General features: G+C 42.2%; 2 protein-coding genes across 6 annotated transcripts in view; one reads left to right on the top strand and one right to left on the bottom strand.

The window, feature by feature from the left end:
- URB1 (URB1 ribosome biogenesis homolog) overlaps window positions 1-13769 on the bottom strand; it is a 44216-nt gene extending 30447 nt beyond the window's left edge. The window contains exons 1-12 of one of the 4 annotated variants that reach the window (XM_042809577.1): window positions 13640-13769; window positions 13325-13464; window positions 11590-11741; window positions 10215-10347; window positions 8752-8848; window positions 7284-7369; window positions 6770-6895; window positions 5155-5285; window positions 4048-4243; window positions 2766-2903; window positions 2208-2381; window positions 1406-1553 (exon numbers count right to left, since the gene is read on the bottom strand). In XM_042809577.1, coding sequence (XP_042665511.1) covers window positions 1406-1553; window positions 2208-2381; window positions 2766-2903; window positions 4048-4243; window positions 5155-5285; window positions 6770-6895; window positions 7284-7369; window positions 8752-8848; window positions 10215-10347; window positions 11590-11741; window positions 13325-13464; window positions 13640-13769 — 1651 coding nt within the window. Of the gene's footprint in view, window positions 1-1405; window positions 1554-2207; window positions 2382-2765; window positions 2904-4047; window positions 4244-5154; window positions 5286-6769; window positions 6896-7283; window positions 7370-8751; window positions 8849-10214; window positions 10348-11128; window positions 11207-11291; window positions 11462-11589; window positions 11742-13324; window positions 13465-13639 lie in introns of those variants that run through there. The other 3 variants (XM_042809579.1, XM_042809578.1, XM_042809580.1) reach the window with 3 other exon arrangements.
- Window positions 13770-22282: 8513 nt separating this feature from the next.
- On the top strand, window positions 22283-58327 carry EVA1C (eva-1 homolog C). 2 transcript variants are annotated; one of them, XM_042810011.1, is made up of 8 exons: window positions 22283-22385; window positions 36483-36697; window positions 39828-39951; window positions 42709-42861; window positions 51888-52031; window positions 55544-55624; window positions 56290-56379; window positions 57782-58327. In XM_042810011.1, the coding sequence occupies exons 2-8, from the start codon at window positions 36608-36610 to the stop codon at window positions 58171-58173; spliced, it is 1074 nt and encodes a 357-aa protein (XP_042665945.1). In that variant the 5' UTR covers window positions 22283-22385; window positions 36483-36607; the 3' UTR covers window positions 58174-58327. The 2 variants fall into 2 exon arrangements, with proteins under 2 accessions (XP_042665945.1, XP_042665946.1); XM_042810012.1 differs by having other exon boundaries at window positions 36483-36679.
- Window positions 58328-60948: the final 2621 nt, after the last annotated feature.

Genomic DNA, 60948 nt, shown 5'->3' on the forward strand with positions numbered 1-60948 from the left:
TCTGCTACAGAAAGTCTCAGTGTGGAATATGCCCTGTCATGAGCACAAAGCCGTCTGTAGATTTATTTTCAGTCTTAGTAAACCACTGTAGGCTGCTAGCCAAGCTACAGAAGAGCACTAGAAATTTCAGTTTCCTGGAACGGGATTATGAAGTCATTTAGTAAGTAATTTAGTCAGGACAATGCTTTGTGAGAATAAAACCAAAGCCTCCAACTCCAGCACTCTGTCCCTCTTCTGGCACTTAGGTATTTCCACTCCTTTGCTACACCAACACAAGCACTTGTATAGCCATAGTAACCAACTGCTTCACAAAGACATCTTCATGGCTAGATAACATGGCTAAACTGAAATCACTCAAAGTTATTTCTCCAAGCAGAACAGTTTCCCTGCCTGTTTTACTGTGTCACAGAAAAGCACAGGAGGTTTAAGGAAAGGAAGATTCTGTTCAGTATGGCAAGCTGCAAAGTTCTGCATCTGGAGAAGAACAACCCCAAGTCCCAGGACAACACTGATAGTCACCCAGCTGGAAAGAAGCTTTCCAAAAAAGGACCTGTGGGTACTGCTGGTAGGAAATGGCTCAAAATGGGTCAGTATTATGTCTTTGCCACAAAGAAGGCATACGTTAGACAAAGTGATGCCAGCAGGTTGAGGAACTCCTTGTCTGTTCAAAACTGGTGAGGCCACACCTGAAGTGCTTTGTCTACTTCTGAGCTCCCCAAGGCAAAACAGACATGGAGCTACTCAAAACAGGACAAGAAAGAGCCACAAAGTCAACACCTCTCTCATAAGGAAAGGCTGAAAGAGCTGGGACTGTTTTGGCTAGTGAAGTATTCTTTCAGGGTACTCTGATCAGTGTACATAAATACCTGAAGAGAGAATGCAAAACAGATGAAGCCAGGCTCTTTTCTGTGGTGCTAAGTGGCAGGGCAAGACACAAAGGATGCAAACTGAAACAGAGCAGGCTGTCTGAACCTCAGGAAACAATCGTTCCATGAGGGTGACAGAGCACCAGCATGGGATGCCTAGTGGTTGTCAAGTCTCTTTGCAGATCTTCAAAAGCTGCCTGCACATGAGCCTGGTCACCCTGCTCTGTGTGCTCCTGCTCGAGCAGGGGGTTAGACCAGATAATCTCCAGAGGTCCCTCTAAATCTCAGCCATTCTGTGATGCTGCAGCAGCAGGGAGACACACTGCTTAACTTCATAGTAAGAATGCCAGCCTTAACATCAGACTGTGTTCTGGGCAACTCTGATAACAGTCAGAATTAAACTGCCTGAAGAACCGGCCAAAGTAAAGCTGCGTAGTAAATGCATGGGACTCTGATGAAGTTAACTTCCTTAAATTAGAGGAGGATTTCACAATATCCACACATGCGTAAGGTGTGATGACTTCACCTGCTTTGCCTACCATGTTGTTCAGCTTCTGCCATCTCAGTCGTTTCCTCTACAGCAGACACAGCATTTTCATTCTTTTCCTCTTGTCCATCTTGGTTTTCCTTCCCTTGCTTCAGAAGAGACTGCCAAACAGCTACTATGTTGTTCATGTCTGGTAAAAGCTAGAAGCAAAAGGATTAAATTGCATTAGCTCGCCTGTATGAGTCAAAGCCACTCCAATGCAAATATTCAAAACCAACCAACGTGACAATTTGCTGCTCTTCATAAGTCACAAACTTACTGATGTACCATGCAATCCAAAAAAAAAAAAAAAAGATCTGAAACCAAATAGTCCACTTTCTCTCATATATTTATGTTCTGTAGATTTGAAAATTTTATTGAAGAAGATTCCTGTTTAAAAAAAAAAAATTAGGTTTGTTCTTTCTTCCTGATGGTCTATTATCAACCCAAATGCTACCTTGTCTAGTAACTTCTAATTCTGAATTAGCTACACTGGCTTCAGTTTACTCAAACCAGGGGAATTTGATTCCTGAGTCCAATTGCTCTTGGAACATGTTTGTTGCACAATAACTGCCAGTGTTGCATATGTCTGACAATAAAAGGTTATTCACATTTCCATCAGCCAGCTTTATTAGAAAATGTAGTCCACTATGGCATTAAGTTATTAAGACCTTTTAAAGCACAGCTTCCTCCCCTGCTGAAAGACATTATCTCCTCATTCCCAAGCCATAACCACTAAGGAAGAAAGCACACAGGAGTAGTTACATGCCACGTAATGACTCTTATTAGACTTCAATTGTCTTCCCACTTTGTACCTTGCTGACTGCTTCTCTGTACAGCTGCACAAATTCCTGCATCACTGACAGCGAGTAGATTTCTGACTTTTGCCAAGTCTCTTCATTCAAGCAGTACTCAATATTCTTCAGGGCTCTTTTCAGGACGCTTGACACAAGCGATAGTATGCTGTGCTTCACTACTTTGCTGGGTAACTGCAAGCGCAAAACCGCATTAATGACATTTCAGTGCTTTCTCTTACTGCTTTGAATATGCTCTGTACTCTGAATATATGTAAACAGTTGCTAACAAATGAATTACTTTTTAAATTTTACATTGCAGAAGAGAAGCCACAGGTTTTCAGATTCCCAGCTCAAACTGTTAATAAGCATTGGAAAAACTGGTGCTTGCAAATACCTACCAGAAGCACTACCAACAAGTTTTAACTGACGCTCCCATGCTTCCCCATACCAGCTTTATGCTGGAATGGACAATATAAAACACATAACCGACTTAAGAACCTTCTTGGGTGATCACAAACTTTAACAAAATAGCACTAACTAGGACAGAAAAATGCACTAAAAATAAACTGCTCTTACATTTAGCCCTTGGGTGAACATCATTTTATTGCACACTGCAGGGACTGTTGTTACCATCACCATAGAAAGCAACCTTGGGAGAGGAATAAACTCTGAAGTCTTAAAAGAATTGGAAATCTCTGGCTGAGCCTCATAGATCTGAAATAAAAATAACAATTCAATCAAAATTGACAGTCAGGGAGTTAGCAGAGTCTTCTGAGGAACAATTTACAGAGGAGTTTTAACTTTTCAAAAGCAATGACAGCACTAAATGTCCAATTTTACACAGGAACGCTACGGAACATCCCCCAGACTCGTATTCAACTAAAAGAAACATCTGTATATAATTGCAGCCCTGCTAAAAGCCACTTTATATCTTAAAGACTGTATTATCAACATGATGTTTCCTACAACATCTTACACCAATTCCTTCTTTCCTGGTTTAGCTAAATGTTTACACAGCTTCCTGCTCTGAGAGAATGGCTTTTTAGCAAGTGACCTTCCAACTCTGTCCACACTTGTTAAAACAACTGAGGCTCTGAGTCATTTCATTTTCCTCAGCACTCACAGAAAATAGAATGCTATCTCCCCCTCTCCTTTCACTAACTTCAAAATTTAACAGCACCCTGTTGCTTCTTCCCTAACATACCTACAGGAATTGATAGTTATTTCAGAGCAATTAAGTCCTTCCTGCTTAAGTCACTTAAACCTTCATCATCTAACTTCCTCACTGCTGGTTTAAAACCACTACTTATGAAATTCTGTGTTTGTCTGCCTTTTTAGTGAGTTTAATAAACCCTACAATAATATAAATAATAAACCCTATAATAATATAATAAAATGCTGTCATTTACAGCTGTGAACAAAATTAGTCTTCAGATATGCGAGTTCCTTCCAATACAAAACATCTGCCTGTGTAACAAAGAACTCCGCTCCCTGATCTACAATTTATTTCCTCACTCATTTCAATGAAATCTTATTACTCCTCACTGGGAAGATTTTGTCCAAGTTCAAAAATTCAGTTTACATCTAACATGACCATACTACAAGCTGACTGGATCCTGTACTGCAGCAGCACCCGAACTGTAATAAAGTTTACACAACAATGGCAGAACATGTAAGGTCTTATAATCTCCTTCTGTAACAGCAGCAAAGGCAAGTTTCCCAATCAAAGATCCTTTGCTTTTCTCTAGTTTAGGAATATACCAGAACTACTTCAATTTTTGGTGAGGGAAAAGAAAAAAAAAAGAATATTGGACTTGCATTTCTGTGTAGAAGCAGCGTGCATGATTCATACTTTTACCTTTTTGAGTAACTTCATATTGTCCGCCCAAGCTGACTTCACTCTGGGAACAAAGGAATACTGGGTTTCCTTGAAGTATCTATTCAATAGATCTGGACATACTTTAAGAATATTCACCACGAGATCAGCAACCATTTCATCCTCTGTTGCAGTTTTTAAACCAAGCAGAAAGCGCAGAAGGACTATATTTCCTCCCCTATTGAAGAAAAAAAAAAAAGCTTTAAGAAAAAAGAAATCCCTATTTCAATACTTCACATGTAATTTTAACTCTGCTCCTCATGAATGCTGCAATGCAAAAAGTTACACTTCCTCCGACACTGGGGAAAATCCAAGGCAAGACACCTGAAGCTGTTAATATAATTTCTCAATTTCTACTGAGAAAATTAAGAACTGAATTTACCTCCAATTTACTTCTTTTGTCTCATCAATAGTTACTACTTCTAATTAAAACCACAATGTTTCAGGATACTCTAACCAAATTTCACAAAGCTGAGGATACAGAATTACAGCTTAATATTAAACCTGGAAGCATCACACAGTCTTTCAGTCCTGCCTGCCCACGCCCCAGCAACCTTTCTTTTTTTTTCCTTCTTTACAGGTAAAGAAGTGTTTCCAGATGTGTTGGTGTTGCAGACCAAATTCTGGCATTACTGAAATCAACAGTGACATTTTGCCAAAATTTGAGATAAACAACAGCTGATTCTACCAGTAGTAAATGATTTTTACCATTATCTGGTATACACCGCAGCTTTGGTGTTTTATTCCCACATCCAAAATGACATCTTACAGTAACAGACTAAGTACGTAGTTATTAATGGAAATGGCTCAGAATAACAGCAGCACTACCTCCACTCCCTAGGAATACAGCAGAGCACTCTCCAGTAGGCAGAGGTATAAGGGAATCCAACAGCTTGATTTTGGGAAGTTAAAAACAAAACAAAAAAAGCAGCAATGAATTTCTCTCTTCTGACACAAGTTACTGAGACAGAAGCAGAATTCAGCAATGTTAACTTGCAAAGGCCTGGAAAGGCAGACAAGGTAACTAGCGAGATCTGTCTTGCTATAGCATGAAGTACACACAGGGCATTCAACTCACTGGCCACCTACCTGCCAGAAGTTCCAAGACTTGGATCATAGAAAGTAATGCCATGTTTCAGAGAGCAGCAGAGGTCCATTAAGAAATTATGAACAAGTTCTCGTACCATTGCCTTTCCCACCTCTTCAGAACCTTGAGTTACCTATAAGAATCAAGAGGGAGTTAAAAATGACATGATTTTTAGTAAAGAAGAAAATATTACAGCAATTTCTCTCTTTTCTAAGTTTCACAGAGCTCCTTTCATATAGAAATATCAAAAGAAAGTTTGGTTTGGGTTTATATTAAGAAGTTTCAGTTTCTGTATTAAACATGTTAAATATTAAGCTATATTATTTTCAAGGAAAGAAAACACCCTAAACTTATATGTACATGTACTATGTGCAGGGCATTGCTGATCTAAGACTTTTTGTTCAGAAGCCAGACAAAATAGACAAAAAAGCGAAGCTAAAGAAAAGTAGCAATACATGATTTACGTAAACTGGGGCGAGGCTATCCTGGGACTCTGGAGAATAAGAACTAAAACTTAATCTGAAAGAAAAAACTTTCAGTCTGATGGTGCAGCTTCTGTCTGAAGAAGTTCCAAAAGGCTAAAACAAAAGACATCTAAGCCTTCAGCATAAAGCATATGAAAAAAGCAAGCATATGTTCTTTGGGCAAATTTGGCACAAGATGGAACAACTTTAACATAGGACAAGAAAGATGGGTAGCTAACACTACACTGAACTTGTCAATATTACAGGGAAAGGAAGTGGGGTATGAATGTACAATCATCATACAAAAAAAATGGAAGAATTAATTGAATATCTGTATCAATCAAAGAGATGGGGGGGAAAAAAAAAAAAAAAAAAGTGAACCCCTATTCCATTCATCTTTTACATTGAAGACAATGCAATATTCCCATAAATGAGTCTTTGACAATTGCAGTTGGGAATTTGTATAATCAATGAATATATAGATGTTATAATTATGAAATAAACAAGAAAGTTTGGCTAAGCAGGTTATTATATCAAAAAGGGAATAAATAAAAGCGTTTATCCTTGCCTCAAGCTTACTATAGAACTCCAGAGGAGGGACCTCCAGAAGAGATCCTTCCCCACTGCTAGCCAGCTCTTAAATAGGTCTAGGAGAGGTGGAACCAGGCTGCACCCCTTCCAGCAGCACAGCTGAATTGCCTTCACCTGTGCTCCCATGCCTGACTCGTTGCTCACTTCAGGTGGTCAATCAGAGGTTCAGGCTGTGACTCAGCAGTTCCCATACCAGAATTGTTGTTGATAATTGTAACTGATAATTATAATTACTCCAAAATATTATAATTATTCCAAAAAGTTGTTAACAACATATCAACAGTGGAATGGCATAAGTATAAGCATCCAGTAGAGGACGTACTAGAAAGTAGTAGTTCAGTGTTGTAAGATTTGATGAAGAAAGGTTTCTAAAGATCAAGTGATAATGAATACAGATGAAAAGACTGCAATCAAAACTCGGTGGAAGCATAGAAAGTCTTCCTACTGCTCTCCATCAGGCTTATAGCTATGCCTTAGACAGTCCCACAACAAAAAGGTAAAAAAACCCCAAAAACTACAACATTAAGAAAAATAAAAAGGTAACCCATTCAAGTTACCAGACCTTGAAATCCTTAGAGCTGACATCAGTAATGCCATTCCATCGGTAAAGCGAAGCCACGTGATTCAACAGTTCTGCAGTGAAAAAGCGCACCTTCTGGGTTTTGGTAATATTTTTATTTTGAACCACCTGAAAACAGCAAGGGAAAAAAAATGAAAAAACAAAATACCATTTCTTCTATTTATTTTAACAAAAACAATAGCAACTTAGCAACACACTTCAAAAAACCTCTCCTGCAAATAAGATTGGACGTTGTAACCTAGCTCATAGCCAACAAATCTAGCACTTCCTCGTTTCAGCACGAGATGCACCCAGTGAAAGACGAATCCATTGTCACCGGAAAAATTAAGACCACAAGGTTTTCAACCGTCAGGCTCGGCACTGCTGCAATTGCAACCCAAAACGGTAGGAATCTGGTGGATAACACACACTACAGATGAGCTGAAATTAGCATCTAAGTAGTAGTTATGCAAAAAGACAGAAAACGAGGCAAAACAGTTTCAAGGGTACACCATACCTTAGTTTTCAGTGTAGAGAGAAGAAGATTGACAGTAGAAACTTTGTCTTCCTTTATTCCAGAACGAAAAATATCTGGGATGAAATCTAAGAAGACATTGCAAATGTTTAGTGAAGACAGCGAAAGCTATTTTTATACTAAAATGCTTCAAGGAATTCGTATCCATTTCTCTTCCATATCATACTATTGACTTTTCTATTAAGAATGACCCAAAAAACTGCATTGAGTTCAAAAGAATGATATGTCAGTGATAAGCAAGTAATGCTGCCAAACCCATCTCAGCCTAACTAGCTAAACTGCCAACTCAGTTATTAACTATTCCTGCAACAGCATCTGTCAACTTCAAATATATTTCAGATCCCAATTTGATATGCATTGCTTCAATTTGAGTGAAAAATGGGGCACACAGGGTAGTGTAAACAATAGAAGTCAATAATTACAGCTTAGTTTCATGCCCTCACTGTGGGAACTGCCACCAACTAATGAATATTTCTCGATCCTTTCTGAATTCTTTCATAATTGCACCAAAGGTCATAACTGGAATTATCACAAGCCACTGAAGTCAACACAAGTTTTAGATTCAACTTCAGCACTTAAGGGACCAAGTTTTCATTGAGTGCCAATAGGATCTGTCTTTTAAGATCCTACTCTTTGTCAGGTGAGCTTGACTGTCTTCTCTGAGAGACATGGGCTGAACTTCCACATAATGCCTTCATAAAGGATGCAAAGGGCATTACAGTGCTCTCCTGAATCACTGACAAAAAGCAGCCTAAGGGAGCACAAATGAGTTGTCCCGCACAACAACAGAAAGAAACTTGAAGTACAAGCAGTCCTTTCCATTAGTGTTTTTTCAGAAAACCTACTACTGTGTTAGGAGCAAGCCCAGAGGACACACAGCTTTTTTTTTTTTTGCTTACCAATTCTATTCTTTTTTTACATCTGTTCCATCAAATGCTTTCTATTTTTCTAAAGCTTTTGCAGATAAAAAAACACTACTCTCAAATAGAAGAGGCATTCTCTACAACACTGAAGAAGTTCACAGTTTTTCAGGAAAAAAAAATTAAAAATATGTTTTGTATCTTAATAGTGTTTATCTTGTTCATACTTTGAATGAGCTCTTACTTATTACCATCTTTGAAAGACTCTGTCTTAAAGAATATTCACAAGGGTGGATAGTGATAGGACAAGGGGGAATGGTTTTAAATTGAGATAGGGGAGGTTTAGGTTAGATATGAGGAGGAAGTTTTTCACACAGAGGGTGGTGAGGCACTGGAACAGGTTGCCCAAGGAGGCTGTGGATGCCCCATCCCTGCAGGCATTCAAGGCCAGGCTGGATGTGGCTCTGGGCAGCCTGGTCTGCTGGTTGGCGACCCTGCACACAGCAGGGGGGTGTGATGGATGATCATTGTGGTCTTTGTCAACCCAGGCCATTCTATGATATATACACACACAAGCAATTATGAAGTACCTTTTAATTCCAGCACTTGCATCAAAACTGCAGTGTCACCAGCTATTAAAAAGGAGAGAGCAAACTGAATATAGGCCATACGGACATCAGGTCTCCCCTGTGAGAAAGATAAAATGCAGCATTGACAGATTGTACACAACTGCAACAATTGATTATCATTGTAAGTACTATAAATGGATAAATTAAGCAGCTTCCACAGGCAGATTACATACAGCCACACACATGCATTTATATGCAATACATCCACAGTACATGTAAATTTTAAAAACTTTGTGGATTAAGCAGGTTCATTCAAGTTCAAATCAAATATGAAAGCATCCGTTTCACTTCTGAATAGATGAGACAGGCCATAAATTAAAAAGAAGAAACAATATTTCCAAGCCAAACCTTATATTCACATCACTGAACATCCACTTCTGTGCTGCTTGGTACACAGGCAAATAGTCATGAACACCAGTGACAGCAGTGCTGCTGCTTCCAGAGCTGGGCTAATCTTGGGGGCTTCTGCCATTCACTGACACCTCTGGATGCATTATACACACTCCTCTGCTATAACAGCTGCTAACAGCTGCTAGCGGGGTCACACAGCTGAGACAGGCATTTCAATTTAAGGGGTGATGGCACACTCAAAGGCAACTTCTACAAAAACCATGAAATCTGCCATTCTCAAATATGTTTATATAAAAAGAAATCAAGTAATAGACAATCAACCAAACAAATCCTGAAAGAAAAATAAAATAAAATAAAAAATCCACTTTTTCCCAGAAACTACCTTCTGCAGACTCATTTATCACCAAATTACAAACACTCAACAAAAACGTATTTATTCTGCACTGGTGTTGAAAATTATACTGAAATAGACTTATGTTTAGGATGAAATATAAATATTCTTGTTCTAAAACACTGGTTGATTATTTTTAGCAAATAGAAGAAACGAAAAAGAGTTCCTTTTGGAAAAGAGGACTGATTACTACTTATTCACATGTCCTCCACTGGGATTTGCAAGAGACTGTCTTAAGTTCTGGCTGTATTTCAAGCTTTATTACTCTGGTTACTGGGCAAAATCCCCTCTCCATTAAGACAACTGCAAAACCTCCATTTATTTTACTGGGATCAAACAGCAATCCACACACACTGAAAAAATGCTCTTCACCTAAATCTGTCATAGAATACCTCAGGGTGCAAGCCATCGCCTCCTCAATTGCAGACACTCAACACATGCCCTGGGGGTTTCCCACCTAAGCAGATTGGAAACTCATGCCCATGAGTTTCCAATGGACCAGCTCTGCTGCAAATTGAAACAGCCAAGCAGCACTTTGTCCTGACGCAGCACAAGAAGGAAGGGGTAAGTTTTTGCAGATGAAAATATGGCAAGAGACTTGTTTAAATACTTGGCAGAAGAAAACTGATAAAGTCAATATATAGCATTTCATGGTGCACACATAGACAGCTGCTCATTTTACCTTCTTGTCTCTTTTTTTCACTAATCCAGACAGAAATTTATTATTGAAGTCAAAATGGCTAAACACGTCCCTTGCAGTATCTGGCCCCTGAGCCACCATTGCTGACAACAGGGTAAGGCACACTCGGCTCATCCTAAAAGGAAAGAGGAAAACATGCAGGTTATTTCCAGGATGACAAATGAAGAGATTAAATATAATGAAAGATGATTTTTAAATAAAAGAAATTATCCCATTCCACCTCCAAGAACCATCCAAGCCTTCAGAATTTTCAGGCATGAAGTAATCATGTTGAGTAAGCCTCAACATGAGCAGTCAAGATAGCCATTAGCAAAGTATTTCCACTCATGCAAAGCTCTTGCTGCAGTCAACGACTGCAACGAATGCTGTGATTCTTGCTTCCTGAGCAGTGGGAAAAATTGCCTAGAAAACTAGAAGAGAATTAAAAAACAACTAAAAGCATTGCTCAGGCAGTGATAATGACAACAGGGTAGAGCAGGAGACAAGGGAAAAGGGAATGTCTATTTATATCCTCAGATAAACTTTTCAGCATGGACAGTTTTGTTACTGAATAAAATATCACCACAAATTTGCAGTCTGCCCAATGCAGGTTCTAGAAGGATTTCTCCAAAAGCTGTAGTCTTTAAATTATTAAGAAGAAATGCAGATCTTGCACAGTTTCAAAAATTATTTTACTATATAAATACCCTCGCATATTTGGGATTTTATGGACAGTTAAAATACTTGTTGCAGCAAGATCATCTCAGTGGTCTGGGAACCATGGTCATGACCATGAACTGGAAGACAGAAAACACTTTTCTAATGCTGGCCTATACAAAGACCAAAAGGGTGGCCTTGGACAAGGCAACCTCTCGCTGCCTACTGTTCAGGGGTATGGAGCAAAATCTACTACTTACATTCATCTGCCCCACATGCAAAGAACAGATGGAATGGTTGTTTAGATTGGGCCAGATAACAGGAGCGCTCAAATCAGCCTTAGATATAAAGGACAAAAAAGATTACAGAGGAAAAAAACAGTGTGAAAGGCCAAAAATACATCTGTTATAAAGATTCACAAACCTGGCAGCATTAAAATGGTTAGGCTGAAGATACCATCCATCTAACATCTCATCAAGACAGGCACAAACAAAGAAAACCACAGCTTCATACAAGTACCATACGGCATTAGATTGTGTATCATACTGGAGCTTCCACTTCACAAAGGCTTCTACATGCAGCTGTTTTACAAACTGTAGAACAGTATCATTCAATAAAGGTAGATTGTTAGCAATAAGTTCAGTTGAATTTTGGACAGCCCCTTCGGATCAATTCAGAGCAAGTGACAGAGATTCTCTGCAACAGAATAGAGAAGACTTACCTGTGATTTTCAGAATACAGTGCAGCATAGACCAATCTCATGTAGCTGTGAATCAACCTTTTGACTATGTTCGTTCCCACAACAGAAAAATGGGAGAGGTCACTGGCTGTCCTCAGTAAAATAGTTTCCAGGGCTTGAAAGATTAATATCGTCTGTAAAAATGAAAAATGTGTTAGTATTTGCCAATGTCAGGTAGGGCTTGAAACTATTAACTGGGCAAACAGTAAAAAATGCAATTAAAGAAAAAAAAACCCAAAAACCTATCACAAGAGAAAATCTTGCAAATATGAAAGCAAAATTAACTTCTGAATTCTCTCCCAAATCAATGCTTCCTTTTTAAAAGACTAGTTCTGAGGGCATTAATCTTCAAGGAAGTCCCTATAGAGGTACTACATGAAAGACTAACATGCCATAGAAGGGCAGCACACTGTTTGTTGATTTTTTGTTGTTGTTGTTGTTTGTTTTTTTTGTTTGTTTGTTTGTTTGTTTTTTACAGTTGTTAGACTGATGAAATTCAGCTGGAAAGCTGTGTCAGTGTGCTGACTGAAACAAAGGGCCCCTCCTCAGATGTGAATAGAGACCTACACACATGTACACACACTGTGCACACATGATTTATCAGTGTATGCACAACAGCCACTTCTGGGAACTCAGAAACTGACTGCTGTGTAAATCTTAGCACAGGCTGATGAATCTCAAAAGTCCTTTTTAAGCTGGAGGACAAGGCTGAGGTCCTTATGAACCAATACTGTAAAAGAGAACTGTTACTAAATGCACTGTGAAACCTGCTTAAGAAAATCAATTGAGCTGCTCCAGTCTTTCAATGAACTCCTTCCGGATGAAGCCAGAATCCTTGTTGCATGGGGACTGCATTCATTATTATTTTTATTCAATATTAGCCTCTGTAAGTAAAAGAGTCTTGAAAATAGAATTTAACTGACCATGACTGCCATAACAGAGGTTGTCATTTCTGTCATTTTTTGTAAAGACAACCTAATGCAAAGGCAGGTGCATGGCTATTAAAATGAACGCTATCAGATTTTATGTTAAGAGCAGACTTAAGTCAAAAACAGCACCTGCTGTGAAAAGAACTTTCCAATTTGTTAGTTTCTTCAACATTTTTGTGGAAGAAAAATTGTTTCAGATAAGAAAAATGATGTCAACTTTAGCAGCAGCTTCTTGGAAATATTCATGTATCAGGGAGATGTCTAATTATATAAAAACCACTATTTCCATCAGACAAATTTTTTGTTTGTGTAATTGCCGTTGGTCCCCTAATTAAATGGTAACATTTAAAGAGCTGTAACAGCCTGATTTTGGCTGGACTACTGGTTGTGCATTTTACCACCTCAGAGGGCGGTGAGGCACTGGCACAGCTGCCCAGAGAAGCTGCGGTGCCTCATCCCTGAAGGCATTCAAGGGCAGGTTGGATGGGGCCCTGGGCAGCCCGAGCTGGTGGGGGGCAGCCCTGCCTATGGCAGGGGTTGGGACCAGGTGGGCTTTGAACTTCCTTTCAGCACAAACCATTCTGCGATTCATTCCATGATCATTAAATATAGGAACATCTTTGCACTGGAAAGGGCTTCTCCTACTCGATGAATGCTTCTGCCACTGTTCTTTCCAATAACATAGTTATTATCAGTTATTTATGCTGAGAAGCATTTCTTTGGCAGCTCTGCTCCCAGCCAGCTCAGACTGTAACCACACCAAAATATAAAACCCACGGAAGACTTACTTCACTTTCAGGCTTCTTCTCCCCATCCAGCAGCTTGAAAATTTCAGCACACTCCACCGAAATCTTTATGTACCCCTCCACGACATCATATATTTCGGCAGACGGCAGCGTTTTCGCCGTGGAGACGAAGGTCTCCAGACCTGCAAGAAGAGATTTCCACCTGGATGGAGCTACGCGGGGCGGGGGACGCGTGGTCCAAAGCGTGGGCAGCAACACGTGCCCCAAGCGGCGATCACCCTCAGCCCCTCCGCACAGCAGCCGGGCCGGCAGCGCACGCCTTTATCCCACGGAGCCCACCGCCCGGCCCCTCCTCACCCTTTCTGGCAGTGGCAGGGTCCCGCAACAGCGCCTTGAATCGGGCGCCGTTGAACTCCTCCTCCTTGCAGCGGGCTCGCTTGGCCGCCGGCGGGCCGGTCGTAGGCACACCGCGCCGCTTGGCCGCCATGCTGCTGTCACCGCCCCGGAAGCTGCGATGGCGGCCGCGCAGCGCCGCATCCCGGCAGGAAGCGGCGAGATCCTCCGCTGCACTGAAGAGAGCAGGGTGCGTGTTAATGCGTGAGGTACGGTGGCACTGAGGGGTACTGGAAATAAATAACTGAGAGAAGGTGGAGTTAGAAGGCAAGCCTGATTTCTATAATAATACCATATTTCTAGGAACATCCAGGAAAGAAATACTACCGCAAAATACATGCAAAAAATATTTTCAATTTTCATGGAATCATAGAATCACAGAATGACCTGGGTTGACAAGGACCACAATGATCACCCAGTTTCAACCCCCTGCTGTGTGCAGGGTCGCCAACCAGCAGACCAGGCTGCCCAGAGCCACATCCAGCCTGGCCTTGAATGCCTGCAGGGATGGGGCATCCACAGCCTCCTTGGGCAACCTGTTCCAGTGCCTCACCACCCTCCGTGTGAAAAACTTCCTCCTAATATCTAACCTAAACCTCCCCTGTCTCAGTTTAAAACCATTCCCCTTGTCCTATCCACCCTTGTAAACAGCCGTTCCCCCTGCTGTTTATATGCTCCCTTCAAGTACTGGAAGGCCTCAATGTAAATTACATCATTCTCTCCCCTCACAGCCTGAGTAGCTGTTGCAGGATTTAATGAAGATGGTAAGGAAGACTGTTAATTTCACTTCAAACCAGACTACTTCCAATATGCTGCCCTAGTGTACTTTGATCACTTACCCCTTCCTTTCTCTGCCATAATTATTACAATTTTCTACCCCAGAGCCTGCTTTTTGGCAAGCATCAATCGTGGAGGCCTGATCAGTGAATGAGACATCAGGCTCAGACAACGTTCATCTGCCCTGTTATGACTGCATTTTTAGAAGATGGAAGCAGCAAATGACTCAAGTATTAATTTCTGAGCTGCTCAGTTTTCAGTAAATTGAAATATATTCCTTTGATTCTTGCCAAGTGAACATGTAATCATATCCAAGATACACATTGCCCCTTTGGCATTTGCTAATCTGAAAAATAATTCCCAATCCCTCATGAGAACCTTAGCTCTTGCTCAAGATCAATGAACTCCAGATACAGAATTAATCAAGCCAAGTGACCCTCTCTTGCCTCAGCCATAATTCAACTTAAGAAGCGTTTGCGGGCTTGAACAGTGCCTTGTGTAACAAGAACCTGCTCTACAGTCCTGCTCAGCTTGCCTCTTCTTCTCAAATTCGAGCATTATTCCTAGCTTAAGATCCCTTTTCATGCAATCTTGAAGAGAAAATTTATTTTGCTAGATTCTCACTACTGGCTTCACTAAGGTCTATCTTTAGGTTTCAGCCATAAATTCTCCTGTCCTGCTCAACCACCCAACCACCTTCAGCCTTTAGCCATAGCTCAGCAATATGTGCTATGCCAGACCTCAAGGTTAAGTTTGTTATTTTTATCATATTTCTTAACCATGTCCTGGTGAACCTTTGCTAAGCTTATCCTGATCTCTTGGCCTGCAACTGTACACTGCAAATGAGTGACTGTCCTTATGGATAGAGCAGGACTGCTGATAGAACCCAGGTCTAAACAGAGCCATATTTACTAACTTTACCTTTAAGAACACCGGTGTTTGGTTTGGCAGAGCCAAGAACAGCCCCTGTCAGGTACAGTACCTCTGCAGTGCTACTGCTCTCAGTGGAGGACTTAACGACCATACACAAGCTGTCATGCCCTACTTCACACTAACACTGGCCTAGAGAATGCAGGAAATGCAATAGTTTCTTATTAAAAAAATATATGTATATCAATAAATGGAATTCATTTGATGCATAATTTCAGAAACCATTATGAGGAACTGAGTTTCAGCAGATGTTATGTATATAAAATTGCTGCTCTGAATGCTCTGTCATGATTTAGAGAACTATTTCATTAAAAATAGTCTTTTTTTTCCTCTAAAATTTCAAGTTCTTGCGAACCTGAAGTGAAAGACACAACTGTTTAACAGATCTCTCTGCTTTCCAGCCTGTTAAATCTGTGGCTTAAGATCACAGAGGGAGAGACAATTAATGCTGCTAAGAGGTTGGTTAAGCACCATGCCCCCTTCTTCAACAGTTCTGTATGAAGGGAATATTCCCAACACAGCCCAATGACACCACTTCTTCTCTACCACCCTTCCACTGATCAGCTCAGGACAATTTCACATATATGGAGTCAGAGAGATTACAGAGCTTGAATTACAAAAGTTTAGAAACAAGTGTTCTGGATGGCTCACCAGAATCAGGTTGATTCAGGAGCTGCATGGATAGGCCGATCTGAGGTAAGAACCCTCATGAAACTGCCTCACAGGGCCAATGCCTCTTTGGCATAAGCAGTTACAGCAATTTAGTAAAACGCCTTTTGATCCTGAAGCTGAAAAACAAAATGTTCTCTCCTCCTCCAGTCTCTTAGTTATTTCAACCACAGCAGCACTTTTCTGAGTAGTTAAAGAAGTGCTTTTTAAAACCTGACTAATGACAGCTTATCTTCCCTTACCATTACACTGGAGCCCTATCGATATCAAAGGACCCAACTTGCCTGCAGCGTCAGCAGCATGAACATGCATTAGCACCAGGCTTTTGAGCCAGGGCACAGGATGAGTCAGGAATCAAGCTGTTTTCCCAGATGCTGAAGATGGATGGAAAGATTGAACAAGAAGGAGGAGGATAGAAGAGGGGGAAGGACTGTGAGCAGGCTGATGTGAGCTACCATAACTGAAAGCAGCTATGGGTGTCTACTCAAACATACTGAAGAAATCCTTTATTTAGTTCAAGATATAGAACGGGTCCTTTGGCACTGCAGGCTAGCTACAACCAGAGGCATAAAATGGATAGCTTCCATGAATACTGACATCTTTACCACCTTCCACTCATGGAACAATATTCAGCTATCATTACCCTGAGTCACTGTAACCATAAGCATGGAGAATCTCTTTAGAATTTACCATTGGACCCTTATAGTACTGAGAGGAAAAGCAAACAATTCTAAACTCTGCAATGTTATTTTCAAATTTTTGTATTTGTTTCTAATTCTGGGGTGCTCAGGTTGCGCTCAAGTTGAATTACTGCGAGGTCTTGATCTCAAAACTGTTAATTCTCACTGATTAGACACTGATAAGGGCTCATATTTTCTGAGATGTTCCCAGTTTGGCATGCCTTTGCATGCCTAACTTCAGTGACCTTGAGGACAGATTTTCAAAAGCTTTTGGAAAAGCCACCAATTTTTCATTGCTTTGACATTGATTCTGTGGCTGTAAAAAGCCGCTGTCTTGAATTTCAAGGACACAAAATCATTAGTCATTTTGGAAAATCTTAGCCTAAATACTTACTAAAGAAGAAACAGTGACACCAGCCAAAAGGCAGTCTCATAAACCCACAATAAGTCACTTTCACAAGTAAACAGGCTGTTTTCCAAGAATGGGGTCCACCCAGTTACTCTGTCCTGATGTCCTTCCCAAACTGAGAGGGAAAGCATATGACATCCTTTAGCTCATCCTTTAAGATCCTTTTTGGAAACCTACCAAGAATGACTCGTGCTTTTAGGGGGCATGATCAACAAAGCCCAGACCTTTTCCTTGGTGCATATATTCCTCCTCTTGCTTAGATCTTTTTTTGTTGTTTTCAGCAGTAAACTCAGTGGGAAGGGGCATGCCTCTGGATTCATGTCTGTACAAGTACACTGGGTGAACTGCTAGAAAAATTAATCTGTGTACAGGAGAGATGCCAGTAAGACTGGCAGCATGGAGGAGGATGAGGGGCCGTGATCTTTCTGCTGCTGCATGTGGTGAGAAGGTTGAGATGGACTTCAGATGAAATGAGACACGAGTTTATTGGTTTTATAAGGTTCATGTGCTTCATCTTATTGCTTTTTTTGTGAAGTGGTCAGGATCTCTATGGTGCTGTGATTAGTTAGGTCGAGTGCTGACTTTGCAGGAAGTCTTATGACACAAAACTCATAACTTGTTATCTCTATCTGAGATAACTCAAAAAAAAGGCAAAACATATCAAATAATTCCTCTATTTCTAAGCCTGCTGGGTGAAGTACTGTACTCTGTGTTCCTTCAAATTTCTACTGATATCTGTGGGAATGTTTCCTAACTATAGCACACAGTATTGATCTTCTCAAGATCAAATTACTACACACTTGAACTTAAAAATTGTGGCACCCTTTGAGAACTCACAACATCCAAAACACACTTGCAGTTGAAATATGCAAGAGAAGCTTCCCTATCACTATTTTCATTCTTGTATCCATAGAAATAGAGGTTGAATAAGGAAAAATGTGATATGTTATTCTAAATTATCACCATATAGTGATTATTGTAAAGCATGTGCTTTGTTTTAACTGGTTGGACACTCATTTCCATAGAAACAAAGGGAGGGTAACAGCCCACTCGTTTGAACTGTGTTGTAGATTTCATCTGTGTCAAAATGCAAGCATATAAAGCATTTTAAAATGTGTGAAAATCCTGGGGTTTTGTTCTTAGCTTTTTTCTTTTGTAATCTTTTCCCCCAAAATGCTGAAGAGACCATTAGTGAATTTCTTGGACACTTTATTCTGGGAGAAGAAAATAAAAATGAAATATTTTAGCTCCTAAATCGACTGAAGAGTGGAGAGGAAGAAAAAGAGGTAAGGAGTTATGGTAGGAAAATAGTTATGTATATGAGAAAGTGTTTCATAGAAATTGAAAGTAGTTCCAATCCAGCAAGAGCTACAGTTTTGCTACTGTGCTGTATATTTAGTTGTAATATTTTTTTCCTGATGGGAAATTTTAGGCCATCTAACTCAGCTTTAGTCTATGATTCCACATTGCAAGTTTATTTCTTGACAGCATGAATGTGATTTGAATTTCTGTACACTAGGCCATAACATGATTTTCAAATTGGCAGTTTGGCTGAAGTTCAGATAGAAATGATTAATATAGAGGAAAAAAGAACTCAAATTTTTGCTTTGCCCATACAAAACTTCAATGCAACAACACATTTCCTGCATTTTTGACACTATAAAATGATTTCTTTCGTCCTCGAGTTCAAAAGAGAGAAACTTTTTGAAGAAGACATGCTGTCTGGTCTAGATTCTCACTTACAAGCTTTCATTTTGTCTTTGGTGAAAAATGGATCTCACTCCAGTTGCTCATAAGGAAAGGCCAAGGCTGATAAATTCTGTAATTCTGCATGCTGAACATGTCTGGATTAGTTATATTGTCTTTATATTGTATTCCAACTGCTGAGCTTTGCCAGCTTGTAGAAACTGTTTTAATGGCTATGGCATAGAAACAATTTTGCACATCAAGATAAATAATAATTTCTGCCTCTGTATCTCGGTGTTTCTCGGTGTTGTCTCTAAATTTACTATGTAAGCCTTACCCCTAGAAAGGAATGGCAGGGATTGCAACAACAACAAAAATAAAAATTATGGATTAGAGGTGACCACTGAATAACAAAGTATTCCCAGAGAGAGAGGGAAAGAGAAAGAGAAGAATTGCCAATGCCATTTTACTTAAGACACATCTTCAATTCCGGTTGGCTGCAATATCCATCACTCTCCTCCATAAGAAGACTTCCCCAAAAGAGGCAGCTACATACAGGAGCACCTGACTGCCTCTTTTGTTGTTGTTCAGCCCTCACTGCCTCACCTCCTGGGAGGTTACCTACAACGTTTTGAACCTCTCCCAGTTCAGACATTCCACTTGAAAACTGACTTTGCCTTTGGGTCATATCTGAGCAGTGCCAAAAACATACCAGGCTCATTCCTGCATCATGGATGGTCTCTTACTTACAGCACTACAGGGCTAGAAAAGGCAGTGTTGTCTCATTAGGAGGAGAAAGTCTATAGTTCTCAATCAAACAATAGTTCTCAAGCAAACAATTCCACAGGATCTTCTGACTCAAAGCCTTGCAAGTATGAGTACAGGATGGTATTTCTCAATTGTTTTTGATGTTTTATATATTCTTGTGCACTGGTTCTGCTTGTCACAAACCCTCTCCAACTCATCACAGCAAATTGAATTACTATCACGGACAGTTATGTCTCATAGATTAGTGAGCAGTTCAGAGAGGAGGAGGTAACTTTTGTTAGAGCTATAGCAGGTAGGGCTATAGCCAGAATATGAGGTGTCTGTATTTCTCTAATTGACTGTGAGAGTCTAAAGCCAAAGGTCATCTGACTTCACACACTTGAAGATACAGTAGGTATGTTGTTATGGTTGATGTGGCAGAGCCAAAGTTAGGGTAGACCAGTCCACCTCAGTCACCTAGACATTTTTGTAGAAAATCTAAGCACAGTTCCCAAGTACTTCCTCTTACTAAGGGATACAAATACACACTACTTTTAATGTTTCCTTGGTATTCATTTCTACCTTCAGTGGAACTGACTTCTGACAGCAGGTGCATGAAGCATCTGATTAAATGACTTGGCGTAACAAGATCAAGAGGAATAAAAAAAAGAGGGAAGTATACAGGAGTGTCCCATAGCTTTGTACCTAATATAATGGTTACAAGAGATGGGGAAGGTGTTTCAGGTCAGAGGGAAATACAGTCCTCACCTGAAGCAGCTGAAAGGAAGAACTTCATACTTCCTACAGAGCTAGTCCTGTCTTCCCATCTGTTTGCAGTTGCAGCTTCTCTAAAATTATCCCATTTTCTCCTGTTTTTCAGCATCTTTTATCCCATTTTTTTCTGAGTTTAGTAAAACTTGACGGGATGTTCCTGATCTCAGCCAGGTTTATAATTTGCTATTATCTGGCCATCCAAAGGAAGAATGAGCATCCTACTCAAGCTATCCAGTTGTTATTCTGCGTGTGAAGAGGGAGAGGCTGAGGAAAGAAAGTGAATTCAGATGTAAACATGGTCAAAGTTCAGCATGACTTCCAGAAAGAGATGCCAAAGTTAGGAAATTGAAATCTGGACGTGATCCAGCTTCAGTTGGACCAGGAGGAGAGGAATGGTTTTAACAGAATCTATTTGGTGTAATCATTTCTTACTTACTCACTTACTTGTGTCATTTCTGGAGGAAGCAGATGAGTAAACAGGTTGCCCAGAGAGGTGATGGATGCTCTGTCCCTGGAGATAATCAAGGTCAGGCTGGGCAATGCTCTGATCTAGCTGTAGGTGTCTCTGATCATTGTGGGGGAGTTGGACTAGATGGCTTTTAAAGATCCTTTATAACTCAGAAGATTACACGGTGATTCTATGAAGAGCATAAACACACATACCTAACATAACATAGGCTCTCAGTATGTAGATATCCTTGCCTACCTGCTTTACACCCAAGCACAGCCCCGTGCCACAGGGGTAGGGGATGCTTCCATGCCCATTTCCAGCGCTGCCCCTAGGTTCTCTTGCCCCTTTTGCCCCTCATGTGTTAAAAGGAGCTGCAAATCACATCCAAAGGTGGCTTAGCCGGTAATTTGTAAAGGGAATTTGTTTTAACTTCCCATTGGTTTACTTTCCAGTCTTACAAAATAGATCTCAAGGAACAACTTGAACCCTCTCAAAAGAACTTCAAAATGTTTTCTCACCTTGCAGTGAAAGCCTTATGCAATGCTACACACTTCAAACTCAGCTGTGCTGGACTACATGGCTCTTTAAGCTAAGGGCTGGGGTAAGGGACTGTCAGACAGAGGGGAAGAACTGGAGAAGGAGATGTGGTGGTCTTGAGAGATAATGATTTAGCGGAGGGTTGTTAGAGTTAGGGTAGTATGGTTAGGTTGTGGTTAGACTTAATGATCTTTAAGGTCTTTTCCAACCAGAGCAATTCTATGATTCAATGATTCTTTTGCTTATTAACGCAGCCCTTTGCTCACTGAAATCCCTCATCCTGGGAGCTTTGTCCTGCTAGCTGGGTTTCCCCCACACCTGCCAGCAGCCCTGGGGGGCTGAAGCTGGTCAATGCAGGCCAAGACAGTGTGAGGAGGGGAAGTAGGAAGGAAGGGAATTTAGGAAGTTTGTGCCGTGGGAAGAGGGAGCGAGGGGGAGCACCTTGCGTCTGTCCTGTGGGGGAAAAATAAAGGGATGGGGGGGGAAGTATAGGGAACATAGAGAACGCAGCGGGGTAATGCTGTCACATGAGCCAGGGTGTGTGCGCAAGCCTGAGGCGGCCCTCCGACCACTGCCAAGCAGAAATGACGGGAGGGAAATAAGTTGAAAGCAAAGCGGTAAGCGCGGGGTGCGAAGGCGGAACGCTGCCATTTAGCCAAGAGGGAGGCGCCGGGCCCGAGAACTGCCCGGAGAGGGGTGGAGAGAGCCGGGGAGGGCGGGCGAGGTGCACCGGGACTGAGTCAGCCCGGCCCGCACGATGCGCGCCGAGGGCAGTGCCAGGCGCGGCGCCGCCGAGGAGCTTCTTCCCTCCCCCGCGGCGGCGACCCGCGGCCGGGACCCCCTCTCGCGGCGGGGGGGCGGCCGCGCGGCGGCCTCGGCACCGGGCAGGGCTGCTCCGCCCCCCCGCTGCCCTCTCCCGCACCATGAGGGGAGGGGACGCGGGGCAGCACCCACGCCGGCGGCAGGTAGAGCGCGGGCGGCTGCTGCCCCTCCTCTCCTGCGCCATCCTCGCGTGCTGCGTCGAGGTGGCGGCGCTCCGGGACTTCTCAGGTACGAGGCGGTACGGAGCGTGCGGAGGGAGGGAAGCGCGTCCGGGGGAGCGCAGAGCGTGATTCAGATGTGCCGCGGAGGTGCGGATGAAGGACGAGAGGGTTAAGAGGAGCCCGAGGGGTCGGGCGGGAGGGCTTCGCCTGTTGGCCGCCGTCGGTTTCCAGCACCGCGCTCTGGGAAAGCCGCGTGCGGATCGTCCGGGACCCGATTCCGAGTGCGTGGAAGTCCCTGGAAAGGTTCCCACTTTCTCCTGTAGGCTTGGAGTCGCGCCCTGCGGGCACAGCAGCTCCTTTTGGAGAGAGCCCTTGGGGGTGCCGGCTGGAGTGGCCCTGAAGGGAGTAGGGTCCTCGATCACCGCGTCAAATGAGGTGCCAGTGCCAACTGGGAGGGTGTCCTCGGTCCAGCAGAGAGAGAAAACAATCTCTGTTCTGTTTGGGAATGCAGCACCCCTGTGCTCTCCTTGTATTCCAGGACATCTCACTGCTGTTGTGAAGTTATTTTTACAGGAACAGTCCCTTTCCTCTCTGTGTTTCGCAGTAAGCACAGCCTATTCCTGGCAGCTGCGAGCTTAAGGAACTGCCCCTAAGGCAAAAGGCAAAGCTTACCCTTAATGAATACCCTTCCCAAAGCCAGTCAACTGCACTGGAACTAAGTTAGTATATGATTAATAACACAAATGTGGCATTACACAGATTAATATAGCTCATATTAATGCGGTTCAAAAGGCCAGTGGTGGTTCTGCAGAAACCAGATGCATTCTCTCAGCAGCAGGAACAGTGATTTTGTTGTTGTGTCAAACTCCTTAAACCTGAACGTTTCTAAGGAAGCAACCACCAAATGTTAAAAAAAAAAAAAAAAAAAAAAAAAAAGAGAGAGAGAAACAAAACAGAACTCTATGCTAGGATTAACTACATTTCTCCTATTAGATTCCTTCACAAATAAAAGGCTTTTCCGTATTGTAGGTTCTTGCTGGTTGTTTGGTTTGCTTGCTTGGCTGCTGGGCTTTAGATGTTAGCTTTGGAGTTGCATGTAGTTCTTCACAAGGGAACAGAAGTTCAGATTTTCTCTTCCAAATAGCCACTGAGTTATAAAATATCCCTCAAGTTTATCTAGGAAAGTTCCCCTTACAAAAGTCCATTCACATTTAAAATGAAGTTATTCAGATAAGGTTATCCAAGATCCATTTCAGAAGTACAGCTGTATTCAGTATTTCATTGTGCACTTTCTAAATAAGTAGAAAGACCAAAGATAATTCTCCAACTCGACCCAGAATTCAGCATTAAAAATGTCATGTGGACAATTCAGTAAATAAATAAAATGTAGAAAAGATTAGATTCCGAAGTTCTTGCCAATCCAGACTGGGGGCGTTTCCAGGCCTGAAAAAATTCCAGACGCATTTTCTTTTTACTTTTAATAGAGACACAATCCAGAAAATACAAAAAAGTTACCGGATCTATTTAAAATAAGGGCATCTGGAACACACTGGGAAGATTTTAGCTACTTCAAAGGTAGGGAAATGCATGACAGGTGCTGCAGGCCAGGAGCTGTCAGATGTAAGACAACACCTTGTAATGCCATCCTGAGCCTGCTTCAGACCTGTTACACGGTTAGAACAAGCTCTGTAACACCAGCTTTAAACTGAGCTTCCAGAACTGCTAGATTTCCTTATTTGCTCTTTCCCTCAGTAGGATCAGCTTGATTTTCACAAGCTCTGCTAGATACACATGGAAACAAATCTGTTCTGTTTAAAGGAACAGCGCCCTGCAGCTGCCAAGATGCTGGCTGCTCCTTGGGGATTATCTCGGAGGTGACAGGAAGGGAGCTGGGTATCCTTGCTTTGCAGGCATCCTGCATTTTCACCAATCTCGAAGCCCAGCTCTCTCCTTTACCCCTCTGAAGGAAAAGCTTCCAGGTGACAGGTTGCACTCTTCCACATAAAGATCATGTCATAGCAGAAGGAACTGAGTTCAGGACCATGAATGCATTCTGCATGTTTTGATCTCAAATTGGAAATTCAGGAGTGCACTGAGAATGGGAGGGAAAGTTGCTTAAACTTTTCCTCTTCTTCACAGATTTCAGGCTTTTCTACTCAGATCATCAGGTGCATACTTTCTTGGGTCATTGCCTTTTTCCGCTCTGTGTGTTTCCAGCATCAGATCTCTACCTCAGCAGCCCAAACTCTGTTTCTTTCTTCGTTTTCTCTTTCCCTCTCTTTTTCTCCTCATTCTCTCTGTCTGACAGCTTTCTCTAATCCCCAGCCTGCTGTCAGATTGCACCAACTTTACGTGTAACCTTTTTTGCTCTCCTTCTGTATGCATTACTTTGTGCTAGCAATTCTAACTTGCCCCAGTCCAGTTGTTAGTCACAAGACCTACCGGCTGCTTGTAACAACGTAAAGATGACCCTCTTTGGATTTGTCTGGTGGTTTGGAAAGCAGGAGGGTAAAAGCAGATAGGAATATATGTAGATAGCGAAAGTTTGTGGTTGTTTGGTTGGTTTTTTTTGTTTTTTTTTTAATGTTTGACTTGTATTTATTTCCCTATTTAGTAAACAGTGGCCATTTTTTATGGATCACTTCACAGAACAGAAGCAGTGAAACTTTCACAGTGTTTGCCCCTCCCTTTTCATAAGACACAGAGTCACAGTGCTGGCTGTGAGTAGAATCCCTTCATTTGGCTATTGCAACTCGGTTGTCATTGTGATCTTGTTATTGCACTTGCTCTCCTAGGATATATAGCTGCAGATTCTTGTTCTTGTGTTTCTTAGCCTAGCTTTTAACTATGGAAGTGTTTTGTTTTGTTTGCTTGGAGACATTTTTTCACTGTGCACTAATGGTTTATGAATCGGTATGTGAATTGGTATTTTCTGGACAGAAGAATATTCTGAAACAAGAATCTGGCAGCAGAGTTCTAAATCAACTGTGTATGAAGGACTCAGTAAGCAAAATTAGCTGCTCCTTAGTAACAGGAGATATCTGAGGTAAAGTCATGTTGATAAGCAGGATAGTTAAAGATCCATGTAGTCTATTCTTCTCTAGCAGTTTGGCAGCAACAAAGAACATATTTATTGTTTGTATTGGTTATTGAAATTAGAGGTTAGTCCTCAAGTCTGCAGTCTTCTGGAATGATTCCTTTCTTAAAGTGAAATCTGAACATGTAAGCCAAAGTTTGAATATGAAAGCTGAAGGTTAGGGGAGGGAGGGGAAAGAGTGAGAGAATCCACAGTTTTTTTCCTTAGATCTTTGTGCATATTGGTTTGAGGTAGAGAATTTTCTTCCTATTATCTGCTTTTCCAAAGACATCCAAACTATTTTTTCACCAAAATTTTTAATCGTGTCCACAGTTTTGTTCCTACTTGGCAAAGCTCTGTCCTCATGTTGTTTTCTCAGTGCCCACTTGCAACTTTTGCATTTCAGGCTGGACTTCAGTCCAGGAGACTGAAGACTGCTGTGAATTTTGCTAAATCTCAGGAAGCTAAAAGCCCTACTGGTCTGGGCTCCCAGGAGACCGTCAGCAGTGAAAAGGGACATCTTTTCAAGAGATGATGGCTACATGACAGCTATTTCCTCACCACTCCTCTATGCTCCTGGACTGGTTCTCAAAGCAGGCTAAATAAAGAGCTCGCAAGACCAGCTAACTTGCACGCTGCATTTAATATACATCTCATCCTGGTTCTATTGAAAGCCCGACTGCCTGCTACCAGTGATATTGTGGTAGTAGACATCCCTAGGCTGGTGCAGTGGGGATGGTGGCAGTTGTTGAGAAGAGCATACCTTCTGAACAGCAGGAGTCACTGCTTCCTTGTCTCAACCCCCTGCTCTCTAGGTTAGCTATGGAAAAAGCACTGGACTCTTCCCTTGGCTCTCTGCCCTAGCTCTGATTCTTCTCCCACCTTTTCCTGCTCAGTGGCAAAAATGAACTCTTCTAAGGACAAACTCCTCACCAGCAGCACTTAGGAAAGCCTACAAGAAGATATGAAAAAGGAGAATGAGTATTTTACTTCTTTTTTTTCTCCTCTTCCTCCTCCACGAGCTACATTGAGCTTAGGCCTTCTGCTTGAACTGGCTTCCGTTGCTCAATTCATCACTCAGTTGTCCTCTCTTTACCTTAGTCCCAGCCAGGTTTTCTGGGCAGCTTTCAAGAAATGTGTCTGTAACCGAAGATCAGAAATGAAGTAACTGTGTGATTGCATAACTGGGCTGAAGAAAGCCTCTGTGGATGTGAACAGAGAAAGTGGCGTGCTTTGTAGGTAGAACCTTTTAACCTTTGTGCACTGGTGTCAACTTTTCTTTTGTCTTCCAGAAAGTTCAGACAGAACTAGGCATTACTTTAACTCCATAGACTCAATCTTCTAGCCTAATAATAGAGAACAAATGGATCTAATGAAAAAGCAAACCAGTTCACCCAAGAAATATAATCTCATCTTGTGGCTTGTCTGCATTAAAAGTTTCCATTAAGTTCTGTGGCATTTACTGATTCCCAGATTCCCCCAGGCAAAAGGAAAGCAAACAAATACTTTGAGCAAATGCTTTGTTTGTAATAATGTGGCAGGATCAATCAAGACCAACCACAATGATGCAGAGAGGGGTTTTTTTCTTGGCTTTACATTCGTCAGATAAAATCCTGTATAAATTTTCTGGAGTCAGTTCTGTTGATTCATTGTGGCAAGTGGAGCTTGTTCTTCCACCAACATACATAATGAGGTGCTAAAAGGAGTGATGTCAGTGATGCATCTTCTTGATACTGGCTTGTAAATGTCAAATGCAAGTTTTGCTTGCTTTGTTTAAAGAGGAACATTTCATTTTAGAAACGTTTCATTTCAGTAATATGGGAGTTGAACCTCAAAATCTGGTTTAAAGTTTCTTAAAGTAGGGTGGGTTTGGATTTGGAAATTATTCTGTGAAACAGGGGTGTGTGTTAGAAGTGAGAACCAAGATTTTGCTTCAGGCTGATCTCTGCAGTTCCAGATGCTTTCCTGAAGGAATGGAACTCGAGAAATCCAATTTTATACGTGGATTTTGCCTAGTACTTTTTTTGTTGTTAAATCTACTGATTTTAATAAACTTTGTTGAGGCTTTGGCTCAATTAAATTCCTACTTATTTTGGTAGCTTAAGCAGCCAGGCTCCACTAGCTTTCCCAAGGGAGGATGTTGCTCCAACAGTTCTCTGTGAGTGAGTTAAAGCTTAGTTTGTTGGTCTCCGCATCCCCACCATCACTCTCAACCAACACTGGGAAATTCAGATATGAGATACAAACCTCTAAGAAACATGACTTCCTAAGCACCTCTGTGTGGAGATCGATGTCTTTGAGTCTGTCTTTCAGATTACACAGCATTGGGGCAGGAACATTCTTTATTCATATCCATGCAGTTAGGTTGGTACCTATCATGTTATTTTTATTTAAAATAAATAGCAGCACTTAGCTCCTCCTGTCTTCCCATTCTGTGTATTACAGATATCCTTTTCAATTAGACAGAACTTCCGGACAGTCTGAGCTTTATTAGGGAAAACGATTACAAACCTATTCCAAATAAATACTCTTATTCTGATGGGAAGTGTCTCCAGACAGAGAAGGCACTGTCTGACCAGTCACCAGTTATCAGAAGCCTGTCAACTTCCAACTGTAATCTACAATTAAAATTAAAATATTTTGGTATGTAACCAAACACAGAGAAAATAGCGTCCTAAAGAGGCTGAAGAGCACAAGAAGGTGTGGTTGTGCCCTATTTGTTCAGCACTGGTGAGTCATTTCATCTGAATTTCTATGCATTTTAAGAGTTTGTTTCAAAGGTCTATTGTGTGGTTACTGGCAACAAATTAAATACCAGCACTGTTTGGGTCTTAATTTAGAATTAATTTAAAAACATCACTCATAATGTAAGACTTGACTAAGTCTGTGGTGGTCACTGGAAGGATTGCCAACAATTTCACTAGGCTTTGGGGTCTCAACGCTCAAATATCTGTTTATTTTTCCTCATTGTATTTATTCTTGAATGGGAAGACAAGCATTCATTATTTCAGAGTCATTTTACAGTTTTGGACTTTTCATTTCTTCAGATAAAACTGAGCTGGGGAAGAAGAAATGTAAAGAAAGTCATCGAGCTATGAGAATAGTGGGTTGTGGGGTTTTGCTTTTCTCGTTTGAACTGCTCAACTATAAGCTTTCCTACCACTTCAGATAAGAGCTGTCAGGGGATGGATGTAGTGATTCAATAAGGAAATTCCCTTATCTTTAACTTATCTTATTCCTTGTGATCTGATTTTTTGAGTGTCAAAAATAGAGGAGTGTACATGAGATTCAATGTTTAACTCAAGGTTCTCTTTGCAAAATGAAACCTGTATTTTGCTTTCTGAGGGGTTGGTAATGAATAGAACTCCCACCCACTCACCCCTTCTCAAGATTACATGGAAATTCAAGCTCATAAATCCAAGTTTTCAAGTAAATATTTCCTCTAGACTTTGAGGTCCTCCTACTTGCAGTCTTTGGGAAGATCGTACCTTTGCTGTCTCTGGGGCACAGTGATTCGTTCATTCTGTCTCCAAGATGAAATTGCCACCTGCTGAGCCTTTCTCTTGTTACTTCTTGTTAATAGCACTAGAGGAAGCTACTCTGTCTCCTGTCAGAAGAAGTTTGTTTTGGTAAGGGCAGAAAGGAACTTTGCAGCCTCTCTTACAAATATTTTTTCTCCTCTCAGCATCGTAAGTCACAGGACAAATATTTGTCTCTTTGGCTTTATGGAATAGCTGAGAGAGGTATGACTGACTATAGCACAGAGTTTAACAGCCCCAAATCACCAGGCTTTTATAGCACACTGCTTACTAAGGAACTGCTGGATGCTTTTACCCAAGTCTACCAAGCGTTGTATGCTATTCTTCCTAACGATTTGCAGTAGAGCCATTGGGCTATGTATGTACACTGGGAGAGAGAGAGGGAAGGAGAGAAAGAAGGAAAGAAAATGTGAGAAAAGAAGGGTGTAGAGATTTCTAATTGCCTTAGAGAGCCATTGGCATAGAATGAAAATAAGCATCACTCCAAGATGACAGTGCAAGGGAACATGAAACCATCAGTCTGAATGAAACAGAATAGCTGTGGGAGGGCATGACAGAGAGAGTAGTCTTCTGGCCTGTTAGTGCAAGATTCATGGGTTTCCCCACTCGGCAAACATTTCATGCATAGCTGCAAGCCTGTGTTGGGCGGCCTGGGTACAAGGAGTTTATGTATGTGGTACCTGTAGAAACAAGCACGTTTGGCATAACCAAAAAGTTACAGGTGGTCGATTCTTCCTTTGTGATACTTTGTTGTTGTTTGTTTGTTTTCTAAAAAAAAAAAGCTCATGGTTTGTACTGTGTGTGTGTGCTTTTATTCACTGAACGAACCTTGCTCACGTATTTGGGTTTGAATGAGTTCTTAGGATGAATTATCTCCTCATTACCTGAGTCCCTTCTCTAGCTCAGGTGGAATTAGGCCATTGCTTAATTTGATCCTCAGATTTAGCAGACAGGAGGGAGTTATGATCAATAAGATGATTATGTCCATAGGTTCTAATAACGAGGGAAAAATCACGCAAAACAATTTCCTTCAAAAGTACACGAGCTGCTAAAGCAGTTCACAGAAAACCTGAATTCTTCATCACTAATGCCTGCTTTGATTGCCATACTTTTCCAAAAGCATTCTCATTTTTAACTGAAGTATTTTCTTACTGAAGGCTTAATCCTCAATCTGTCATGAAGTCCAATGAAAACAGGTTGCCCCATTAGCAGCAGGCTGATTAGCTCTCCAGTATGTGTGTGCTATGTCTTCAGCAGCCAGTTTACTTTTAGCATGAGTAAGGGATTGAATTGAAAGTGAGAGCTCTTATTTTGCCCTGTCAACTCGGGGCAATTTCAGTTTTCATGAAACTTGTAACAGCTTTATTTCTTTGATCCCTCTGTCCCATCCCATGCTTGAAACTGGCCACTGAGCTCAGCAGATGCTGAGGAACAGAATGGCAGAGGGACAGAGCACAGTCGCATACATTTTATCTCTTTTGACAGTGGTTAAACTGAAAACTCTCAGGATCTGATTCTAAGAAATGTAACAACTCTGGAATCTCTGAAAACAGACTTGACGTTTTGAAATGGGATTTTTTTTTTTTTTTTAATCGTTACCAGCTCATCACAGGCATGAGATTTAACCCCAGTTTTTCTAAGTGGGCGTCTACCCCTCCATCAAAAAGGTTTCAGTAAGATCAAATATAAAATTATGGGTAAAATGTTTTCGTAGTGTGATGGCTGGAAGATGGCTTCTTCAAGCCATCACCCTCAGTGCAAGCAAAAGGATGAAGTTGTTAGGACAGTAGTCCCTGGCAGGCTGTATGGATGTTGAGAGAAACAGTGGGAAAATCTTCACTGAAAGAATGAGCAAGTGAGAGAAATTGAGTCAAATTAGTGTCTATACAAGGCACATTAATCAAATATGGATTTTTATGTGTGAATTAAACTGTTATGCTCATTTTGGAATGGTAGGTAGAAAAATCAGTGCTTCTGCCCAAGGATATTTCTTACAGATGAAAGATTGTAAGACCACATCTTTCTAGAAAGACAGGCAGTATGCTTACAAGGCATTTGGTGGATGAAAAAGAATACAGTGGTAGGGCAAGTAGCTCTGAGCAACAACGACTCCATAGACCAACAGAGAATGTGGCAGAAGGGAGGGAGAGGAAACTTGGGGGTTTGTTTTTCTTCAATACTTCTTTCACAAGTGATGGAGAATATAGTGCTGGACAAGTACTGCAACTAGTTCATAAATACCAATAAATGTCAGATTGATGCCTCTGATGGTGTTTGTAGTAGAGTTTATCAATGATTCTGTTATCACTGCATGAAATCTCTTCCTTGAAACTCGTCAGTCTTGCTTGTGTATTTTTAATACCTGTTGGCATAATTCTTCTGAAAGCTGCGGGAGACTATTTAGATGTACTGAAATGATTAGCTTTTTTTGTGTCTCCCACAACAATGCGAGTGCTATTTTGATCTATTTTGATCTAAAACGGATTTGTGTATCTTTACAACATGCTTGCAAATTGCTGTGCTAATTAGGCTAGATAGGACTATGCACAGTAACCAATATTCCTTAATCTGTATATTCTGACTCTGACAATCCTTGTAGGCTGTGTACTACTCAGCTTCAGGCTGTAAAAATATTACAGAGCTGCTGTCTTGCCAAAAAGACATTGCGTCAGTCAACGCTGAGATTGCATTTAATATGTGCTAGGCAGTAGACTCGCAGCTCAGATTGCTGTTCTCCTTGATGTTTCATGTGGTGAGATGCACGCCAGACAGAATATACACATTTCTATAGCCTAATGCTGACAGCTGAAAAAGGGCGTTAAGGCATTGTGCCAGTGACCCCCACCATGAGGAATGAATACAGTGTATCTGAGTATCCTGCATTGTCTTTTGCCACGCACTGGAGGTGGAAAACCTCTCTTAGCTGCCCACTTCCAGGCTTTTTGATAGTTCTATTATTTTTTTTTTTAAATGAGACATAAGTTCCCAATTTTTCAATTACCTGCAGTGCAGGGGAAAAAAAAAAAAAAAAAAAAAGTTTCTTTATAGATTTTCTTACTTTCATGTTCATTATTATTGTTATCCAAAGCAATAGTACCAGGAGCAAGTGTTGAGTATAAAACTACAATATTGTAAGAGGTGTTTTACACAAAGAGGTGTCTATTTACAATGTGAACTCTCTCAAACCAGTTATTTTAGTCCGCCTCTGTCGTTACTGTCCTCCTTTGCAACAAGAAGTGATCCATAAGGCTTAAATCTTTGTTTAGCTGCTTGGTCTCAGTGTTTTGTGCATTTTTCTGGTGCTACATTTTTTTAGTTGGAGTTCTTTGTCAACACAGTTGATGCTGTGACTAATTTGGCTAATTCTGGAAGAAAGGATTACGCTTGGGTTTTGCATTGGTATTTTGTAAGAAGTTACAATGAATGAGCAGTCTGGGTTATGCAGACAGTTGAGTGGGATGGTACCTTCTGGCCTTCAAATCAATGGGATGTATGATTCAGGCCTAACTTCTGAGCCAGTCTGTAATGTCTTCAAGATGATTTTGCATGCAGAGCACTCCATACAACGCTCATGAATGTGCCTTGGATAAATGGGAAAGCGACTAGTGGGGCTTTCACACAGGGGCATACAGATGCTATTAGGACACTGTAGTATTGCCAAGTTTCTCTGATTTAGTCAGACCTCACTACAATTGACATTTTCTCGGAAGTCTCATATTGTTTTAAAGAAGTCATGTTTATTATTTTGGGGGGAAAAAAAAATAATGAAATGAGAACAAAACCAACCAGCCAACCAAACAAAAAGGTTTTCTCAGAATCTACAAGTAACAGACTTTGATTAATTAAAACAAAATGGGGGATTCTGAGCAACAAATTGTGCCCCCAAGTGTCTGCAGCCTAGACAATGTGCTGGGCCAGTGCCTGAAAGTGACACAGTCCTGTAGTCTGGTTTGTATGGTGACACAACCCTGCTGCCTATTTTGGATGACCTGATTTAATTGCGCCAGCACAGGGAAATGCAGAAAAGGAAGCGTGCTTCAGAAAGAGTGACAGACCCATTCAACTGTTACAATGCCCTCTCTCCTGATAATCAGAGCTGCTATTAATTGTAGAGATAAGAACATATTTTTTGCCTAACCTTACATTGTCATTCAACTAAATGTGTTGCCTTGAGGGCAGTGCACTTCTGTCCAATTTCTGGTAAACAATATAGGGATACTCATGGTCTGGAGAAGATGAGTCACAGAATCATGAAGGTTGGCAAAGACCTCTCAGATCCCCCAGTCCAACCACCAGCCCACCCCCCCCACGCCCACTGCCCACGTCACTCAGTGCCACATCCACACGGCTCCTGAACACCTCAGGGACGGTGACTGCACCACCTCCCTGGGCAGCCTGTGCCACTGCAGCACTGCTCTTGCTGAAAAGAATTCTGTATAGGCAGCAGCCTCCAAGAAAGCACTGTGCCTTGTCCAGTCCAGTCTTCTAGGTGGGCACAGGATAGGCAGAGCCCTGGGACAGGGAGGAGTGCCAACATCAGGAGTGGAAAGCAGCTTGAGACTTGCAGGTAAGAAGCAGGAGGAAACTGTGACCAGAGTCAAAGCCCTGCCTAGCGTGGGCTGCCCAGTCTACACCACTCTTGTAAAAGGGCTAACCTCTTGACCTGTGCCTACGTAGTTTGTGTGTATAGTAATTATTAAAAAAAAAAAAAAGAGATTTACATGGTCAGCCATGTGAGACAAGTGGTTCGGATAGTACTACGTCACCACTTCTCTTATCAGAGGTTAGCAGCCAATTTCCATTGCTATATTTATCCTTTATTGTGTGCAAATAGTATCCTTCATTGTGCGAGTGTCACTTTAAATGCCACTTGGAAGGCCACAGAGCATGATGTCTTATTTTCACCAGTCCAACTAACACTAATTTTACAAGTGAGCCATGTTGCTTATTCAGAACAAGAGCACGTTTTTTAAAAAGACATTTTTTTAGAGAATTGAATAGTTGCAGTTGTTGGATAAAGGTGCTTAGATACTGGATTAGGAATTTGAAAGATCAAAGTGGCAGTTAAGATGCCAGGGAACTCATCCAAATCACAACATAGCTGATATTCTTTAGGGAATACTGGGCTGTTTTGTATACGGTACTCTTGGTTCCCCGTAACTTAAAACCTGAAGAATCGAAATGATTACAAATATCAGGCGAAATCTTTCAAGGTGTTGAGTGCCCACTACTCACATTGGGCTGAATACTCTTTTACACTGTGGCCCTTTATGCTACAAAGGCAATGCGAAAGGCCCTCGGCGGCAGCAAAATGCCACAGGAGGCCCCTTTGCGGTATCAGACCGTAGCGAAGTAGGTTGGGTGCAGCCGGGCATTGGGCCCATTTTCTTGGCGGTACTCAGCACCTCTCAGGAGCAGGCTGACACAGGAGTGGTTCTGGCAGGAAAGCTCAACTATTTGTGATCTCAATTACACTGGAAAATGTATTGGATGGGTTCTGCTTTCTTTTTTTTTTTTTTTTTTTTTTTTTTTTAACCTGTGTGAAGCCACTCGGCTGGTCTCCATGAGATCTAGGCTGCAAATACAGGTCATAAAATGTTCTCCATCCTGATGGCAATGCCAGCACTCTGAGGCCAGTGAGGTGCAGAGCTCACCTACGTCTCTGCTGCAGTGGCAGATGCATCCAATGACTCCTATTTTCTCTAGAGCTATGGAGGGGGCATGGCAAAGGCAGTAGTGGAGCAGGCTTCGTTCTTTGAACTTAACAACTGATAGGAGAGCTGAAATTTCATCCAGCTTCAGCAGGTGGTAAAAACACCAGAGGATTGGAATATCTTTTTCTCATCATTTCGTCGTTTACTTGGAATACTTGGATTTCTGTTTCAAAGCATCTTTCTCTCTTTCTCTCTCTCTTTCTCTCTCTCTTTCTCTTTGCCTTTCTCTCTGTCTCTTTCTCTCTCTCTCGTTTTCTCTTCTGAGGGCTTAAAAAGGCAGCAAATATGAAAATTAAATAGCATGAGCAAACTCTTATTTCTTTCCTTCCAGGAAACTGATTTTGTATTTTTTAGCATTCAAAATGATTGTGGTTCTCTTTCTGATTCAGCAACAAAAAAAAAAAAAAAAAAAAAGAAAATATACACAGTTTTTCTCCATTGTACTTAATAGTAATAATATTGTTCTCATCACAGTGGGATAAGCAGAATTTCTGAGGAGATAATACTTGTTTTGCCTTTAATTAGACCAACCACATGATTGGAAAAGAGACAAGGATGGGAAAAATTCAATTTTGAAAATTAAAAAGATGTTTATGTAATGATGGTCACAGTATTAAAATTCCCGCAAACCCTTTTCATAACAAATAAGCAAGAAGCTCTTAGTACTTTCTCATTACTTAATAGATTGGGTTTGGGAATTTTGTTTGTTGTTTTGTTCTATCGGGTTTTTGTTGTTGTTGTTTTGCTCTAAATGGGGATGAACTTGATGTTGTATGTATATTGAGAAGTTGGGTATTGGATCTAATTTCCATGTGTTTATTGATGAGGAGTGGTAAAGATAATGCTTCACATGGAGACTGATATTTTGTGTCCTTTCTCTCTCTTGTTCCTCACTTCTTCCTTCCCACAAATATTCTCTGCATAAAGACAGACTTCAGTCGAGTGCAGCAGTTCATTACGTGTATTTATATATTCATACTTATCAAAACTTCATAAGTGTAGGTGAGGAAATTCTTTGAATTGAGTAACCCCGGTAGTTTCACATCACAATGGCTAATTTGCAATGGTCAAAGGTAGCAGTCTGCATGTTTCCATGGAGGTTTTCTGCCCAAGAACAGAGAGAAGGGCACCAGGACATGAATTTTATAAATACTTGTGGTGATAAGAGACATCTTGGCTTACAGTGCCCACTCGATGAAATACAAATCAGAAGAACAGCTTTCATTAGCTGTTTCATTAGTTGCTCATGGGATTACTTATTAGAAGATGCAAACAGATGGTACAGCTGCATGCAGACCCTACCTCTTCCTCTCCTGGTAACACTGATATTCTCTGGTAAATACAAAATTCTGCATATAGTGCTTTTGGGTTTCTGTGCAGCAGCTTCCATGTCCAGCACTTATGAACAACCTTTCCTCTCTGCTGTCCTAGCACCTGGCTTGGTGGCCCACAGGGAGTCACCTCCCCTGTCATTTGTGCGTAACACAATTGCTAGGAAGCCTCAAAATGCAGGGGGCTGGCTTAAGCCGAGATATAGCAGACATGACCAAGGAGGGCCTGAGTCCTCCTTGTTGTCTGTGAAATGGCACCTCCAACTGCTGTGCCACTGCCGGGGTACTGATGCAGCCCTGAGACAGTGCCACAGCAACCTGCTGTTCTCCAGACCTGGCTGTTACTGGCATATAAAGACTGACCCAAGCAGGGTGTTGTGGCAGCGGGCCATATGTTTAACCTTGACTGCAGTGCCCTTTTCCAGAGACTGATTGTGATTTTCATATTATCTAACAAGCTTGTCATTTCCTGTACTAGTTGTAACACAGCTGAATATTTTCTAGGTTACCTAACCAAACTTCTTCAAAATCATACTGCTTATGCCTGCGATGGGGAACGTTTGAGTCTGCACTGTCCTCGGCATTCAACAATAAGTATTCAGTCAGCACTTTACGGGCAAGACTACCAAATGTGTGGCACACAACAGCCTGAAGCCAGAATGACAGAACCCACAAACTGTGTGGCACCCACCTCCTTGCAGGTATCACATCTTGTAAAGGTTCGTCTTGCACAACATGCCTGTAGACTTCCATGCAGTGAACTATGCTGCAGGAAAACTGCAAGTGTTCACCATGTTAAATGAAATGTCACCGTGTTTTTGTCAGTTTGTCACAAAAAGTATTGCACCTGAAAGGATTCATCTGGCCAGCAAGATATTATTAAAGCTGTGTAGATTTCCTTCCATTTTGATAAGCCTTACTTTTAAAACCACATTCTCAATGTTCCCTAAAGTAATCAGTTCCCTTCTAATCAAATATCTATCATGGCTCAGTAGACCAGCCTTTATCACATGGGCTTTCCTTATCCCCAGCAGACGACGCAAATTTTTAACACAGCTGGGTTACAAATCCACTGAGTTAGCTGACATCTTGGTAGGATTTGGCTTGCTCCATGCTGTCGCCACTGAAAGGGCCTGTGGCAGCTAAAGAGCAGATTCTAAGCACTTCTATGGCTACCTATGTTTCAAAAAATACATGGTTTGTATCAAAAATATCCTATATTTTGTTTCCCAAGTCCACTTAAATATAATTTAAAATGTCTTTCATTCCATATATTATTGCTTTCTGCCATGGAGACTTCTAACAGGTCTTAGAAGGGCTGGCTTGCACTGCTGTTAAATGTTTGTTTCATCATAGTGGAAATAGCAGTGTTAAACCTAATTCAGTAAATCATTGGAAAAATGTGTAGTCAGTGGAATCTAAACATGTTCTGTCAGTGAAGCTGTTGTAAGTGCTTTACAGAAGCTTTGATGAAGCTTGCAATGTTTGTGCTTGTAGCTGACACGTCACTCTTTGACAACAGGGAACATCTGTTTCTACTACTAGTGAGCTGAAGAGTTTTACGGAGTTGTTTGGCAGTAACATCTTCTCTCCAGAAACATTATTAGGCCCATAGTTTATATGTGTGGCTTGCCCATGCTGTACTGCAACTGCTAAAGACATTCCAGCCTTGACCTGTGGGCCATGTGAAAGTACAGCTCTCCACTAAAAACAGTAAGCCAGATGCATCCTTGATGTCATTTTACTGATTACTTGAGGCAACACCAATGATTATTTTGGGTTTGTGATGTTGAGCATCTTTGTGAGGTCTCCTTTTGCAGTTGTTGTTTTTTTTTCCCCCCTTACATATAATAAACACAGCGTGGGACAACTGTTGTATAAACTGTCATCATTGTTTGGGCATTGTCACTGATCAAAGACATGAAATCACTCTGACAGGGCCACAAATGTGAGACATACAAATGCTCTGCATCTTAGGGAGTTCTGGTTCTGTCAAGGAGAAGAGCAGTATCCTGTAAACTGATTTCTTAGAGAAAGAGCACCAGTGATCTCATCCCTCCTCCCCTTCCCTTTGGAACTACATCTGCAGTCTGCTTAAATAGGCGTGATGCAGCCTGCAGCCCTGAGGATGTGTAACAGGCATTTCATATGGGGACCTCCTATTAAAAGGATTACTGCAAAATTTGATATGTCCTGGGATGTTAATAACCCTGAGCTGTCTTGTTATGATTATCATTGTTTGCTTTCATAGTTGCATGTTTTTGTGCGGCAGCTTGATAGAGAATGTGACTTCTCTTTGCCTTAAGCAAGAGAAAATACAAACAGATGCACAGGAGATGATTCAGCTCGGGTGCAAAAGATGACTCAGTAGGGGACGGCCATTCTTCATTTGCTGAAGTCGTAACTCTATTTCACTGTCCTGCTCCAGAACAATCCTGATTAAGGAGGAGCTGTTTGTGTAACTTGCAACTCTTTAAAAGAATAGTTGAGTGATAAAATTAAATCTGCTGGGCTTTTCTTTGCCTTTTAAAATCTACAGTGTGCGCTTAATGCTGGAAAAGTATTGGACGCACATTGTCTTCTTCTACGCAGGGAAACAAAAAGACAAGAATGTTACAGGATCACTGCAGTATGCTGCCAATGTGTATCATTTCTGTTTGGGAAGGATGGCTTCCAGTGATGGCAGGAGAGGCTCAGCCACTGCCAATTGTCTGGAAACAAGCCTGGAAACAAGAGTGCAGCTTGTGCTAATCTCAGTGGTGAATTTGTGATTTGGCATCTTGGTATGACTCAGAGCCCTTTAATGAGAAACAGGTCCAAAAAAACCCTAGATTTTATGAAAGTACCTAAAACTGTCTGAGAATTATATATTACAGTTACTCCTATTTAGAGCTGAGTGACATAGAGATAATGCCCTCCTTAGTGTGTTGTGCTTTTATATATCAAGAATCAGGGGGACAGCAATCAGAGAATCATAGAATGGCTTGAGTTGGAAGGAACCTTAAATATTATCTAGTTCCAACCCCCCTGCTATGGGAAATAGTATATAGAAAGCCTCTGAACTGGGCTCTGGAGGTGAATAGGAATTTCATAAGTATGCTGCTGCATTTTAATTTTTTTTTTTAGATGCTTTGGGGTGTGACTGGGTTACAGCTGGTCTCAGAGTCATCTTCTACAGCATCTTCATGTTTTCTTTCACAATCATAGCTACAGGTCTGAAAGCACTAAGTGAGAATATTACTGAAAGTATTAGGAGTGCATGATCCTTTAACTGAGCCTAGAAAAGGTCCACAAGACTCTCTGTGTGTAACAGTGGTGTCCTCCTTCAGTTGCCACTCAGTGAAACAGCACAGTAAGGACCATTACCACAGTAATGTTTATTGCTATGCCAAAAGATCTAACATAGATTTGACCTTAAAATGACATTTAAAAAAAAAAAAAAAAAGAAGAAGAAAAAAAAGAAAAGAAAGAAACAAGTTGAGGGTAGACTTACACATGTTCTTGGCTCTGTGCATAGTCCCAAGTATCAGTAGGCTGTGGTGGCATGCAGCAGTGTCTTGCTGACTGTCTGGGGTCAGAGAGAAGAGTAACTAGCAACAGTGAATTGATAGCATCCTCAACTGCCACTGATAATGCAGCTATGAATGTGTTACCATAAACTTGGCTGAGGCTCAGAGGCCATAGGAGATGTGGCCTAAATCCAGGGATACAGATGTATTACATGTCTGTGGCCAGAAAGCTGTGAAGGAAGTTTGTCTCCTGTATAGAACAAAGTACAACTAAATGTTGTCATTGCTGTATAGCTTCATACTTTGTTTTCAAGACTATCCCTTTTGCCTGTTGTTCTAGAAAGTACTGGATGAATGCCAAAACCTGAGATCCTGCCAACTTCTTGTCAATAGTCGGGTTTTTGGACCTGATCTATGTCCAGGGACCACTAAATTCCTCCTTGTCTCCTTTAAATGCAAACCTAGTAAGTAAAAAAGAGAAAAATGTGCTTTTGTCTGTTTTACTTTTTTGTTTTGGTTAGAATGCCACTGCACTGCACAAAGCTTTATATAAATCCATGTTGAGTTTTGAGACTCTTAGATTAATGACAAGTTGCTTTTTTTCTATCGTGCCTTGGCTCTCTGCTGTGCTTACAACTTCACTGTGCTTGCTGCCAATTTAGTGACCAGTGTAGTTTGTCAGAACCAGATGTCAGATGTCAGACTCTAAAGGAAAAATGTTTTGGAAATTATTTTTAAATGATAATGTCTTATTAGAAATACAGAGCTGAACAGCAAAAGCAGATGTCTGGATCCAAATGATGAAGAAGATCTCATAAGAAGAAGTATGCAAAAATGCTTAAGAAGTAGGACCAAAGTTTTCAAAGATCTTCTGCTATTATCTACCATTTGTAGGCTAGCGACTGGAAGATACATGGCTGCATGGCTGAATTTATTATAGAATTACCTGTATCCTAAACAGGTAATTGACATTGGCATGGAAAAGGGGCAAATCCTGCCCTAAAGAGAACCATCTTTGCAAACATGAGAAAAGCATCAAAAAAGTTAATCATGATGAGGTTTAATTTATTGTTTTGTTTTCTTTCAATTGTTTTTCTTGTTGCTATTATGTGTGAGAACAAGCCCTGGTTGCCCAGGGGCTCAGCTGTTTCTGTCAGCTAATTTCCAGTGTGGCTGAAGTGGATCCCAAAGAAAATTCTTGTGGAATTATTTGTGGGGAGGTTCACCAGCCAACACAGGATACCATCCCGCAGCTAAAGGAGAAAACATGAAAGAGATTTTCTTTCATCATAGCATCAGGATAGGCTTCATTGGTGGAATAAGAATAAATGTGGCACAGCAAGCTCCGTACAAAGTATGCAACAGAGAACTGAAGAGCAAAGATGGAAAGGAATAGATCTCACCTTTGGCAAAGCACTGACAAAAGAACTGGCAGAGAGATTTATTGGGCCAATTATCTAAGACTGTTTAGAATTTATCATTTTTGTGATCTGTTTTATTACCTATTACTAATATTTCTTTTTTTTTTTTTTCATATACTACGATTACTACATTACTGATAAATACAATAAGTAAAATCGAATATAGCAATTGTGACTGTTTTCATTAGAAATCTCCTACTAATGAAAAGTGGATCCTCTTTTTAGTTTTTAATTATTATTTTAATATTTTAGATATTTTTCCCAGTGGAAATAAGTTACTTTGAGCACATAATACTGTCTGTGGTACAAATATTACAAAAGCTGGTCAAAAGTGTATTTAGCTTTCAGAATAGAAGAGAGTCCAGTTCCAGTGCAAAGTACATTATTTCATTCAGCAGGAAATTTATATTTGTAGATGAGATACCAATATTGTTAGACTTGGCTGGAAGAGCATCCCTATTCAGGAAATTGCTTGGGTATCATTTTAAGCATATGTTGCAAACTCCTTGCCTCCTTCAAGTGAGCGCTGAAGTGATTACCCGAATTCCTTAGTTTTTCATCTCCTCGGAAACGTTGCCCTTCCCTCTGCATCTCTGCAGACATGTCTGTTGTATTCCAACCCTCGTGATGCCCATGGGTCTGTCCTGCATTCCCTCCTCACAGACTCACAGAGGCAGAGCCCAACTTCAGGCTGCCAGCCCTGGGATCAGAGCCGCCATTTTGTGGGTACGACCCCCATGGCAGTGCAGGGACTGGGAGGGACTTTAAAGAGGAAAATTAACCTTTAAAAAAAATAATGATCTATTCTAAATGGAACAGTGTTTCCTTTATTGAATAAATAGGAGTTTTTCTTTCTGGACCCACTAGCACTTACACCCACACTCTGCTCCCTCAGTAACAGTAAGATTTCCCTTAGCTCCTGCTTGGCTCAGGAACCTTCTTTCCTGTTTTCACATGATTGAAAGACAAAAGCATTGAGCAGAACGAACTCTTCTCCCTGGCCTCAACTGCACGAAGGGATGGTGTGGCACTGTAGCCAGGCCTGTGAGGCCAGGGATGGCAGAACCCAGCCTAGGTTTGTGCCTGGGTGGGATCATCCACACTGTCCCAAAGATCATCCCTCTCAATGTGGGGAGCTCTGCCAGCCTGCCCATGCCCCCTGAGAGAGAGAGGGCGGTGTTTTTCTCAGGCTCCTGATCCACATTGCTTTGTCAGCAAAACTTTCAAAGGAGCCTTGCCGGGTGGTCACACCCAGGGAAACCCACTGACTGCTGGAGCGATGCAAACAGAGCTGAGAGCACTGCCTGGCTCAGGGCTCACAACTTGTCCTCCATTCTTCGGCGCTCGCTTGGTGCCGCGTGCTGTGCTGCCAGCGATGCCAGCCGCCTCCGTGATTGATGAGGCCACAGCATTTGGAATGGGCACAGAATGCGACATTGTCCTGGGGAGGTACAGAAGGAAAGGATAAGGTTTGTCCTCCCGAACAGTAGTGAAAAGCAGGCCAGAAAAGCAGGCAGGAATGGGGGCGGAGGTTCCAGTGGGAGAGGAGATTGGCAAAAGTTAGTATTTCAATTCATTTTTAAAAAGAGCTGGAGGCTTCAGGCAGTCATGAGGGAACAATTTAGTTGGAGGAAATGCTCCACTTCGCTATTGGCTTTGTCTGTGGTTGTAATTGTTCCACATATCGCTCAAAAAACAACTTGCAGAAAAGCTGTTTTCTGTCATGCTGCTATTTGCTATTAACAGTCTAGCTGAGAAACTTGCCTCATGCTACTGTATTGTTTTTTGCTTCTATTTCAGCTGAATACAAAACCAAATCAGCCTGTGAAAACCAGGAACTGAAACTCCACTGTCAAGAGTCCAAGTTCCTTATTATCTACTCTGCCACCTACGGCAGTTGGGCACACAAGGACAACATCTGCTCGGCCAAGGCAGAACGTGTCCCTCAGTTTGGTAAGTTAGTATGCTCTCAATAGACCTTCTCCGTGTGGCTGCACAGGAAAGGGGGGCACGGGTGGGGAGAAAGGGTCAGGCATGAGAGCAGTGGCATTTTGGAAGTTCGTGGTTGAAGCATGAGAGATTATTTCTGAAACTCAAACAAACTGCCTAGCACAAGGGAGAAATGAGTAAGAAATGTAAGCAAAGTAATAGCCCTTGATGTAGTTAATAATTTTTACTATGATTACTCTCAAATACTCTTTCTATTGGCTCTCTTGAACTTAAGTGACTGTTTTCAATATCAGCTGCTGGCTCTCATCTTCCTCCAATGTCTGACAAAGACCAGGCAATATGAGCATCATGCCACCTTGTCTTTCTGATGCCTTTCACACTGATCTCTCCTTGCCTTAAGTGCAGACAGTCAGGATGAGGTCCACAGGTCAGGACCCACTGCTTTGGATACAGTGGTATGACCCAACTCCAAGACTGTGGTAGTGTGCTAGTAAATCAGATCCATCTGGGGCTTCTCTCTGGCAGGAGCCCAGAAAACAGGAAATGATGTGTGTGTGTAGCACCTAGCCCTCACCCCCATAGCAGGATGGCTGCATGCAGTCTGACTCCTGGGACTGCTCACCAGCCTTAATTGTGATGGGAGCTGTTGGTACTGGCCAGAAAAGTGCAGGGACCACAGATATCAGCACAGAGAACTGTGTTAGTGTTAGAAATGTTTCCCTGTCACTGCTGGTTTACTACAGGTGCATCTCAAGGGATGTGAATATTAGTGTTGCTGTATTAATATATCTAGTCAATATAGTAATGTTGCTATAGTGTTAGCACCTTGGTGACAGACTATGAGCATTATCAAACTCACGCTGTTCCCCTTCAAACAGGTAGAAGAACCCAAAACATCATCAGTATTTTACGGTCAGCATCAATTACCAATCACTGACTTCAAAGTCTCAACTGGTGCAAGACTGATAGCTCAGTTTTTATCATTAGGTACCTAATTATATATTTTATGTGTTTGTGAGGATGCTTGTATGAATAATGCATTCAATGCCAGACACCAAAAGCATGGATGTATGTTTTCATGCTGTGGAGAAAGCCAGTGCAGGAGCTGCATGCTGCTTACCTCCCTTCACACCACACAGTTAAGGACTTAGATGGTTGACACCAGTCCTGTGCAAAGCCTGAACTTTACTCACTTCTGAGAAATTGCTACAAGTGAGATCTGTAATCTGAATTGCGTCTCTGAACAAGAGAGATCAATAACTAGTCTTAAAAGCAATTTGTCTGCAAGCCAGTGTTTCTATTTAGTTTTATAAGTATTAAAAATGTATTGGCTGAAAAATGTATTCTGTTCTTTTGCAAGAATCTACTTAAAACTGCCAGGTCTGTATTTCACACTGGCTATTCTAACACAAACTGTAGCTATGTTTATTTGTTCTACAAAGGAAATATTTAGCAGGTTTCTGAAGGACCCATATATTCTCTGTGATGATGGCCTTAGTGTATGACTCCAGGCAGAGCAGAAAGAGCTCAGTTGATTGAGGAAGACCATCACACTTGCTTACTTCTTGTATTTCTTTTACCTCTGAAAATTGCTTACTTTCCTATAGTGTCCTATAGAACTTATATTCTATAGATCATAATACTGCAAAGTCTTCTTGCTGGATAAAGTCTCTCAGTGTAAACAGATGAGGAATTTGCAAGAAAGCAAAATCTGTGCTTTGACTGCCTGCATAAAAGCACTTTTTGGCTGTTGCTCTTTTTGTGTTCTGGAAAACAACCTAAAGCTGGCAATAGGAGAGAATATAAAACTTGAGACAAACACAAGGTAGAGCTGCAGAAGGTAGACCCTGGTACAGGTTTCCCATTATTTAATGAAGTAGTTGGCCTCTTCCTGCATAGTGCCAGTAACACCCCACAGAGAGTACAGTCTTCCAGAACACTTATGTGCTTAGGAGTATACATTCAGTTATCCCAAGGGACTTAGCACTTAGGAACAAAATCCAATTGACTCCCGTTCTATCCATCTGGAGCTTAAATCTTACTTATGTGGTTATTCAAGCCCATACAGATGACAGTGCATGCATAATTAGGCTATTTAAATGCCAGTATACTTTTTCTCTGAGAAGGCAGTGGTAGTTTGAATGTCAACATCATTTCAATGATTTGAGGCAATTTAGAAAGTGTAGTGCAGCTCTTTTTTATTCCAGAATCAGAGCCCCTATATGTTTGCATCAAAAACTAAATCAGCTCCAGCTCAAACTCACATTTGTGCATTTTGGCCTAAAGACAGTGGTCAAGCCCTACCATTTCTTTCACTGCATCACAGGAAAGCTGCGTGACATTTTTTTTAGTACTATGCAAACAAGAAGTTGTCTGTAGTTTCTGATGACAGCTATAGGAAGTCTCTGTTGAGCTCAGAGTTTTGCTTTTATTCCTACTGGGTTTGTTCCTACTAGAAGTACTGGATGTTGAATTAATTAGATACTTCTCTAGGTTTTGGCCACCTCACATTATGTGCATTGTGGCTGATAAGCCATTACTGGCATGCAGCAGCACTGAGCTGAGACAGATGTATTCTGAATTATCAGTTTACTTTTCTGTGAACAGTGCATCAAATCAGCTGTCAGACTTACACAGCTGTGCTTGAAATGAAACACGGGAAAATGTAAAATTTCTTTAGCATAAGGGTTCTTCTCCATATGGTAAACAGTATATAAATCTGTCTCTTTATCGACAACATCTGCATGGCCTCAGAGCATCTGTGGGACCCTGGGCCCCAGGTCAGCATCCAGCATGGCTGCCACAATCAAAAACTTTACAAGAAAGCTAAGATTTGCTTGGATGCAGTTCTGCATAGCAGAATCTATTGTGCTCAACAGATCTCCAACAAATAGGAGCCTGTAGCATTTGTTTCCTCTGTTGGTTTTTTTCCGACATACTCTGTCTTTTACATTTGTACAAACATGTACAAGAGGAAAGACAAAATTTATTGGCCAAATGAAGTGAGAGTTGTGCCAAAACAGGTTACAATAGAGAGTATGAGGAAGATTCAGATCAACAAACACCTCTCAAATCATAGGTTACTCTTGTTAATACTTGAAAGAAGGCTTGGTAGTAGGTAGCCTCTTGCTGCAGCTTGCAAGCCAGAACAGTAAAATGTACTTACCAGAAATGTTACCTGGATGTGCACTGACTGGTCAGAAGTGTGCTTCCTCAAGCACTAATGACAAACAGAACCCAGAACTGCCCATCTGTGTTAACGAAAGGTAGGGTCCTTCCCAGCACAGACCTTGTTTTAGCCTCTTCCCATTTTGTGGAGGTTAAAGAAGTGCGTTCTGTGACAAATTCAGGCACTCACATGCCATACTTTACACCATGGCATAACATACCCTGGGGCTAGATTTTGTCTAATCCCCTCTTCCCATTGAAATAATATTCAGGCAAGAAAAAGGGGTATTAACAGGAAACAGAGTCTTCCAGAATCCTGCAGATGCCTTCTAGCTAGCAAGGTATTAAGTTATATAAGGGTATTTTGTGATGTCATGATTCCTTTTATTTGTTATATATGTATGTATATATATATGTATGTATATATATATATTTATATTGTGGACAATTTATCTCTTATTCAGCAACAGAGGCTGAAAAGCTTTTGTCTCCTTCTCGTATCAGGAGATGTATACTCTTCCTGCTATGAGCCAGTTCCTTGTGTAAGTCTCTCCAGAGCAGCTGTAAATGAAGTAAAAGTACAGATAGCTGCAGGCCGATCTGGAAATACTTAAACACCAAAGTAGCTAGGTTCATGCTAGCTGTATATTTCTAGGTGCTGTAAATCACAAACCATGTAAATTGGGTGTAATTTGGGAAACATTGGCCACTGAAATACTGACACTTGAAGGAGTACTGAGTAGATCAGCAGGAGCTCTGAGTCCAGTGCTTTGCTGGAGGAAGGAATGAGGATTTCTAGCTGAAAGCTGCTGAAAACAACATGACTGAGTCCTTTCTAGACTGCAAGTACCATCAGCTGTAGGCCTGGGTATACTCTGCTATTCCTATGCTTCACATGCTTAGCTTATATTACTAGTTAATTTAAGTTGATTTCAGACACAAACCCTGTGGACAGTCATACAAGTGGCAGGCTCCAGAACAGAAGAAATCTGAGATTGCAGAACTGCAGTTATTTTGGTAACACAGCATACAGGTTCATGGTGAAAGAGCAAATATATCCCAGCTGTGCTCCAGGGGACAAGGCAGCAGGATGCTGTGAGCAGAGTAGATGCAGAGGTATGGTTCTGCAGCAGTGTCAGGGCTCAGGGACATGAGGAAGGTTAACATCTCCCTCTGTAGCTTCTGCCACTGCTGTCTTGTCACGTGTGGGAGACAGCACTTCATCCATTAGTGTTTTCTTCACTGGCAGTTACAGGGTTTTCCTTGTACCTGGGTTCTTCTAGTTTAGATTTTTGAACAGTTGGAGAAGTATACTTGACACTCAAGTTTAAAATAGAGTTACAAACCAAATTGTGCAAAACAAGGCTGTAGGCTTTTGAGCAGAAGGAGCTCAGTTCCTGCTTCCATCCAAGTAGTATAGACCTCCACTTTATCCTCTACTGGGCATCTGTGCTGGCCCTCGCTCCATATCTATGTGTGTGCAAGCAGAGGAAAACTGCACCAAGTGCTTAGAGGCTGAATTCTGAACTCCAAGCCACTTGTAAATAACACCAAATAATGGGCTAATCTCCTGTAGGCTAAAGGAGCCTCCAGCAGGCACATGAGCTGCTGCTGTGTGGCATGGGAGAGAGATGGGGCAGCTTTGCGGAATGCCATGGTATAGTATTCACTCATAAGGAATGGCCTGTTCTGACAATAAGTATTTTTAGCATAGCATACTGGCAGAACTTGGACCTGGAATATAAAGATACCAGCACCATTTCTCATAAATGTTTTTGCTGGAATCAGCAGCACAAACAGCCCTTTTCTGATGCACAGGCAGGACCCTGTGTGCCATGCTTTTGCATAAATTACCATATTATTATGGAAACTTTCTTTAGGAGTATGCAGCCCTAGCTTGGTCCGGAACTCCACAGTTTCCCCTTGTCACTTCTTGTTCTCACAGCTGATATCTGGGCTCTACAAAGCACAAGCCATGCTGATTTGATAGTGTGAAATCTTTGCTTTCAATTGATTTTAAAAGCGTGCTCCTTATTCTTTTGTGGGTAGACACGGCCCAGAAAACATAAAGCACTATAAGACAGCCAGCAGTTTGGGATGAAAGCAGTGAGCAACTGGACTCTAGCACCAAAATGAAAAATTGAGATGGGGTTCCTCTTATGGGAGCCCTGGTCCTTCATCAGCGTGTTACTTTTCATGTAGTATGGATTTGAGACACATTTCTCAGTCACCACATCTTGTGCCCTATGCATAGCAATGTGGGAGAAAACAGCAGCCAGTCAGAAAACAGCAGAGGGTGTGAGCAGAGGCTGTTGGCAGTGCTTGGCACAAAACTCTTGGGCCAGCTCTGGCTGTTCCATCACCTGCAGCTCTTGTGTGGCAAGAGGCAAAGAAAGGAAGGGAAAGCTCCTACGGTCTGAATCGAGAGAAGCTTTGAAGAATCAGAAAACAAATTGCTACTCATTAAAGCCTGTGTGATTTATGGCATGTCATTTGCATGCCAAAACTTTCCTAAACAAAGCTAATTAAGGAGCTGAAAGAGCCTTGCCTCCAGAAACAAGGCTTTCTGCTCTAACTGTTAAATAGCTGCAGTCAGGTTTGATAATTTACCACTGTGTTAAGAGCCTCTGCTTCATGCCCATATTTCCATGCCACACATAGAAGCATGCATTTCAAGGGACTCACCAGCACTCACGATGTGTAACAGGCGGCTCTGACAGGAGGGAATGAAAAATGAGTGTTTTCCCAGCCATCCAGAGCCGCCCTTTCTGCCACTGCTGGGGGTGTCACCAACCTCCTGGCGTTCTGAGAAAGTGCTTTTCAAGAGGCAGTTTATTTTAAACATCTGGTACCAATTTAGCAAGCCCCGTAAAATGTAAGCTGAGTTCAAACAGTACTTAGATGTTCAGGAAGAAGACACAAGAAATGTTTATATTCTCCTAATTTGTGATTTCTTCAGGACTGCTGAGTGGGACTACTCACTCATTTACTCAAATTTAAGCATGGACTGAACCTCGTCCTCTTTCAGATGCTTCAGTGAGATGTATGACCTGAAGGAACAGGTTGCCCAAGGAGGCTGTGGATGCCCCATCCCTGGAGGCATTCAAGGCCAGGCTGGATGTGGCTCTGGGCAGCCTGGTCTGCTGGTTGGTGACCCTGCACACAGCAGAGGGGGTTAAACTAGATGATCATTGTGGTCCTTTTCAACCCAGGCCATTCGGTGATTCTGTGATTCTGTGATTCTGTGAAGGAGACGTTATCCCCAGCATCAGCTCTGTGTTGCTGCAGCTGGTTTGTCATAAGATCCCCAAGCAAGTTTCATTGAAAATAGCTTGGGTGTCTCTTCAGTACACACCGACTCCTCTGACTTCACTGCAGATACACGTCTGTAACGTCTGCTTGTAGGAGATAGTGCAGATGAAGCTGCAGCTGATGAAAAAGTGGCCTTTGGTACTGAGTACACAGAATTCCTCTGAGCTGAACTCATGGTTCAGCCTTCACTGGAGCTGCCAGGACAGCTTGGGGAGGTAGCAAGGACACACACAGAACTGAGAGAAGGAAACTGAACAGGTTTTGATTGTACTAAATGCCAAAACCTTGCTATACCACGGAGAGCTGTTAAGTAGTGCTTGTTTTGTTTTGCTTTGTTTCATTTTTGTTATGGATCTCTTCAGTTAACGTTTGTGCTGCCCTGCAGAAGCAAGCCAGCCTTAGTTTGTGTTCACACACCTGTGACACCAGCCAAGCCTTGCAGAGCTCTCCAAAAACAGGCCTGCCAGGAGCTTACAGGCACATGATGGTAGAGGAGCCAAAGCCAACATGAATGTAGGCGATAAGGAGTTATTAACTCTCAGAGAACAAGAGCAAACAGCTACCAGAGGCAAAATGAAACATGCACTCACTGTATCACTGAATTTGTAGAAAACCATCAGTGCAACAGCTGGCTCTTCCTTAAGATACTGCATGCAGCTCAAAGGGCAGGAGAGTTTGGAGAACATATAATTAACTTCGCCAGATTGCTGTTGTTCTCCCTATTCATCAGTTGGATGTGATGATTCTGAAGCTCACTTCCAACCTGGATGATTCTATGATTTATGAATCATCTGATAGTTCCTCCTGATATTCTTCAGTTGCTTTCATGCTTGCCAAAAGATGCTGCTTAGCTGCCTAAAATGTCCACCTGAACGCATTCTTAGCTGATGGCCAGAAAGACTAAAATAATTGAGTTATTTAAGCAGAGCTATTCAGTGTCTCAAGACAGATTTCCTTGCCTGATGAACAGCCTTCCAAGTATTAGGTTCTCAGGTCCCGAGAAAGAGAAAGTTGCTCTTCTCTAAAATCTATCTTCAGCACTGATCCCTGGGCCTTTTGCCAGACAGATCAGCCCAGTATCTTCTGATGTTCTGTTTACATACATGACAGTGCTGGTGTCAAGGGATTAACTCTAAAAATCACAGATCTACCCCAGCTACATATGTTGGAGGTCAATCTTCTTCGCCAAGAACCTCAGTCTCAGTTCTCTTCATTCTTTTCAAACAAAACTGATTTGAGAACGAGATGGGGTGTCTTTGTGAACATGATTTCTCCTTTCTCTGCAGAGGCACAAATGAGCTGAAGCTGCTGGAAGGTGAAGATGCCATGTTTGTCTCAGGGTTTTTACAGAAGGAAAGATAGTTCTAATGAACAGAGAACATGTTGTCTAATCTATAGAATGTTGCTGCCCAGGGAGAAGTAGCATGAGAAATGTTTGTCATCCATAGAATTGTACCAAAAGTGTGAGGAAACACTGACATCTTGTAAGGAAAACATTCCTTACTTAGAGTAAGATTTTCAAGTTCTGCATATTTTCTGCTTCAAAACAAGAACCAGAAGGTATTTTTGCTCTTTAGATTGGGGTTTAGCTGATAAGGATACTGAGAATTCAATCACATTTAGAGATGTTTCTTTTTTAAAGCAGAATTTTAAATTTTTTTTCTGATACACAAATTTTATCTGATACACAAATTTTCCCATTCAAATTTAGCTTTGGTGTAAAATCTGCTGACCGTGTCTCATTCATTTATAAATCATGGTGGAACATAGAAAACTTGAGTGAAAAAATCCCCATCCCAGCAAATGCAGGCAGGTGCAGCTGTGAGCATTAGTACAGTGCACTGTAGGTGCCTTTGACATTGCCTTAGGCATTCAAATTTGGCAGCCTGATGGGAGCAGTGCAGCATTTTGTATGGCAGAGAGAAGTCAAATGATTTTCTGGTTAAACATTGAGCCTATTTTGACCTCTTGGCCATAGCAGAATGGCTCCTAGCAGCACCAAGCAGAGTAAATCATAAGCTACTCTTGATTTCACTGTAGACCGAGCTGTTGCGGTGCACAGAAATTGATCTCACCTAACTTGAACTGAAACTGGGCATCCAGTCAAACCGTGGTGATAATCCTGGGAGAGGAGGGGGAGACCTGCAAACAGCACTGCATCGCCCTTTACTGGCACACTCATCTTAAGGTGGAGCAGGTGAAGCAGGTGGAGAGCTGCGTGAAGATGCTTAGTTCTTCCAGGTTATCCTGAAAAGAACAGAGAGGACGTTTGCAAGGCACCTCATTTGAAATTTGACTTGAATCTTACTGCAGCCTTAGTATGAGACTGGAAGTCATCGTGAGGGAGCCAATTTGCTGCAAATCCTCCATTTCATCACGTGCTGCCTTCCTTGTATTCACAAATGTTAATACCTAATTCTGAAATCCTGCTTAGGCAAGTGCAGGTGTGTGAAATTGATAGTAGGTTTGTATCTTTAGCTGTGCACGTAGCAGTTATTATGCCTGATAACAGCAGAGTTGTATATTTATTGGATGTGTTTTTCTTTCAGACTGCTTGTCTCACACAGCGCTAGAAGTTTTATCAAAGAGGTGTTATGGGAAACAGAGATGCAAAATTATTGTCAGTAGCCAAGATTTTGGAAGTCCGTGCCTACCTGGAGTGGCAAAACACCTAAACGTCAGCTATGCATGTGGTAAGAGCAAATGCATGGTAATTTTGAAGCCCTCATTCCCTGTAAAAATGTCTTAGTGAAATAAGGGCTTGAGGTTATGCATCACTCACAGAACTGAGGCAACACAGACAAGAAGGAAGAATTTCTCATTTTCTTTACCATAGATTAATATATTTGCATCGTGGGAAGGCAGAGTTCCCTGCAGTTCTTTTTCTTAAAAGCCGGAGCCACGAGACAGCAAAGTATAGCACAAATACAGATGAGAGAAAAATGATTGCAGGACTTCAATGCAGTGCCTTGTATAGGTGTTGAATCCTCTTAGGAATGCCTTTCTCTGGCTGAGGACTGGAACAGATTTCCTCAGCCTCTGCTTTTGGGGATGAACTGTGACCCTCAGAGGTGGCTGTCTGACATGCCGGTGGATGTGTCCAATCAGTTTTACCAAGTTACTGCTCTGCTTGCTGTGCGTAGGCTGGGAAGCTGCTGGCTTCAAGGAGCACTGGCTATCTGTGTACTTTTGGCAGTAGCCATGCAGGACTGACTGCCAGATCACTGCCTACCTGAGGATCAGAGGAAAGGGAGCCCCAGCTGTTCCCTGCTGGCATGAGAGATTTTCTCTTCCAGTCTCTCCATGTGTACGTTGTCAGGCAAGAGGCACTGCAGCAACTCTCCACATTGTTGAAGAGAGCTGGAGCCTGTCTTTGCACTAACAAACACACAACATTATTGTGTGTTTGCCTTCATGCTGTAGTAACTTTATGAATGTGTTAATGGAATTCTCTTTAATTAGAGTAAGGATAATTACAACAGATTGTTCTTTCTTACACACCCGTATACTGGAAAACAAGCGTATGTTTGTTTGCAGTGAGGTTCTGCATTCTGATTTGTAGTGAATTGTTTTTGCACTAACGCATGGATAATAAATAGTGCCTGTGTGCTTTGCTGGCACATGTCGAAGACTTTTTCTTCTGCCAGATCCTACTGAGCTGTGCGGTCTGAAACATCAGCCAATGGTTTGCAGGTCTAATTATTTTACAGATCATCTAGGGAACATGGGAAGAGGCTGGGCGTGGTCCAGAATGGCATTCTGCATTCTTTTCCCTCACTAGAAGATCCCTGCTAGCCTGACGCTTCCCAAGCTGAGGTACATGGGCATTTTTCTGAAGTGACAGGGGCAAAGCTGAGCAGGCCCTGTTTTCTTAGGGCTGTGACACACTTGAAAGCATGATCAGGAATGTGAAAAACCACACTCCCTATCTCAGAGGTCAGCAGCTAGTTAGTGTCTGCCTGCATTTGTATTTTGTGGTTAATAACAACTTAGCGGGAGCTGGGAGATGCTGTTTTTTCACAGTCCCAATCCCACAACCTCCTCAGCATCACCTGAAGTCTGCAGAGACAATAATCTATCAGCTCCTGCTGAGGCAAGGAGCAAGCCCCAGGAAACACAGCTTCTACCTGCACATCCTGCATGTCTCTGGCAGTTCACAGTTGCTTGCTGGCTCCTGCCCTGCCTGGCAAAGCAGAGCTGCACAGGATCTAATGTAGATAAAAAAATCCTTCTGCTGGTATCAGCTAGTCTGTCCAGTGACCTCGGCACACCTCATCTTGGTTAAAGTCCTTATGACTATAGTGTGTCTGAAATTAAACCCCAACAAAAATTAATAGTGCAAATAGCCAAGAACAGTACAAGCAGCATTCCCCTGCAATAGATATTTGCATGAGCAAAGGATGCTGACTTGGCAGGAGGCAGGACAACAGAACAAGACAAGGCTACACAGTCTGACAAAGCTGGTCCAGGTATGTGTCCAGCACCAGGACTTTCCTGCCCATCAGAATGTGGCAATCCCAAAGCAGCACTGCAGATTCCTTGTGTACTGCCTTCCTGCTACTTCCGTAGCAAACTCTCGCACCTCTCAAGCACACTGCTCCTAACAGCCAGGTCTGTGAATTCAGCATGTGGTCTGAAAGGAAACCAGCCTTGTCCGTCAACAAAAATATCCTGCCTCTGCAGAACAGTTAAGAATTACAGTGGCATACGAGCCAAAATAGAGATTAGTTAGTTTGTCCCTATCTCTGTTGGCTCTCTATTGCAAACAGGAGCAAAGAATTCTAAAAAAATCCTTCATCAGGAAAGGCAACAGTTATGACTTTGAGCCCACACACACAGAAGAGTTCTGCTCAGAAAGAAGAGCTATTTTTAGTTGTTTTGAATGTAAAAACTATGCTAAGCCCCAAACTTCTGTCTCTGTTCCATTTGACTTTCTTTAACACTGCCTATTGGCAAATGTTTGTGTGCAGGATATAGGTGGGCTTCAGACTTGGAATTTCTGTCTTTTTTTCCCCTTCACATCAGTCTGAAAATCAATCAATCTGCCTTCATACAATACAGAGAACAAGTGCCAAGACCTGAATCCATGAAGGGCCCATTCATCTTGTGCACAATCTGAGAGCTCTCCATATCTACACAGCATGCTTTCTTTTAGCTCTTTTATTTGTTTTAGCAAGAGTGGGAAAACATCCCAAGAGAAAAAAAATAAATGAGAATACCCAGTAGCACCCTGCCACCTCATCCTCAGCATCTTCCCTCTCTGAGACCGCTCACTTCAGAGGCTCTGCAGAGAACATCAGACAAGTCTTTAAATGTTCCTGGGCCATTCTGACAGTGAATTGAATCTAAGTCAGCAATGTGCCAGGGCAACCGAAAGGGCCAACCATACCCACAGGTGCACCAGGCCCAGCACTGCCAACAGGTGAGAGAGTGGGAACAGGCTGCCCAGGGCAGTGGGCATGGCCCCAGGTGCTGGAGTTCAAGGGGCATTTGGACCACTTTTTTAGACATAGGGTTTGGATGGTGCTGTGTGGAGCCTGAAGTTGGTTCCTCCTGCTCAGGATGTTCTGTGATTCTGGCTTTTTCCACTTTTCTCTTTTTCCTCTACAGCCCTTCTGTAGTAGAAGGGCTGCTCCACTCCCATGGGTGTGTGGGGAGATCAATCCCCACCTAGGGCTGCCTCCCCCTGCAAACCCTGAGAAGCCAAGCTGTGCTCAACTCTTGGCAGGTGAGTGACCCCAGAGATCCAGGTTTCAGGGTGTTTACCTGCCATGAGGTTAAAATGCAATCATGTGAACATTAGCCAACAGCTGATGGCATGGCACATAAGAAACACAGCTGCGGCCAGGGATTCCAGCAGGCACTATTTCTCCAGCTGCTGCCATCCTTGCAGGGCTTTAGGCACCACCATCAGAAACCCCATTCATTTAGAACACAAACACTCCTTGGCTGTGAGGGTGCCGGAGCACTGGCACAGGCTGCCCACAGGCTGTGGAGTCTCCTCCTTGGAGATGTCCAAAAGCCACTTGGACGTGGCCCTGCGCATCCTGGTCTGGGTGTCCCTGCTGGAACAGAGGTTGGGCCAGGTGGACTCAGAGGCCCTGGCAGCCTCAGCCACTCTGTGATCCTGTAATGGGGAATGGTAATTGACAGGGGGTCTGGTTTGCAAAACTGACAGTGCATCATTTGCCTTTCTTCTTTCCAGTTCCTAAATTCATCCTCACAGCTGTCAACCACCTAGTCACCCACAACAATTCTTCCGTGAAGCAGAATGATGGTGGACATGGTAATGAAAAAAACAATAAAATAAAAATAAAAGGTTTACCTTCGATTGCAGTAGGACGTTGTGGTCCAGCAGAGGCGGGTGTAAGGGAGGGGACAGTGGGTGTGCTTCCGGGACAGCTTCTCTCTGCCTTGCGGACACAGTTGTCACAGCAATCAGCAGGGAAGAGCTCACAAGAGGCCCTGCAGTCAGCTGTATGTGCCTTATACTGCTTCTGAGGAGCTTGCTCCTCCTAAAAGCAAATAAAATGAATGATGTGGCCGGTGCATATTTGCTGTCATTGCTGATGAGAGCACTGCAGTGATTGGTCTGGGAAGTCCGTTCTGCAGCTGTGAAGTTAATGCAGTAAACTGTTTCTGACAGCTTAATGGGAAGAGACAAGGTGGTTCACGTGGTAATAATTTCCTTTTTAAAATAAGATTTCCATTTTACATGTATTTGATATTTTCAATACCTTATTAATTATATTTTACTTCAAGATTTATCTTAATATTTATTGTATTGACCAACCATTATTTGGTTTAACAATCTGCAAGGTTCCTATAGCAGAGTGCTGGTCTGCCTGTGTTTTGGACAGACTCATTAGTTCAGAAGGGATAAGGGGAATATCAATGTGATGGCTTTATCATCTACAGTGTGACTGATTGTTCTACCTCCTCTCACTGCAGGTATTGATATCGATCCAAAGGAATCAAGATCTCCAAAGAAAGATGGCACCATTGTTAGCAACTCCTTGGCTACATTTGCATACATTAGAGGTAGGAAAATGAGGCAGCTTGGTTCATTAGGTGTTGGCATTTTGGAAAGAAGGGGAAAAGGGAAGATGACTTCAGAAGCTCACAGCTGGTAATCCCACATTTATATTAATAGTATTATTACAATATAATTACAGTCCTGTGGATGGGACTATCACAGTCTAACTGACATTTATAGAATATTTTCCATCCTGAAGGATCCAAACTCTTTTAGGGACAGCAGCCAAGATTTTTTCAATTAATATTTTCAGTGGGGGCTGTTGGTTATTTGGTATTTTTAAAAATCTGGTCCTGATCTGGGAGCAGTGTTGGAGACATCCATTTTTGGAAATGTTGGTTTACATAAGTATAAAGATCACTGAAAAGCAGTAAAGAACCAACCAAACAAAGAAAGCAGCCATCTCCAGTATGAGCCATGACAGGTCTTGTGACTTGGCAATGCTAAGGCAAATTTCATTGAGGCCAGTAAATTCACGGTCAGGAGATCTCTGACACCATGAGAGAAGTCTAATGGATTTCAGAAGTAAGCATTAAGAAGCAACTCCAGAATTAAGATTTCTGTGCCTCTAGAAAATGGCAGAACCGTGCAGCTGTGGAGTCCCTGCCTCTTTTGTTGCTTTACTGAGATGCTATCTCAGAACATGTTGGAAACCAAAATGTTCCCTACCTAGCCTGGGCTGGGAATGCTACCATAGCTCCTCAGAGCATGGAGCTGCTCATCCCATAGAATCAAAGAACCATTAAGATTGGAAAAGATCTCTAAGATCACCCAGTCCAACCCATCCCCACCACACCCACTGCCCACATCCCTCAGTGCCACGTCCACACAGTTCTTGAACACCTCCAGGGACGGTGACCCCACCACCTCCCTGGGCAGCCTGTTCACCACTCTTTCTGAGAAGAATATCCAACTGGAATCTCTTCTGGCACAACTCCCCCTCTTCCTATCGCTGTTGCCTGGGAGAAGAGATCAACCCCCACCTCATTGCAACCTCCTCTCAGGTGGTTGTAGAGACTGATGACGTCTCCCCTGAGCCTCATCTTCTCCAGATTGAACAACCCTCATGTCCCCTCTTTGCGAAGGTAAGACCTATTTAGGCTGGATGGCTGGAAAAAAAGTGTATTTCTTATAGGTGATTAAGAATGCTAACAGAATGGTGAGATGTTATTCGAGTTTGTTTTTAAGAGATCGTGGGTTTTGCACAGCAAGCTGAAAAAGCAGAGGTGGTAGAAAGGTCAGTTTCCAAGTGCGAGATGTTTCTGGGGCAGGACGCAGCAAGTCTCTCCCAGCCGCACTGCCACTATAGCCATAGAGTGCAGGGCATTGGGAATGGCAGCTGGCTGCTTTGTAGCTACACTTTGGCAGAGCTGGGGAAAAGTTTATGCATTGGATTTCTAATTTCAGATCACCCGGAAAGAGCTGCTCTGCTGTTTGTGTCCAGTGTTTGTGTGGGATTAATCCTCACGCTGTGTGCTTTGGTGATCCGCGTGTCCTGCTTTAAAGACTTCCAGAAACTGCAGGGAAAGAAGGAGCACTTGGTGCCAGAAAGTGATGGAGTGGATGAGAGCAGTGAGAGCGAGGAGGAGGAAGATGAAGACTCCTCTGGGTCAGAGCTGCCGGACGAGCTAGCAGAACTTTACAGACCTTCTTACTCAGGTTATAACTCAGCGGAAGCAGCGGACCTGGCTGAGCGGATAGAGCGGAGGGAGCAGATCATGCAAGAAATTTGGATGAACAGTGGTTTGGATATGACACCGCCCAGAAATATGAACACATTTTATATCAATGAGGAATAATGGCTTATTTCGGATGATGCTCTCGCCCCCCCCCCCTTTTTTTTTTTTTTTTTTAAAAAGAAATGTACCTTCTGTGAAGGAACATTTGTAACAGTACAGATAATTATTTGTAAAGTAAGAAGAAATACATACAATAAAAAGAGAGTTTCAAGCCCTTCACTGTCCATAAATCATTCTGTGGAAAAACACATGCATAAGCTTTCATAGCTTGCTTTTCAGTGTCATTTGGAATCAGTTGCCACATGAGGTTTATGAAATATTAGGAAAAGGAGGAAAATAGCTGAGAAGTGCAATGTAGAGAACAGCCTTCTGCATTAGGGCACTTGTAACCAGTTGGTGTGTTGCAGCTCATAAATCACATAAGTATGTGCTGTTGATGAGAAATGTGTTACTAACAGAAAGAGCAGAACAGAATTAAATACAGGTGCTTGAAGCTGAAGCCTCATTAGAACATACAGGGAGTGTGAAAAAATAGTGTCCTCTCAACATCTGTTTGGCTGCCCTGGCATCCCAACAGCCAACACATTTTCCTCTGAGGGAAGTGTTTGATCATAGAATCACAGAATGGCCTGGGTTGACAAGGACCACAATGATCATCCAGTTTCAACCCCCTGCTGTGTGCAGGGTCACCAACCAGCAGACCAGGCTGCCCAGAGCCACATCCAGCCTGGCCTTGAATGCCTCCAGGGATGGGGCATCCACAGCCTCCTTGGGCGACCTGTTCCAGTGCCTCACCACCTCTGTGTGAAAAACTTCCTCCTAACATCTAACTTAAACCTCCCCTGTCTCAGGTTAAAACCATTCCCCTTGTCCTATCACTGTCCACCCTCGTAAACCCTTGTTCCCCCTCCTGTTTATATGCTTCCTTCAAGTATTGGAAGGCCACACTGAGGTCTCCCCAGAGTCTTCTCCAAGCTAAACAATCACATTTCCTTCAACTGATGATTTTGATGAACTCAAACTTGTTACAGAAGATATTCCTTTTTAACGGAAATTTGGTATTAATTTTGGGTGATTTTAAAGCATATTTTAGAGCCAACATTTGACTTATGATTATAGTCTGAGGACTTCTATGGAAGTTCATTTGTTCACATCAGTTGGGTTTGGTGTGGTGCTGTCAGACAGAAAATGAAATCAGGAATGTATCTGAGCTGAAAACGCAACCTTTCTGCCTTTAAATAAAATGTCTCCAATATTTTAGCTGCAGCCCACTGGGAATTCAGCAAACAAAAGGAGGAAAAATGTCACTTCCTATTGGTAAGAATTCATGAGCTCATTGTGCTTTCCCACTTAGACACTGTGCTTTAGGGCAGCATATCGTATGGAACGCACGGAAAGAAAGAAGTGACACAGCTCGTCATTTCCTGCCTGTGCTGAGACAAACCTAAGCATGGGAAAGCTTCATCAAAAGGAAGGGACACACTCCATGACTAAGGTGCAATCGTGTGCTCAACTGGAAAAATCTCCGTGCCGATTGGAGGAAGGAAGAGGAGACTGAGAGGAAGGAAGAGGGACTGAGGAGCGGCGCGAACACTGAGTATGGGCTGCTATTTCATCCTGTCCATGAACTTTCTAAGTTGAAGTGGGGACGAGAACTTTCCAGGTCGAACCGGGGAAAGTTATCAATTAGTGCTTTGTCTTGTGCCCAAATGTTCACTGCTCACAGTGGTGTGGAAGTCAAAGTGAAAGCAAGCAAGAAAACTCAGACTAAATTATTTTGGTCTCTCCAACATAACACCTTCCAGCGTCCAGCGTGGAGAACAAAACATAATGGGCAACATGTCTGGCCACCCAACTTGACCATACATTTTACAGTGTATGCCCATTAAAGACAAGCAGTGATGCAGTGACCCACACTGGTTTCAGTATCAGGTCTGCAGTAAGAAGCAGTGGGGTTTTGCTAGCTATTAGTGGGGTATATAACCTGAGAAAAACAAGCAGCAGAAATACCACAGCCAGTATCTGCCTTCCTTCCAGGCTGAGGGCAAGAATACAATTTAAGAGGGTTCTGCAAGTCAGCAGCAACACAGTAAGGGGGGCATTTCAGAGCATCAAAAGATAATGTTCCAGCAGTAAAATTCTTGCAGTGCTCAGGACTACTACAAGGGAGACTTTGCAGGCCATGTGGCTGGCTCTGCATGAAAGCAGCTATTAGGCTCAGGCTACTCACATGGCTGTGGGAATGATGTGCATCTGAAAGTGATAAGAGCCAGCATCAGCCCTGAGACTGCAAGAGCAGTGGGACTGTTTTAGTTCTTTGCTACCGTTTTCAAAACAACCCAGAACTTCCCAACAGCAACCCCTGCACTGAGACAAGCGGTAAATCAACCCTCCTGAAACTCGCTCTTCCTGAAACTCTCCCTTTCTCTCAGCAGTCACCATGGGCCACATATACAACACTTACATGGCTGCAGCCCAAGCTCCCCAGCTGGGCTCTGGCAGTGCAGCAGAAGTGCCTGTGATCAGCAGAGCCCAGCAGTGTCCAGGGTGCGGCCAGGCTGAGGGCAGCAGAGGTGGTGTGGGCAGGGTTTGGTGGGAGGGAGAGCATGAAGAGCCTGGGAAAGCAAAGCCCTGTGTGGGCGAGCAGGGAGTAAAGCACCAAAAGCAGGCATGGAAAGCTTTACATTGGCACAGCCTGCATGTGGGAAGCCTAAGGGATACCTACCTAACTGCAAGCGTCCTGTTACGTGCAAGGTGTGCGGTCATGCAGAAAAGTCAAACACAAACCGAGGCAGGGGAGTTTGTATCAGTTGTGAAGTCATCTGTGGTCTGTTT

The sequence above is a fragment of the Centrocercus urophasianus genome, unplaced genomic scaffold (assembly GCF_019232065.1).
Source record: "Centrocercus urophasianus isolate 14NV4802_14NV808 unplaced genomic scaffold, USGS_Curo_1.0 seq_12, whole genome shotgun sequence".
In the NCBI taxonomy this organism is placed as follows: domain Eukaryota; kingdom Metazoa; phylum Chordata; class Aves; order Galliformes; family Phasianidae; genus Centrocercus; species Centrocercus urophasianus.

Coding starts and splice junctions, on each gene's coding strand:
- EVA1C (XM_042810011.1), top strand. CDS start 36,608: ATGTGTGGCACACAACAGCCTGAAGCCAGAATGACAGAACCCACAAAC. Junction 42,862..51,887: donor AGAACGTGTCCCTCAGTTTG/GTAAGTTAGTAT, acceptor TTTTTCTTTCAG/ACTGCTTGTCTCACACAGCG. Junction 55,625..56,289: donor GCAGAATGATGGTGGACATG/GTAATGAAAAAA, acceptor CTCTCACTGCAG/GTATTGATATCGATCCAAAG.